Genomic DNA, 72089 nt, shown 5'->3' with positions numbered 1-72089 from the left:
CCGCTTATCCTGCCGGAGAAAGTCGAGGACGACCAACGCGCCGAGGAGAAACCTGCCGGTGGGTTTCCCGCCACCCGAAGACCCCAAAGACTCGAACGACTCGACGCCCTTGCTGGGCCTCCGTCTCTACAATGTTTGCGGTCCAGAACTATTGTCACCGAGGTGCCCCGCACGCCTCTGTCTTGCAGGACGCCGATGCTCCGACGCCGACGAGCACCGCTCGGACGAAGCTGCTGCCTCATCGACATCGTTCTACCTCGTTTGTCGACGGACGTTCGACGCCCCGTGCCTCCCACTTGAAAGGGAAGGCATTCAAGAAGGGCCGTCGATTCCCCGTCGCCGAACAACGAGTTCCTCGACGTTTGTCGACGCCTCTTCAAGGAGCTCGACTCCACCAGGTACATTGGGGGGGTAAAAACATTATAGGAGAGAATAAGACTTACAGAGCAATATATGGACTGGGCGCACGCTACATCTTTGTTTTACAGGTTGCCCAGGTGGGGGGATCTCCACACAGAACTGTGCCTAGTGGTAGGGGCCAGCATTCTGCCTATTGCTCAATCATCTTACTTTCTCTCCTCTCTCTATTGTTGGTTTCATTCTATTGGTCTGTGTGACATTGTACAGGATTGTTCCTACACTTTAATGAGATCTAATACAAAGGGTGGTACCACTGTAGAGTTGTATATATTTGCCATTGTTGATTTTCCCGGAGTACAAAGTGAGTTATTATGATAAATGTACATAACCTTGAATATTGATTATATAAAGACTGTGTTCTAACCAATACAGAGCGTGGATATTCCTTTGTGGGGGCTTGGGGACTACACTGTACTTAAGAACCAGCTTGCATCACCTCCTGAGAAGCTAGGCCTTGATTGCTCGACCATTGCTACCGTAATAGAGAATCTTGGCTGGGGTCTCCTGTGCCTCCCCTCCACCGTATAGGGAGCGGAAGTACAGACACCCCCCACCGGTCGTTGAGGCCCTTCTCTCACAATGGGTTACCTGAAAGAATAATATCAGATCTGGGATTGCAATACACCTCGAGATATTGGAGACAAGTGTGTCTCAAATTGGGCATTTCAAGAGCCCTTAGTTCAGGGTACCATCCACAAACAAATGGTCAAACTGAACGTTTGACTCAAACGCTGGAAGGATACTTACGGACTTATGTATCAGCTGGCCAGGATGACTGGAAAGAATTATTACCTTTGGCCGAATACGCATATAATAATTCCTTTCACCCCACGATCAGAATTAGTCCATTTTATTGTACTTATGGATTTCATCCTGCAACCTTTCCTGCGCCAAGTCATTCCTCTTCACAATTCCCGGATGTTGATCGGCTGATACGACAACTCAACCTGAGTCATATTTCTGCCAGAAAGGCACTTCAAGATTCACAAGTGTGGATAAAGACGTTTGCAGACAGGCATCGAACCTCAGCGTCCGATATCAAGGCAGGAGATTATGTATGGTTGTCATCAGGATTCCTCCCCCGACATTTGCTACCCTCTAAACTGTCACCTCGGTTTTTTGGACCCTTTTGAGTCCTGTCCAAGGTTGGTGAAGCTGCCTTTCGCTTACATCTTCCTACCTCTTGGACTCGGATTCATCCGGTATTTCACATATCACAATTAAAACCGGATAGAAGAAGTAGGTTTCATCCTAACACTACGGCCAATCCTCCTCCGGTTCTGATGCCTACAGGTCCTGAATTCGAAGTGGCCAAGATCTGTGATTCCCGATACCATTATGGGAAACTCCATCATATAATAAACTGGAAAGGATATTCTCCAGCAGAAAGGTCCTGGGAACCTGCCAAGGCCATCCATGCCCCACTATTGGTAAAAAGATTCCATAAGAGTCATCCAGACAAACCGGGGGGGATCTCTGGTTAAGAGGGGGCATATTGTAATGGTTCATCCATTACAAAGCGAGATGTGAACAGTTTGGTTCCTTTCACTCATTTCAATGTGGCGTTGCAAGCAAGACACATTAACAGTCTAGTGTCTACCACAGCAGAAGAAACGTTGCGTCTGGAGGAAGCCACGCCCACTACTGAAGGAGTCAACAGTTTAAATGGATGGAAGACGAACATCACGTCGCGTAGCTACTCTATTAGAGATTGACAAATGCCCTGTGAGTTCGCTTCAGGAAACTTACATTTACTTAGCTTTTCACTCTAACTTCTACCTTTCTATCTAACTTGTCTTACTTTTCTATTTGATCCGTAGAAGCCAATTCTTGTACTCGCAGGGATTCTGTATCCAGAATTCATTTGGCGCCAGCGGATCAGTTAATTGCTTACTCGTATTCCCAGTCTTCGAACCCGTCAGGTCCCTTTCCGTACTTCCCTGGTAGGCTGTGATTCCTTCCTTCTATCGCATCGATCCAGCCACTCCGTGGGTCCAGGTTCATTTACCATATTTCTTTTATATTTAGGAAACGAGGTCCCATTAGGAAGAATTGCGGTATACACTGATCATGGGAACTACCACCCCCATAATCCTTTGCGGCTATTCCTTCCGTGTCATTCCAGACCTTCAGGTTAGCCTTTTCTCCTTCTTATCTTTAGAGTTACACACCTCCAGTTGTCCCACAGTTCAATCTGAGCAATAGCTTTTGTTTATGTGACATTAGCATCTACACTAAGGCGGAATTCTGAGAGCTCAATTTCATTTACTTACAACCAATAATTCTTTCAACAATTCCATCTAGGGTAAGTGTTTTATAGTTCCAACTTAATTGATTTTCTTTCTAACTCTATCAGCTCTTCTTGTGATAATCATTTCTACCTCCACATACAAACAGCTCGGCAGAACTGAGGAATTGTCAACATCCTTTTCGAAGACCGGAAATGACGGTCTACACTTCATAACACTTGGAGGAGGAGAGTACAGGACCTGCGCTCTCTAGCAGCTCAGCACAGGGTTTTTTCCCCCACGAGATTTTCTCTGGGGCTTCCTCTATGGCGGAGCCGTTACCGTGCTGGATCGCGTAGGGGGCCTCAGGGGGATTCTTCCTCACTTCTTGGTCGAGATCGCAGCTCCTAGAAAGGTCATCTGGACGAAAAGGTAGGATCATCCAGAGAATTGTATGGTTAACCGTATTCGCAGAAATATTTGGAAGACCCGTGAGGCTTCCCATAATTGGGTTTGATTACAGTATTATAGAATTTAGAGAAAGTAGAGAAAGCAGCGCACTCACACGGCATCTCGTACTCTGGGTACTCGTTACCTTATGCATGCAAACAAACATCCTGAACAGCATGCCATTGAGATAGGAAAGATAGACACACTACAACAAAGAATAAATAGTGGCACAATGAAATCAATGGCCATTTTATGTGCTATGGTCAAACATTTCTACATTGTACACAAGCTTTTAGGCAGAAGGATATTGTCATGTGACCGAGGACACCGAGATGGAATGTTTTGTGATGATCGTAACAGAGACAATGGCAGAAAAAAAATGCTATAACTGTAACATGCAAAAAATGCAAAATACATAGTCCAGAAATGAATTCTTATTCTACTCTAAATGCTTTTTGGAAGTGTTTGTCTGCATTGTAAATTGGAGGTGTTGAGAACAGACTAAATCAGTGACTCACCCCCTGAAGTGTGCCTGAAATAAACCTTCAATGAGCCTAGCAATTATTGTATAGAATTCCAGAAAGACACATTATTTGTTATTTCTATTCTTCCTTATTTAGGTTCACTGTTTAACGTGTTACACTAAGATGCCTGAACAAGAACACCAGCCACTCCAGAAACAAAGAGCCAGATGGCACTGGCCACAGCCCTGGAGCACCAATTTATTTTAGGGGTAGCAAGAGAGACCACAGTAGTAGCAAGGGAGACCCCTGACAACACCCAAATGATGTCCCTTGCTAGAGGCTATTTCATGCATTCCATTATTAATAGCAGAAATACAACAACATGTGCTGGTGCCTAAATATGCTCTCTTTTTTGTTTTTTAATTTAAAACTAGGTTAAACTTTTTAGCTTACTCTTGCAATGCTCAGTGGGTGGTAAGGGCAGCATTGCTCAATGTAGCCAGGGAGCTACTGGAATGTCGTGTTCCGAATTATGGCCACTGCTGCTTTACGTGCATGGACCACAACACAGAATGAAGAAAATAAAAAGAAAACTGCATCTGTAGGATGGGGCTTGAATATAGAACAATAAACAGGACAGTCAAGGGAATTGCAACATTTTAAAGACTTTGCAGGATACCAGGTGGTCCTCTGTATGGCTATATTGATTTGGAAGAGAGTTTAGTAGTTTGAACTAAGAAGAAGCCCTTGATACAGCTATTTTGGAGAACTGAAGTATTAAAATTCAGAGCTGAGTTATGAGGGCCGTAAGGTGCATATGACATAGCATAAAAATGTGTCATCCAAGGTGACCAAATTTAAGGAATGAGTGATTCATGGGGGCGGTGGGGGCGGGTCCCTTAATCACCTTAACCCAAGCAGACCCACCACCTGAGCAACGAGTGCACGTTTTGTACGTGAAGCAAGTTTATTGTACAATCATTCGGGGAGCAGTTAGATGGTGCTGTAGAACCAAACTAACCCAGGTCTCAACAAACCACATAAATTGACATCTTATAAACCATTTTGCAACAGTTACAAAAAAACAGGTACTTTATTAAAATCCACCACCCACATGTGGTTGAACAAAAACATCTTCAAAGAAATCCCATCTCTCTCCAATTCCTACATTCTCATTGGCAGCTATTATCTTAACTACCATCTTCAGCTCATGTGTAGAACACTCCTCCTTTACAGATTTGTTTGTAATAGGTCATGACATCATCATTCAGTTTCATGCGATATGAAGAAGGCTGGGTAAACAAGTTCTTTTTGAATTAGCAATAACTATCTAATTCCCCCAGGTCACTGGTTCCATTGAAACATTCTAATCTAAATAACTGCCCCTTTCATCGCACACAGCAGATCTGAAAATACAATTGAAACTCCTGGGTTCCAATTAATTTAGCCTTGTGCTTAGACTCACCCCATGTTTTACTGCTGGACAAAAACAAATAGTGAAACCACTCTTGTCAAGCTCCCATGCATTCAGGAGATTACATCTGCCATCTATGATAATTATCAGACCATTAACCCCGTTGTCGGCTCCTTCAGATTAAAGTTACTTATTTACCCATCTTCTGGCCTCTGAAATCCTGCAGAATCAGTTTGTCAAAAGTCAAAGTTCACTTTGCAAACAGCCCTAACTGCTGTGTTATAATCCATTTGTAAAAAGGCCCACTACATTATATTAAAAAAAATGAATTCCCAGGTTACAGCCTTTAAATGAAATTAATAGGAATGCTTCATAATAAGACTGTGAACATTGTCTTAGAATGTCAGAATGATATGAAGGTGATATCATTATGTAAACAAATTGTATATTTAGTGGTGGATTTTTGATAATGTGAATATCAATATATCAATGCTTGTATGTTTCAATGTGTGCTGTCTTGCTTATTCTCTTGTTAGAAATTTAGACCTGTGTAATAGTGCATATGAAATAAGAGAGTATCTGTATAGCGCCTTTCAACTTTGAGCATGGATGATTACTGTAAAAGGCCCACTACATTTAGATTCACAAATTCCCTATGTATTTGTATCAGTGTATTTGTATTTATACATTTTTAGAGCTTTGCACCAAAGTGTGTGTATGCCTGTTTAACAACTGTCATTATTTCTTCACAGTGGGTTCTCTATGACCAGCCCTCCTCCTTGCATGCACATTAAAAACCTTCCCTCTTTCTCAGTTTCCCCCTACTTCAGAGCACCCAATGTGTGAATTGTGTTTATGTTTCATTTGGTGGTTTAAACATTTTATCTTTCTGCACGCGTGTTAGCTAATATGCATCAGTTCTAAACAAAAAGTAACACTATAGTAACATATTCCATCCATAATTAACTACACTGGATACATATGAAATTGCAACATCTTGCTCAGTTTGACACTCCCCAGTCATCAATGTGGTGCATGCAACATAAAGCCCCCATTCTCGTGGGGGCCTTTCCTGACCACCCCAAACTTCATTATTCATTATCAATGATTCCTTATGCAAATATATATATGGAACCTGTAGGAATATGTTGTCTCTTTAAATCTTTGTATCAAAGTAGGTGTGACACAACAGTCTCATATTCCCATTTACACAATCCCACTGCACAATTCTGGGCAAGAAATAGACAGTGTGGTATTCAGAAATCGAAATGTATTTAAAGGAATAATGTAACTTCAGCCAAATTGGTCTGCAGCTTTACGCCATGGAATCACTACAGTACTAGCTATCACAGCCAATAAGAAAAACCATTGTACCTGCCTATATGAATCTCGCTATTATCAATAGACACAAGCACTCATTCTAACAGTCCACAAATATGTATATTGGATTCTAAAATATAAAAATATACTATACACTTTACATTTCTATTCTACATGTGCTTCTGCCTCAATGCTGACTTCTTCAATGTAAACCTTCCAACATGATGCAAGTGTGTTTAAAACATTTGATTTTCTCCAGTATTGAGACAACTATGTTATTGGAGAGAGCTATTTGTATAAATAACATTAAATACATTTGCAATCAACCAACTCCCCTATATAAGTGTGAGGTTGGGAATGAATTGGCTATGTGCAGGTCATTCAATTTAGACAATGATCATCATAATCTGGCTCCCGCAGGTTTACATTAAAAAATGCTCTCAAGGATTTGTTTACAATATTTTGAGCACATATGTATACGGTCTTCTCAAAATACATGGGTTAAGCTTTCTTGAATCATGCATTTGTGACTTTCACTAAACATGAGTGTGTTACTTGCAGTCTATATCTGTGTGTGTGTGACTTTGAATAAAGCTAAATTCAGCTTTAAATTCACTTGTGTGTGTATGGTTTTCGATCTATCTATTCAGAGACAACTTCAATGTCTGTATGTAGTTTTCAACCTGCATGTGTTTTTGAGCTGGAGGTATATTATGCCCCAGTAATATGTACAAGCTTTCAAAAAACTGCTCTTCCACATTACACGCTGGCCTACGCATTCAAAAATAAGGGAACACATGGGTTTGCACTTCACACATTTCTTAATGAATAGTAGCAATTCCCTCATCATGTATTTTTGTTGCTCAAACACCTAATCTATGACCTTGGCATCCCCCTGCTGCATTAATTCTCAATATCACCTTAGGCACTAGTATTTTGCAATGACACTATAACCCAAGCTGACTCTAGACCGGCTTAAGCCACTAAATACATTTTAAATAGTACCTAATTTTACAAAGGCAATTCTACATTAATTTGGAACTCAAATGCATTCCATTTTTTTATTTTCTTTTTTTCTTTTTTATAGTTCATTACAAACATTTAAAATGTTTACAATTCATCATTACATTCCAATTACTTTCTAAGAAAAGAAATTAGATAATATTCTAAAGCAATACGACTACGTTCTAAGTTCTTCGTTCTAAACTCTGTTTTTGTTAAATTGTTCAACTACACATTCAATTCCTTTTCTAATTTCTAAAATGTAACAATATAAACCTAGCTGATGTTCTGACATTTTAACTTCTAATTTTTCTAAAACAAAATATCATAGAAAAAGTTATTTTCAAATCAGCTCCCCCCAAGAGTACAATCCACCAATCTTCGCCATTAAGAGTGGGTCTTTTTAACATTTCCGGTCCCAGATGAAGGGTCCTTTCATTTGCAATTTCATGCAATATAACACTAAATGTTTTAGTGTTTCTTTTTCCATTTTACAGAAGCTACAGTCTTCTTCTAGATCTTTTTCTTTCTTATGTTCATAATTGCTTTTGTTCATCCAAAACGTCAAAAACGTATGCCTTTTTTTGTTACACGGAAACTTTTGCAGGTATTATGGGAGAATGTTCATTGCCCGTGCCTCTGCAGCGACTTGGTCCATACATCTGTGGAGAGACCTTTGATCTTAGTTTTTGCACCAATCCTAGGACCATAGTTTCTTTTTTAGTGCATTTGGATTTTGGATCAATGCACCAGGTTCCACTTGTAATTGTTTCAGTAAGCTTGCACAGGTTTGTTTCCAACTGCTCAAGATTGAGCCATCTAGATGTTTTGGATTATTACGCAAACTCTGGTATTGTGGAAGGTCGTCCGCTCCCAGGACTTTCCGATAAATTGTCAACATATTCCATATAACTTTTTCATTAATCGAAATCAGACCAAGCTCAAATCTAATGCAAGCGTTTGGGGCCCCTCTGGGCAATGCTAGTACCTTACTCCAGAATGTATTTTCGCACCATGGCCATATATCGGCTGGGCATCCTAGCATTGCTTCGTGCCAAAGCTTAGTGGAGGAATGGCTTTAGCCTTATAGAATTTGATTACAGGTTTTATCGTGAACTTCCCATATTTCTTGTTAAGAGTGTATCGCTGGTCTGCCAAGAGTTTGCATTTCCATTGTATTTTCTCCATCATGTTATCGTCATTTATCCAAAAATTAATCAAAACTCCTAGATATTGCGATTCCATAGTGAGCCGGATGGGTTTTGTGTCTATTTTCCAGGTGGATTTCTTTGACTTGCTTGCTCCGACTAGATTTTGCAGCACTAATATCTCAGTTTTTGATGGATTGATAACCAGACCATTAGCATCGGTGTATTCCTTCAGTGCAGACAATTTTCTCTGTAAACCGATAGGTGTTACATCAATTATCACAATATCGTCAGCATAAAGGATGTATCCCAGTCTATTTCCATTTATTTTTGGATCAAATGATCTTATTGTTTCCAGAGATCTTCTAATGTCAGAGATAAAAGTGCTGAATAGAGTTGCTCCTAGTGGGCAACCCTGCTTCACCCCTCTAGTAGTTTTAATCGCTGACGAAAGAGTCCCCAGTTGATCTAGTCTGACCTTTATCAATGGTTTGGAGTACAATTCTCTAATTGCAGCAAGGAAGCTATCAGGGCACCCCCAGTTGCTAAGTTTACTCCATAGCAGCTCACGATCAATTGAGTCAAATGCGTGAGCCAGATCTCTGAAGGCCAAGTATATTTTTGATTTTGTTCTTATTGCCTCCAACTTTAATAAATTAATTAGCAATAGATTTAATCCACAACCGACGCCTTTTACAAACCCAGTTTGTCGTTTGTTGGCAACTTCCGCCACTTTTATCCAATTTGTCAATTTTGTCAGTAGTTGTGTTGCAAATATTTTCCCCACAATGTCTAAAAGGGCAAACGGCCTGTAATTTTCAGGGTCAGTTCTGACTCCTTTTTTAAATACAGGCACGATTATAGCCGATTTCCAAGACTTAGGGATTCTTTTTTCTGCAATGATTTTTCTGAACAAGATGAATCAAAATTCGGCCCATACTTCCAGGTGGAGTTTTAAGATCTGATTTGTGAATCCGTCGGGGCAAGTGGCTCTCAACAAGCTTAATCTTTTGATGTTATCTAAGATGTTGGTCTTATCAATGATGATGTCCCATCTTATTAGTTTTTTTATCTTGAAATTGACTATCCATACTTTTGGCAAACAGCCTTCCAAAATGGTCTAACCAATTGGCTTCTGTTACCATATTATTTTGGATAGCTTGTTGTGGGACTACCATATTGTTAATTACTTCCCAAAATGAGCGAGCATTTTTAGTTGTCAAGATTTGCAACATTTTTTCCACATCGTTCTGGATAATAATGCTTTTATGTGAGCGTTGCCACTTTCTGTAGGAATTGTGTGCTTTTATTTTCTGTTCAGTACAATCAGATATTGGATTTTTTGTCAAAGACCTGATAATTTTTCTCATTTTGCGTTTTTTTTCTACAACCGCTTTATTGTACACGTGTATGTTCTTAAAGTTTTTGTTCTTACACTCATTTGCGATTTCCATCTAAGCTTGAAGTAAGGCCAGATATTCTAATAGGTCCGCATCTTCATGTGGGTTCTCATCCGACAGCAGTTCTGCCATTGTCAAGATGTCTTTCTTTAAGCTTCAGACGATTTCTCCCCGGGGTAATGGAAATTTCATAGTTCCATTGCTGCTCTTTTCTCCTCGTTAGGCCTAACAGAGTGATTTTGACTAGATCATGATCGCTATGTTGCATATCAATTACGTTTAGATCAGTAATATTGCTCATCAGATTTCTCGAAGCATAAAAGTAATCGAGGGTACTTCCATATTTTTTATTTTGCCAAGTTGGTTTAGGCGGTATATCCCCTTTCAAATTTCCATTTAATATAGCCATTCCTCGGGCTTCCATCTCCTCAGCCCATGTGGCTATCAGCCAGTCTTTTTTTTGTAGAGGGTTTTGGACATGATGGGTCTATGAATTTTTGTGTTCGTAGGCATTCCATATTAAGATCGCCACAAAGTACAATATTAGGGCTCTTCTCACTAGACAATATTGTGTCAATTACGTCTCCCACTGCATCCAAATATAGCCATTCCTCTGAGGCATCATGCTGCCAATATAAGTTGATTACATGAAGCTTCATAACCTTTCCACCTGCATTCTCTTTCTCAGTGGTTATAATAACATGGTGCATATATGATGTGAGATTTATTGATCTTAATATTCTCAGGCCATAACCTCGTTTTACAAGTGTTAACAAACCAGCCATCGGTCTCCCTTTGGCCTGCTTGATGGCAGGATTCCAGGCTACTTCATAGCCTTCCACAGTTGGTTGGTTTGTGAGCCACATCTCTTGAAGGCAGATTATATGTAAATTTCCAATGCCGCTAAGACTATCATTGAACAGATGCATGAACCCTCTTGTGTTCCAAGTCCCCATCAATGTCTCATATAAGATAGTTTTTTCCTGGCATTAATTCTTCAGTTCAGAGTTCAGTGAGGCAGACACCCAGCTCCACTTTTTCAGATCTTTCTCCTTGCTTTCAATGATATCGGAGGGGCTCTGGTTGTATTCAAGCTGATTTTTACACGCAAGCGTGATCCTAATCTGTTTCTTTGGTTCAGCCCTGACTTCATCATCACTCAAATCAAGTTCATCTTCTGATTCCTTTGTCATTTTTTCGAAATGAACCTTTTGACTGCCAGGAATTATCCTTTTTGAGAACTTCTCCTCACTTCTTTTAGATTTTTGAGTTGATGGTATCCGACTTCTTGCCTTAGAGGAATCTCCCCATGGTTCGCTTATTCCAAAACCTAGAGCATAAAGTTCAGTGGTGTTTTCAACTATAATGTCCCTAATGGCTCTTGAATAGATGTGCATAAATTCCACAGTTTTAATGTCGTTCGTTGTTAATGAGCGCAATTGTGGTATATAATTCAAGAGTTGAAGGACATTATATCTATTCAGAATAGGCCCATCATCAGATGGTCGATTTCTTTCCAATAATAGGCAGAAATTTGAAATTATGTCCTGCTGTTTTTTTTGTACGGGCTGTTTTTGTTTTATAAAAGGAACCCTCTTATCTTCTCTCCAATGCTCTTTTCCATCTTCGTTACTCACTGTGTCACTTCTTTTGTTATTTGGGGGCCCTTTCTCACTTACTAAACCATTGTTTTTATGCGCTGTATTTGCATGTTTTAGATCTAACGCCGTAACCTACGGGGGTTACAGCACTTTTCGCTTGTCTAGTGCTACTCGCAGTCCATCTTTCGTCAAGGGTTAAGCGCTTTTTTTGTTCTGTTACTATCCCTTCGAACCCACAGCTTTGTGCAGTCTTTTTTTTTTCCTTCTCTGGTGTCACCGCTATAGTAAAGGTTCTTGTCTGGGTAATTTCTCCTGTTTGTTTTTTCCTCTGATTATTGTTGCTATGCCACTCTGACATTATCTTTTCTTCCGGATCATCTTCCTCTTCAAGTGTTGAATCACAGCTGTTTGAGTCATATGTAGACAGATTTGTGAGGTCTTCCATTATTTTTTCCTCATCGTCATCTGAGGCTGCCGGAATTATCTCAATTTTATTTTCCAGTTCTTGATTCTTCTCTAAGATTTCAGTTACCACCAGAGCAGTTTGAACCAGGGAGCTTTGTCTCGGGCTACTTGTAGCTGTTTGAATCATTACATTCAAAGATTTAATGTTCCACAAGAATTTACAGGAATTTTTAGAGTTATCTTTCTTTTTATTTGGCATGTTTTTCGTCTTCTTTAATTGTTTTTTTAGGTAGTATTTCCTTCTCTCCACCTTTATTCATTGTATCTCTTTTGTTTTTGTCAAAGATGGCGAACGTTTCATTTTTTCTCTGAGGTTTTCTCCTGGTAAGCGTCTCCAAAGGCAGGGCATGTCCGATGATACCATCAGCATTTGCTGAAGTTGAAGGCTGGCAGGGATCCACTTCTTCTTCAATGTTATCCGTCAGTTGGACCTCTTTTCTTACTTGTTTGGAAGCAAGAATTTTATCAGATTGTTTTGCCTTTTTACTTTCATCAGAGTCTGTAAGATCAACGAAGGACTGAGTTGACGGCATAGGGTCAACTTCAATATTCCTTGCAGTATCCACTGATTTTTCAAGTGTTTGATCGAAAGGCATAGCCTTGTTTTCAAATGTCTCTCTATTTGCCACTTTATTTTCTCCTATTTCTTCTGCTGATCTCACACCAGCCTCTTTTTCCTGGGGCAGCTTCTCTTCGTTCATTATTTGCTTTTTTTTTTAGTATTGCTAAGGCCTCTCGTGCCACTTCTGCAAGAAGACGTTTATCACCTGCACTGTTTTTTAATTGTTCCTTTACTTGCATAACAAAAGCATCATTATGCATATGGCCATTAACGAGATGAGTTTTCTCCTCTTGATGCAAATGTTCCATCTTTCATATTAACTAAGGCCATTAGGGAAATTTGTTCTCCTAGGCTCTCATTTAGGTGTTCATAGAGCTTTATCAAGGGAGCAACAGTTATTGTCAGAGCAGAGATGATGTTTGGTCGCAGGAGATTGATCACTTGCTCGACTAATTCAAAGCAGTCAGTTTGAGGGTCCCTCTGACCTGTTAAGGTATCTTGGCTCTTTATGTTATTCTGTCTCCGTACTTTTGACAATTCTCTTTCGGTGAGCGAGGAGTCCGAATCAGTACTGCGCTCATCGCTTGTTTCTGAAGCTTCTGATGTCATATTTGATCTCCGACAAGTCCCGCTTTTTCTCATTGCGTTTGCTTCTGCATATGTTGTTTTTTGTTTTTGATGTAGAGAGCTGTTTTGACTCTTTCGGTTCTGTGAGCAGGCTACAGCAATTGGGCTAGAACTGGACCCAATCCTTCTGTGTTTATTCGAACATTACGGGTCAGCAAGCTTTCTTTGTTCTCCCTTTGACTTTTCTATATATATGCTTTTTCCGGCATTTCTTATCTCTTTACACTTCAAGTGAGAACTGTCGGTTTTTTCACTCACTAGAAGATTCTTCTGTTGAGGCATTGGCACCGCAAACCTTGCATTGATATTTTTTAGGTCCGCAATCAATTTATCCGCAACAAACAGTGAATTACGCCTTTCTGTCGGCGAGATTTCTGACTGTAGCAGTGCCGATTTAGTTAAGTGACTGTCACCAAAGGTCTGCTCATCGGCTAACACAAAGACCTCTCCGTCTAATTCCAAGTTAGAATTTGTGTAATATGATGTTTGGTGGTCCGAACAAACTTCAGAGCTTAGTTTTTTTCTCTGAACAGGCTGCCTCTCCTAAACATGACAGTTTGGGCAGCCCTTTTATTGATGCATTTTTAAGTGAACATTCTCTTTTTCTTTATTGCTTAGTTTCTTATTGTGTTGTTGTAGCACTCGCCATGCAAGAACTCTCAGTGATGTGGGAGATGTTTTTAAAGTGGTTGACATCTCAACTTGTTTCAGTGCAGTCTTCCTCCGAACTGCAACTATTTGACCAGAGTTTAATAATTCCGAGGGTACATGCCCCTCCACAATGGCAAGACTGCCCTGCCCCTCTTCCCTTGTGGGCAGGAGTAACTTCAGGAATAACTTCAGTCATTTCAATCCCTCTTCCTAACGCTTCCAAATGCTCTGCACAATCACAGGCACAAACACGCGCAGCTGCACACACATATGTGGGATCTACCAACTGCTCACCCTCCGCCACAGCCCCCATATCCCCCATCATCCAAGCCGGGCAGGCATCAAACGTGGCCGGCGCCAAGCACCTCGCAAACCAATGCCAACTCCTGCGACCGGGGGGCCAATACACTGAAGCGTGAAGCGCCAGGGTCACCAGCACCTCCCTGTGCTCGCAGCGCGGGGACCGTGTAGGGAGCGGGAGGTATCGTTGGACAGGCGGGGCAGGAGGGGAGAAGAGCAAGCATATCACAAGTCTCACAAGACTTAGGTGTCAGAGTTTTACTGAAGTCGTATTGTAAACCAAATATGCATATATATATATTGTGGCGTCCTTACCGTCCTTATCACCTCTCGCCACCAAGGCTGATGTCTTTTCGGGATGGCAACATGCTGGAGCTGCCTTGACCATGCTCAGGTCAGCGGCGAGGCAGATTTGCCACTCATAATGCGGGCGCTGGTTCCATTACCACCGCTCACACCGCCCACGACGAACACAAGGAACACTCCCTCGTCACTCCGCGTCGCTCCGCGAGTGAGAGGGGGTTTTATCCAAAAGGTCCTTCTGCTCCTCGAATTGATGAAAACAGTAGAGAGACTGTAAATCTACTGGCAATCTGCAATCAAAAGTAGACAGGCTCACACAAGGAACACTCCCTCGTCACTCTGCGTTGCTCCGCGAGTGAGAGGGGGTTTTATCCAAAAGGTCCTCCACCTCGAATTGATGAAAACAGTAGAGAGACTGTAAATCCACTGGCAATCCGCAATCAAACATAGACAGCCCCACACAAGGAACACTCCCTCGTCACACTGCATTCAATTTTAAATGTAGTTTCTCAATACAAAGTACATTCAGCTTTAAAGGAGTAACTCACTTTGCATCCCTTATAACTGATTGACACAGGGCAAGTAAAATATCAGCACCTGTGTTCCCATTTTCGGATTGCATTCCTAGGAATTCTCTGCCCTTTAACTTCAAAAATATTCTCTGGTCGTTCTATGTGGACCGTTTGGGGTTGATTGGAGTTTAAGTTACTTTTTTGAATGTGGCTTCTGATTTTGGAGGGTCAGCTAAGAGCTCATTCAGACTGGAATCAGCAAACCATCTCATCAGGTGGCTATTTGGAAATCACTTTCCAAACATAGTCATCCTCCATGAATGTGCTGGTCTCCAATCTGCATTGCGTCCATCCTTCAAGCTCTGCTGTCCCATCTTCAGATGGTTACAAATTCCTAAGGTCCATCTCCATCCCCATATTCAATAATCATCTCCTATATCCTGTGTCCATACAAATATATATTTTTCTGACTCCACCTCTGACACAGGTGTAGTTTTCCCCATCCAGTGATTCCAAAAAGTTGAGAGGGAAAACCACTCCCATTGAAGAAAACCCCAATTTTGTTTTTTGGGCTCTAATTTCTGAAAATAAATATGCTAGCTTAATACAACTCATATCACTGTAATGTAAATGTCAGTGCACACAATTAGACTTTGAATGCTTATGCTATGATAACATTTGGTGCAGTTATGCACTTTTTCAATTTTTCGCCTCTTGAAATCCTGGCAGGTTTATCTATTGTTTTACCTAATTTGGTATATATAACTTCTATATGCAAACTGTAAAACATTTGTGTTGAACCTAGTTTCCATTGTGAAACAGCAATCAATCTAATGTTTAAATAGTTAATGTAAGAGTCCCTTCATCTTAATATGAATCAGGTTTTCTAGTGCAAAATTGATAATGTATACTTTCAGATGTCAGTGGCTGTGCAACACCAACACACACTCCTTTTGCGTTACATATTTGTCCAGAGCATATATTATTTTCTGTGCATGGAGTTCAATAACATTTTCCTTAACATGAGCTAATAGAGTTTTATGTATTGTCTGGAGCTTGATGAATGATGACAAACCCTTTGTAATTCACAGGTTGATCTTTGGAATCAACTCTAACAAGCCACCAAGGCCTTTGTATGTGTTCTTCATGTTTTGTTATTGTGACTTCCTGACATTGGTAGGCCTGATAAGCATAATATTCAAACAGGCCGATTCATGGAATTAATGTGTGCCAAAAATCTCCGCGCAAGCGTGCAAAAGCGTGCAAATCGCAGCGCAAGTGCGAAAATCGCAGTGCAAGTGCGAAAGCCGCGCACATCGATTCATGGAAGTCTGTGCGTATGTAAATACTGGGATGTGCGCTAAAATCCTGCATGGCGCACGCGGGAGCACAGGTCATCAAACGGCGTGCGCTAGGCGCACAGTGAAAGCGCACATAGCACGGTGCACACAACAAAAGTAGGCGGAACACGGGGCGTAACACGCGGAATGGGGAACAACGCATCAAAATGTGGGCGTTACGGCAGAAGTACAGGAGGCAAATGCGCGGAACGCCCACATGTGCGCCTACAACACGTATTCATGGAATCGAACAGGGGAAACGCGTGCACCAAAAAAGACACGCTAATCCGGAAAAACGTACGCCAGCAGGAAGCAGGCATACGGTGACCCGCGCAGCATAAAAGTGCGCGCAAACAACAAACAAGATCAGACGCTACGATGAATATACCGTTCCTCGCAGCAGTGGCCCTGGGACACCGCAGGAGGAGGAGGATAGTCAGGGCCAGAATTTTTACACCCAGGACCAGCCTTTTTGGGATGCCTGATGACCAGGTGTATGGGAGGTACAGGTTTCCACCTCACATAATACTCGACCTGGTGAGTGAGTGGGAGGATGACCTCACATCACCCACCCTGTGCTCCCAAGCACTGAGCCCCTTGGAAAAGGTGCTCAATCTACTGCACTTCTTGGCCACTGGTTCATTTCAGCAGACAAGTGCCATAGTGGGGGGGTGTCACAATCCACGCAGTCACGCTGCCTACACCAGGTGTTGGCCATCATGACTGCACGCCCATCAGTCCGCAGGCACATATACCTGCCCAGAACACCTGCAGAAAAGCAGGCTGCCATCCAGGATTTTTACGGGGTGGCACACTTCCCGAAAGTGCTAGGTGCCATTGATTGCACCCATGTGGCTCTACGTCCTCCCTGGGCAACTGAGCACATATATAGAAACCGCAAGCACTAGCATTCCATCAACGTGCAGGTAGTATGTGATGCCAAGGGAATCATCACCTCAGTAAATGCCAACTATCCAGGGTCCACCCATGACAGTTTCATTTACAGAATGTCAACCCTAAACCGGGACCTAGAAGCTGGGCGGCATGGCGACACATGGCTGCTTGGTGAGTATAAATGCATCTGCACATGCATGCATGTCAGATACTCAGTAATGTCACAACCCCACTAATGATACCCATCATCACCTCCCCAGGGAACAGTGCCTACCCTCTGTGCACCCAGATGATGACGCCAATTCGGAATCCCACCACACCCCCCTAGGTAAGATACAACACAGCCCATATTTCAACCCGGGGCATAGTGGAGCGCACATTCGGGGTGCTCAAGTCACGCTTTCGCTCCCTTGACCGCTCTGGTGGGCAGCCGCTATACGCGCCCCCAGTAGTGTGCAGGATCATAGTGGCAGCATGTGTCCTGCACAACGTTGCAACTTGCCGGGGCCTGCCGGTGGACATGGTGGTACCCCCACATCCCCAAACACATGCACAGCCGCTGCGCATGGGAGGGGAAAGGGCACGTGGTGAGGCAGCCCGTACGCAGCTGGTGGATAATTACTTCACCTAAAATCACACCCCTGTGGAGTGAACACAGCCCTGGCACATACCAGCTGACAATCAATGATGATGACATAAGGGACAGTCAACTGTCACAACCATACCAGCCTGAGATTGGTCACCTGGAAGTGTTAAATTGTGTGCATCCCTACCTACCGAAAGACAACCAATGCTGTGTCACAAAAAGACACACATTTATGCAGCATGAATGACTACCCCCTTGCAAACTAGAACATGAAAACAGCGCCATGTCACCCAACCCCTCCCCATCTGCGCTACCCAACAGACCATGGCATGTCATGCAATGTGAAAGCAAACAAAGGAATGCAAAACACATGACACAAGTGTCACAAAGTGCACTGTCCCAAATGGAAACAGGCCACAGACAATATTCTCCCAGTAATCAATAACAAACAGCACACACTTACCAGAAACACAATACAGCGACACAGGATGAAACATTGCCAAAATAGGACAGTACCAAATCAAAGTAGTGCAAGTTTCACAACCTGAATAAGCCAGCACATCCTCCCCTTCCAACTGCAGAGTGTTGACGTCAGGCAAATGTGTCAGTGTACTGCATACAACATGAACTGCATCCGCAAAGGAGACGGCCTTGTGAAGACATGAAGAAGGTACCTGTGAATAAGGAGGAAGACATGGCTGCACAAGCACATATCAATACACCATGCAGTGTTCAATACAACAACAATCCCCACTAGGGATGTACACACAGTTTTGACTACAGACTGCCCATACAGCTCATGGGAGCCCAATGTCACTGTGTAAGTCACAGTCACTTGGTCACACCCTTTGCAAGCCCATGGAAAGGGAAGCAGGAGGGGTGAGTGTGTCAGGAACCCAAGCATCTAACCCAAAGACAGGACAAGCCTGCATGTGCCCAGCTGGAATACACAGTGGATGCCCACGGGAGCCACACAAGGCAACACACTGTAAAATAAAAATCAAAAATGGCCATGTGGGGGCTGGGGGGGAGGCCACCCAGGAGGTTCGAGAACAGGGTGCACACCAACACCCACCTGCGTGGATGTTGCGAGAAAAAAAAATACCTCTATGGGCTCATGGCCTGCACGGCTATGCTATTGTGGGAGAACTGCTGCTGTCTCTCTCTTCACCCTCTGTTTCTGCATCAGGAGGTGGTGGTGCTATGGGAGGCAACCCACACAAAGCCCTGGTATGGTCCTCCATGGCAGCAAGCATGCGGGTGTTGAAGGTCTGATTCTGAAGGATGATAGTGCGGAGATCCCCATGCAGCGCCTCATGGGTTGCCTGCATTTCTGCACGCATGGCCTTGCATGATGCCCGGATCTCCTCCCGAGTTGCCTGCAGCTCAGCTGAGAGCGAACGTGTGAGCTGCTCCAGCTGCTGTTCTGACCAAAATTTCGGGAAGCCTCAAGTTCACTTAGAGTCTGCCTGAGAAACTGGAGTTCTAACGTCAGGGCTTCCCTGTGGCCCTATGACTCTACAAAAATGGCTTCCTGCAGAGTCTCCAGTGCGCCCGTCGGTCCCTGTTGGATGCCACCATGTCTTCGCTGTGTGATTGGCAAATGGAGTCTGTTGCCTGCTGTTGTTGCTCCATCTGCCTTTCATGGGGGAGAATGGAAGTGGCCACCCTCTCCATTGCCTGAGCCATCATTTCAACAGATGCTCCCTGTTGGGCTGCTATACCATACATGGAGTTTTCCCATACAGTATTGCCTGGTGGCATACGGCCACCGCGTCGGCGGGCACCACACCTTTTCGGGGCAAGGCGATCTGCACCTTGCTGTGCTGGCACTGCCTGAGGCTGCAGGACTGCATCCTCCCTCTGATCTGCTGGCCCAGGAATAGGATCAGATGTTGTGGAGTGTGACCCTGCATCCGTAACCGCCAAAGGCGGATTTACCAACACTGACATCCCCATAGAGGGTTCTACCCCTGGTGCAGGTGGGTTGGGCAGAACAGAATCCCTGCCAGAAACACTCACCTGCGACAGCACATAAGTTTCATCATCCGATTCAGCACCTGAATAGAGGTCTGGGGAGGTGCACCCAGAGACACCCCTGGACAGTATGGTCTGCAGTAAGATTGGGTTTTCACCCACCACCAGCACACCACGTCCTCCCCGGTCGTGCCTGAGATCCCTCCTGGGTCTGCACCATCTCCTCAACCTCAAGAGCATCAAGTGCGTCATCACCTGCAAAAACATGAAAGACAACAAATGGAAACAGGCATGATTACCATAGCACACACATATGCCTGACAAGCCAGAGATCCAGTACATGAATTACACATGTCCCACATGACAATAACCCTGGCAAGCAAGCACTGTCAATGAGTTGGAAGGGGTGGCAAAAAGCAGACACTGAGGACACCAAGATGGAAAAACAACACATTTGCTCATGCTGGGTAGCACTGGCATCACACATTAGCCTGTGAGTGGCATGTCCAATACACATACATGACACATGCCAGCACACAGATGGCATGTAGCCTAGCCATGGTACATTTGACAAGTACAGCCATATGTCAGTGAATGAGTACTGTCACCCATCTATGTGAGATGAACATTATGAGATGAAAAATGCTAAATAGTGTGACAAAATATGCATGTGCCTCACACTGCAAAACATCCAGTGTACAATAATACAGTGATCGCAGGCAGATGTACACATCAATGGTTGGTCACTTCAACATGACAGGAAACAACTATCATGTACCACATTCAAACAGGCCCCACAAATTAATGTGAGCAAGCCAATACTCAATCAGCCTGAATGGTCTAATCATTCACATAACAAGGCAACAAATGTGGGCCAATGTGGGGTGTAATCAATTACATAAGCATGTCACATATGTGGCATTAGGGCTGAAAAATGCGTTGCAAACATGGGAGAATTGAAACAATCAGCCTGAATGAACACTGAAAAATTCAGAACAATGTTGTTGTAAGATGACAGTTCAAGGGCAACTGCAGTAATGTGGCGCTAATTGGCTACTGTGGGCAGAAGGGATACTGTCATACCCAAATCCAAGGCCGGTGGATGTTTTGGAGGAAGCACATGGGTGACCCATACCACTCAAGAGTACACACCCTCACCTGGCACTCAATCAGAACCTGTCACCCAAACAACATACACATGGATTACACACGCATGCATGGGCACTCACCAGACAATGCGTCGTAATCTGGTAGGTCTCCCATGCCTTGGATCTGTTTCTCTGTGACGAAGGTTCCAGCAACAGACTCATGTTCAGTGAGCTTGTTGTCCTCTGGTGGAGACCCACCGCCAGTCACCAGAGTAGAGGCATGATTTGAGGCCAGCTTGTTCTTTGCTCTGCGTTTCAGGTCATTCCACCACTTGTAGAAATCATCAGCTGTGCGCCTCACAAATCCAAGGGCACTAATGTGGTCCGCGATGGTCTGCCAGTGTGCCCTACGTTGAAAAGGTGTGGTCTTGCACCCTGCAGTCACCACCATTTTGCGGCTGTGTGCCGACACATAGGCTACAAGTGCATCAAGTTCGGCGTCATTAAAGCTAGGCTTCCTTGACGTGCCGGAGTGTGTAGCCGTGTCTGGGGTCTCAGCCTGTAGTGCCAGAGCACCCTTCTTCTTCTTTTTCAAAGGTGGTGCGGATCCTGAGTGGCTTACGCCGCTCTGGTCAGTAGGGGCAGAAGCGCAGGTGGACTGGGTACTAGAAGTGTGCGAATGCACGATGACCATATGTCTTTGTACAGTTATTGGCTGCAGGGTGATGTTGGCAGGGCCAACGTCGGTTTGATGGACTTGGACCGACACTATCCCGGCTGGGAGACTCAGAGCTGGGTTGGATAGAGCTGCAGCTGCCCCTGCAGCCTCCCCACCCTGCCTACTTGGGGCAGCAGATGACATTGCTGCCCCAGATCCACGTGGCCTGGTGACAGCAACTTGCACCGCCACATGTGGCTTAGACTTGCTGACCTAGAAGTCAGCCTGGGAGTCATCCTGTGCCGGTTCAGGTGTCAGAATGGGCCGGTCCAACAAGGGCTGAGCTGGGATTGTGTCAGCTACGTTTCCCACAAGCATGGGGGGGGGATTGGGTGTCGCTGACTGGTCCTCCACACACGGGGGTCTAGGGGCACCCTGCAAATCCTGGCCACGTACCCTACCGCGCCCACCACGCTCACCTTTTGGAGGTCGGCCACCTTTGCCTCCCTTACTGCTTGGTCGCCTCCCAACCATGGCACTGATGTTGTTGTGCGTATGGGAGTTGCAGTAAACCATTGTCCTGGGCAATTGGGGTGAAAGGGGTAGGGTACTAGATGGTATTCGTACCCTAGTGCTCTAGCAAGGCTGTATGTGACCCCTGGGGCAAGATGACGGGTCACACACTGCACAGGAACCCCAAAAACAAAAGCACAGGTGCACGCAACCCCTGGTAGACCACGTGGAAAAATAAACCTGCACTACGCTGTGGCACCCAGAAACACAAAAATAAGCGTATGCATGTTACACGCAGCCTACAATGACCTCTGAAGGGGTACGCGACACATGGGGCAACCACAGTTGGAAAATACGTGCGCGACTCATCGTCTGCCTTGGAAAAGAACGTGAAAAAGATGCGCATGTGCGCGTAGGCAACACCCCCGCCAAAAGAAGAAAAGAACGCAGTCTGAGGAAACAGGAAGTATGAACTGGAAACGTTGTGAAGTAATCGCTTGTGAACCAACAAGAAGTACAAGATACACCTGCTCGCTCTCCATAAAAAGCAGGTACAAGGAAATAGCGTGATACTCGCACCTTTTAAGCCAGCCCACACGTGAAACGTCACTTACGCACTTACGCACTAAGGCCCTTTCCTCCAATAGCACGGTGACGTGCAGTTTTCTTACGTGCTGATTCACTATGCACCCGTGTTGTGGGCAACGCCTGCGCACCTAACGTCACTGATGCGCTTACGCGCTAAGGGCCTTTCCTCGAATTACACGCTGACGTGCAATTTTTTCACGTGCCAAATCACTCCGTATCAAGCTGGCCACGCGAATACACACGGAAGACCACGCTCCTGCCCAAAAGGCCATTTTCCTGTCCCCCAGAGGCCCGAGCACGCTCCCACCTGCCATCTACTGCTGCCTGCTGCCCACGTGCCCTGCTATTTGCTGCCTGCACATCAGCCAGGGGTGCAGTTGCTGTGACCACCCCTGCTGTAACTGAAGACTCCCGACTGGGATACCATCGCTCTACAGCCCAGCCCCAGGACCCAGTTGCCCACCCACACCTGCCTCTGGGGTTGCCATGTCGGGCACAACACCATCTGACACCACTGGCAACCCTCAGCCAGAGAGGCAGAGGGCCACCAGCTTCAGGCCAGGGAAGTTGGTGTCCTGGTGGAGCAAGTCCTGGGGCAGTATGATGCCCTCTTTGGAAGTTTGCGCGCCGACAATGAAGGACGGACCAGGATCTGGATGGACATTGTGACTGCCATCAACGAGGAGGGGGTGGCAGTCCGTGACATCAACCATGTCCGGAAGCGCTGGGAGGACTTCAGGTCCAGGACCCTCGACAAGGCCCAGCGCCTCTTGAAGGCAGCGGATGCCAAGGGGCGCCGGGGCCACCTGTCGGACCACCAAATGAGGGTCCTGGAACACACATGCCCAGCGCTCCACGTCCAGGTCCTTGAGAGGCAGACCTGGCTGGAGTCGAGCGGTAAGTGTACATGCATACTGAATGGACACTGTGCGTGTTGTGGTGTGCCAGTAGTGTGCAGGTTGCACATGTGTTTTTGTAGGGCCATGTATGGATCTGTATGTACAGGGGCGTGAGGCTGACACATGTGAGTCCTCTCATGTGTGAGACACATGGATGGTGTATGTGTTGGTAAGCATGCAGGCCAAATGCAGGTGTGGGAGCACACATGTTTGAATTACTGTGTATGTACGTTGGCATGGTTGTGGTGTCACACGTGGATGGTGGTTCCAGCTGCATGTATCTGCACTGTGTACATGTGCACGTGTGTGTATTTGACAAGTGTGCAACTGTGATGCAACATGGATGCATGTGACACTGACATGTAGAAGGCTGAATGGCAGATGTGACATGGATGGCGATCTCATCACTGTGACAGCTGGTGGAGATGTACACATGCATGTAAGTGTGGTGGCCTGTGTGCATGTGTTTTGCACTCCCCGTGTTTCATGTGACATCAGGCTCACCTTCGGCTACTCGTGCTGTTGTTTGTGGATGGATGGTGCTGCCTGGTGCAATAATGCTGTTGAATTGATCATGTGTGTGAGTTGAAATGACATGTGTGCTGGGGAATGTGATGCCATGTCTGAAGTTTGACACTGACACTCATGTACAACTGTCATGTGTGTATCAGTCCATTGTCCATTGTCCAGTGCCCTGATGCCTGTGTTCTATCTCTCCCTGTCTGCAGGGTCAACTGATGAAGAGGGCGGAGAGGGTGCTGTGGAGCAAAGCGGTAGGGATCGCACCACCAGCCGGAGACGCAAGGCCCGGCTCCCCTCCCAGGTTGCCATCTTGTCGTGGAATGGGGAGTCTGGTGCCGCGTCCCAGGCCGCAGCTGCCGAAGGTAGGTCCAAGAGGCAGAGGTTGGAGGCGGACTCCTCGGCAGCAGAAGGGGCAGCTGAGACCCCACAGGGTCTGACGGAGGAAGATGGCACGGAGGCATCCAGGTTGGTGGGGGGTTTGGTGGAGGAGGAGGCCTTGGAAGGGACACACACGGGGTCTGGAGGTGGGGATTCCACTGGTGCTAGTGGTGCAGTGCAGGGGCAGGGACAGGAGGCAGCACAGGCCGCGCAGAGGTGCCTGTGTGTAATCCTGTCCCCGATCCTGTGACTGCATCATCCCGCACCAGCAGGGATGCCTATGTCCAGACCCGTTTTCAAGGAGGGGATCCGCTTACAACAACTAACCTTCCTCTCCCTGCGGACGTGGCTATCCGGGACCGGGTTGAGCCTGTCCTGAGTGGGATGGCGTTGCGTCAACGGGGCATGCGAGGTGACCTGCAGTGTTTTCGTGAAGACACTGCACGTCATCTCGAATGCCTCATTGACCGCGTTGACCTACTGGGACTGGTCACCAGGGCTGGATTCCTCCGTTTGCTGGACCTTGTTCCGACCCCCTCCTCACCTGAACACCCTACGCGCCAGTCGTCCTCAATGCCATCTTCGCACCCATGTATCACCTGGGTACCCTGTGGAGCTGCCTCTGACCCAGCAGCCAGGCTGGTGGGGGACACATCCCTGCCACAGTCGGGAGTCGGACGTCCAGCAGGGGTGGCCACCACGACAACTTCACCGCAGCCAGAGGAGGACGTGCAAGCAGCAAGAGCAGGGGCACAGTCACAGCAGCAACAGCAGCAGCAACAAGGTGGGAGCCATGATGGCTCAGGGCCATCGACATCGGAGGGGCAGGCATCGGCCAGAGGGCAGGAGGACCCAGGATTACAAGTGTCTTCCGTGTGGCAGCGGTTGGGCCACGCCATAGATGCGGAGCGGCGGCAGGCGGAAGAGGCACGGCTCACAATGATCAGGGCGGAGAACTCCATGCAGAGGGCCCTAAGACGGGCCGAGTGCCTCGAGGCAATTCGCAGGGAGTCATTGTCCCTGCGAACCCTCAGGACCATGGAAGAGGACTGCCTCCAGGACATTGAGCGGGAGTTCGATGATGCCCTGGCCCGGGACATCGAAAAGTGAGTCGTCGGACTAGCCCGCCGCCATTGTAAATAGTTTTTAGTGTTCGGTTTCATTTTCGTTTTCCTTTGATTTGGGGTGATTGGACTATGCCCCACACATTTGTATTTAGTTTTTTTCTTAGGTAGTTTCTTATGTAGGTTTCATTTTTTTCGTTGGGCTCATGGACCCTTGACAATGGATTGTACATAGTTGAACAATGGATTTATTTGAACTTTTCATTTGGATTTGAACATGGATTTTTCTTTTTAAGTTTCCTTTGGAATTGCTTTGGTGGAGGGAGAGTTTGGACTATTTTTCTTTTGGATTTCTTTGGATTGGTGCTTTTCATTTCATGTTTGCTATTTTTTTATACTTTCATTTAATTGCTTTATTTTTGTCCGTAATACATTTTGATATTTTACTTCCATGTGGGTGATTCGCTCATTGGGTTCATGCATGTCAAAATGTGGGTTTACACAATCAATACCAACCAGTGTGTGTGTGTGACGGACATGTGTTGATGTACATAGTTGACTTTTGGTTTGTGTCTTGAGATAGGCATGTCAGTGTGGGGTGGATTGGGAAATCATTGCGTCTCAAGACTGGGGTGGCGTGCTGTGGTATTTTGGTGTAGAAGTGGGCCATGATTGTGAATCTTTATGTCATGTGGGGGGGGACATGAGTGGGGGCCTGCTGGCAGGTGCCCCTCACTGCTGGGGGATGGGGGTGCAGGGGGACATGAGTGGGGGCCTGCTGGCAGGTGCCCCTCACTGCTGGGGGGTGGGGGTGCAGGGGGCTATGAGTGGGACATGAGTGGGGGCCTGCTGGCAGGTGCCCCTCACTGCTGGGGGGTGGGGGTTCAGGGGGACATGAGTGGGACATGAATGGGGGCCTGCTGGCAGGTGCCCCTCACTGCTGGTGGGTGGGGGTGTAGGGGGACATGAATGGGGGCCTGCTGGCAGGTGCCCCTCACTGCTGGGGGGTGGGGGTGCAGGGGGACATGAGTGCGGCCTGCTCGCAGGTGCCCCTCACTGCTGGGGGTAGGGGTGCGGGGGGACATGAGTGGGACATGAATGGGAGCCTTCTGGCAGGTGCCCCTCACTGCTGGGGGGTGGAGGTTCAGGGGGACATGCGTGGGGGCCTGCTGGCAGGTGCTCCTCACTGCTGGGGGGTATGGGTGCAGGGGGACATGAGTGGGGCATGAATGGGGGCCTGCTGGCAGGTGCCCCTCACTGCTGGGGGGTCGGGTGCAGGGGGACATGAGTGGGGGCCTGATGGCAGGTGCTCCTCACTGCTGGGGGGTGGGGGTGCAGGGGGACATGAGTGGGGGACTGCTGGCAGGTGCCCCTCACTGCTGGGGGGTGCGGGTGCAGGGGGACATGAGTTGGTGATCACTAGTGCATGGTGACATGTGGCCTGGCTGGGGGGCATGCCCATGGGTGCAGGGTAGTCCCCTGTGGTGTGGGCTGCCTGCAGGGCCTGTGGAGGGGGTAGAGGGCACACCTGGGAGGACCCACACTGCCAATTCACGTGTGGGACTCCCGGGCACCCCACTGGATACACGTACCCCGCTCTGACAGCGAAATTGCGTGTGAAACTTCCCGCGCACCCCCAAAATACACGTACCCCGCTTGCACAGGGCCTACCACGTGTGAAACTCCCTGCGTACCCCCCAAATACACATAGCCTGCTCGCACAGGCCCAATCGCGTGTGAAACTCCTCACGCACCCCCGAAATACACATACCCCACTCGCACAGGGCCAATCGCATGTGACACTTCCCGCGCACCCCCGAAATCCACATTCCACGCTCGCACAGGGCCTACTGCACGTGAAACTCCCTGCTTACCCCCCAAATACACGTAGCCTGCTCGCACAGGTCCAATCGCGTGTGAAACTCCCCGCGCACCCCTGACATGCACATACCCCGCTCACACAGGGCCAATCGCATGTGAAACTTCCCGCGCACCCCCGAAATCCACGTACCACGCTTGCACAGGGCCTACCGCGTGTGAAACTCCCCACGTACCCTCCAAATACATATAGCCTGCTCGCACAGGCCCAATCGTGTGTGAAACTCCCCACGAACCCCAGTAATACACGTACCCCACTCGCACATGCCCTACCGCGTGTGATAATTCCAGCGCAACCCAGGAATACACATTCCCCGCTCTGCGTTTGCTGTGTAGCGGCCCTGTAAGCTGGTCCAGGGTTAGCGCAGCCCTTTGCGCTGGATTGGGGATTTTGATGGCTTTTACTTGCGCGAGGGGCGTTCTTGGGGGCCTAACTGGCGCTGCGGGATGTTCTCTGCGCCAGGGCTTTTTTTGCCTTGGGAATTCCATGAATACGCGGTGCGCCAGAATGCTGTTTAGCGCACACGGCTGGCGCACGCTGGCGCACGATCCCTCTCTGCGCTGCTCGCGTGCGCTGCCTCTGCGCTGAAATCTATGAATTACCCCCAAAGAGTTTCCAGTTCCTCTTGTTAGCAGTTTCAAAACTCCCCCCTTCAAACACCAGACTCAGGCAGGTACCTTTGAATCTCAAATGCAAGGACTCCAAGTGAAATATATGTATGGTAGAATGAATTGGAACTTTTATATCAGTTTTTCTATGGCTCTAGATCACATTATTTTAAGTAAATTGGAACATCTTCGAATACAGTCATTGAAATTATGTACAGTTTTATGCTACACAACTGTAATTTGGATTTCCTGTGATTAATACTGCAATAGACATTATGATGTACAGCTTTCTATACTCTCAACACATAATGAAGATGGTTCTTGAATACAAATCTCATTTTTGCTGCAATTATATTTTCTCTGCAAATGACATATTTGTAATACAAATTGCTTTTCTTTGTATCCTGGAAATCCAGGAACATTGCACTTGTGACAATATTCCAGACGTTTATGTGTATGTGTTATGTTCTTAAATAAGCATTCTGAGCCTGCTGAATTCTTTTGGAAAGGAAATGCATTCAAAAGTGTTGGGCCTATCTTTTATATGGGGAGAGGTTCTTCTTTGGTTCTTTGGAATTGTCACATTGTGGCTGAAAGAAAATATGTAATCCATACAATTGACATTACAGATAAAATCAGACATAAAAATGATTGCAATCCAAAAGTTACTTTCGCAGTATTTACCATATTGTTGAGGCAGAAATGTCCATTAAATTATATAATTGGTCACTTGTGCCTCTCTTGTTCTTTCTGTTAAGCATTTCTATAATTCACTTTATTATAGACCATCATCCTTTGCTGCATTTATCTCCACAAACCATAGCAAATTTCCCGGGTCCACACTAGCCCACTCCTGGTCAAATGGCATGATATAGTGTCATGCTACATGCAGTAGGGAATTACAATTTACAGATGAAAAATTCACACACAAACCGGCAGAATTCTTTCATGATCAGCAGTTCCCTCCTATTGTTTCACCACACTAGTTACACATCTGGGACTTTTCAAATTTACATAGACACTTCCTCTTTGAGCACATACTCCCAGAAACCACTGGCCTTCCACTCAGATACTGAAGAAAGATAAAGCAAATAAATAGATGTTTTCAGATGTAAAATATTTTCTACCAACGGACATGATTTTTCATAAAATGGGGATGCAGTTTGAGACAAAATTACTTCTGCTCTGCAAGAGTACAGGATTGAGTACTGTCTAGAATGCCTACTCATCTTTACACTACTACTACACCAGCAGTGATCCCAAACATTAAGGTGAAACAGGCACAGCACAACAGATATCACTCCTCTGCCTCATTTGGTAATGTGGGCCATGGCTACACATAGGAATGTCCCAACCCTGAACCGGGTACATCTTCTCTTAGCAAGGATGTTTCTTACCAGCACCTACTCGAATTCAAAAGAAAATCACAGTACCATGCAATGTCTGGCACTTTAAAGCCTTAATATTCAACAGACCTATGAACTGGCCTATCAGCCACTGGCAGTCTTGCAATTGAAGGTCTGCCAGGTGAGGGGCGGTTTTCACCCCCTCGATAGACCCATCTATGCAAGTCTGGGAGGGGATGTTTCTCTGCTTCAGACTTCCCATCTGTCACCAGGGACAGCACTAAGTCATTGCTGCTGTGAAGAGGTCTCAGTCAGTTGACATGAAAGGCCCTATGTGTCTTTCTTGGAGCCTTTGTATATACAGGTTTGTTAATCTGACTTATCTTTTCCAGATCCACATATGGTCCTGTCCACTTTTCCTGAAGTGCACTGGACTGGTTCCATAATCTATTCCATCTGTACTGAAGTATATTCTGTCACAGTGGCCTTCTGGAAAAGCAAATGTTTCATCACCTCCTGGCCGGGCTTGATGTTTTTGGCAGGCTGTTCCAGATATTAGGCCGTTTGGGATCTTAGCCCAAGTACATAATCCACTATGTTGTGGAAAGGGCTTTGAGTATTACCCTCCCTTACTTTACGCACAAAACTTAGAGGACCCCAAACAGGATGGCCAATCAGATGTTGAAAATGGCTGAACCCTACTCTGTTCTGTTGAAACTCTCTGTAGGCAAACAGCAGGCATGGCATTACAATATCCCACTTTCCTCTCCAGTGTTCTTCTAGAGCACCTGTCTTGCCCTGTAGGGTCTTGTTAAGTCTTTCAACAAGTCCTATGATTTGGTGATGAGCGTTAGACAACTTGTAGGTCACTCCACAGTTCTCTCATATCACCTTCATATATGCAGATATGAAGTTGGAGGCCCTGTCAGAAATGCTTTTTCAGGGAATCCACATGAGAGAATATTCCTATCAGTGGCTTATTCACAAGAGGGGCTTTGATACTCCTCATGGGGACTGCTTGAGTTTACCGATTGGTGTGGTCTACCACTACCAAGATGTACCAGTTTTCTGATCTGGCTTGGAGATGACCACCCTATTCTCTTGAACAGCCGCCCAACCACTCCTAGTGGAATTAGGGGGGCCATTTGTAAGATGTAACCCTTTTCTTTTACATGAAGCACACTAAACAGACGTTACACAATAGACATTCAAGGGGGACATGGTGGTACCAGGCACTATCATTTATAAATTCACGTTTCAAGGAAGTTTCATTAAAAATTAAGCATTTTCAGAATTTAAGCCTCACTTCTGGCAACTGCTCACCACTCCATTTCGTGATATAATATATATGAAAAGGTTTTGTATACCTTACGCTACAGTTGTCCTCCCAGAAATACTGAACAGTGGACCATCGTACATCTGTAAACGTATGGATGAATTTTGGTGATCTGGAAAAAAGTAAAAACACAATCGTATTAAAAATAAAAAAATAAAAAAGAAGTTGCAAACGAACCACTTGGCAGCGCTCTCGCAGCGGGTTATTAAGCGGGCTTACTTATAAAGAAGGGAATTTGCGGCTAAAATGAAATGTTAACGATGTTCACTTTTTCATAGTTATTTGTGTTCCACGTCCGTAAAAATGAGCTACAACTCTAGAGCAATAACCGCCCTGGCCTAAATTATACACGTTGCTGTGGAAGAGAGCAGTCGAAGGCAGAATTTTTATAGCAGGCTTGTTAGGTGAACGATTCCCATATATGGCATATATGAGAGATCCTGCTGGGGAAATGATGTCTTTTGGAGGGCCATTTAATTCGCATTCCTGTTCTGCTTTCTGTATGGTAGTTGTGCTTCTGACAGGTACCCATTGTCGTCCAGAATGTGCATTGTCTATTCATGTTCTCCTCCATTCCACGTTTTTCTTTTTAGACTGGACTCGAGTGGCGAGTGGGAACGTGCTCATATTGCCTCGTAATACCTATAGCTTATTTTCTGTCACTTTCAAGTGTATTTCATACTGATTTCATTTGTTTGTTTCTTGGCAAACTGGACAGTGAACTCACACACTGAAAATGGGAACAGTTGTGCTTCTTGGGAATGCCGGTATCGTGGAATTACGGTTCCCGGTAATCCGAAATGGTAAAATTAGTACCAGAAAAATGGAAGAAAGCCAACCTCCAACTGCCGCACAAGAGTGTGTGACCTGTGTGTATGCTTCTGTGCATAGGCGCCATTGGGGCACGGCAGAGGGGAGCAATTGCATGCCCATGTTATTTCTTGAAACCTTTGTTGATGATTTGAACCCCTCTGGTTACAATAAGATGACTACTGATCTTTCAGTGTAAGTGTGTCCTACCCGTTAGGTATTTGTGTCTCTTTTCAGACTATGTTAACATGCAGGCTAGTGTTAAAAAGAAAGACAAATCATTACGGTAATTTAGGTCAAAGTTCATCCGACATCATTTCCTGGCAGCATGGGTCGAAGGGTCTGTGATATTACATCTACTAAGTACACCAATGATTTTGGTAAATGAATGCCGCTTCGCTTCTTGATCTGCTCAATCATTCAGTAAACACACCAAAGGCGAATGTTTTCAGAGCCAACATGGCGCCCCCGTGCCTCTGTACTGGTGACACCCTAGGCAGCTGCCTGCAATTGCCTTAATGTACCTGTGCCCTGTTCACCCCGTGCCAGGGAGCCCCTCGCACAAGCAGAAAACGCAAACCTGACACAGATTAACATTTGAAGTTGTGGTTACTTCAAAAGTCACACATTGTCCTTTCAGGAAAACATGCTGTACCCACAAAGTATTTGATGATAGCATTGTAAGTGATGTTGCTGGAAAACTGCCACTAATGACCAAACTAGAATCATTTCAATGATGCCACCGTGATTTTTGCTAAATCTTTACAGTTGTGTGACTATGCCTGTGCTAAAACTGGATATATAGACATGTTGTTCTACAACATATTATCAACCTGCATCCCAGAGGCAGAAAACACGGCTCAAGCACTAGCAAAATATTAGAAATGTGGTAATCAGAGAGCATTTTTAGTTAAACACGGTTTCACCTGCAATAATCCCTTAAACATTGAGAACGCTGTCAACAGTCCAAATGGCACGGCAACTCCACTTTCTTTACCGTTTTTATATATTTTTTGCATTTATTTTAAAGCACACATTACCCTTCGGTATCTAGGCGCGAGTTCAGGTCATTTATAATGTACTTGTTTTTTCTTTTTTTTCAAGCGCTTTCAAGCGAGTGTCTGTGTTACCTGTGTTTGCTCAGCTCAGCGTGGTCTTGCTTCCAAGCCCCACGCGTTGCCATGGAGCTATCCACCCGTCCAGAGAGATGTCATATGTCATAGATATGTCATTTAAGGCAGGAAGTCCCGCTGGTAGGAGGCATTCCGTGTTTTAAAAGGTTTGCAGCTTTGGCTGCACTATTCATCATTTACCGGAAATCCCTCAGATCTACCTCATGTTTCCAGCCCTTTGTCGATCCATTGTAAAGACTGGAGGGGGGTATCTGTACTCCGGCTCTCTATATGGCAGAGGAGAGGCACAGCGGACCCCAGCAAAGATTCTCTATTTGGTAAAACGTGGGCGAGCAACAAGGCCTATATCTCAGGAGGTGATGCGGGCTGGGCCTTAAGTAGAGTGTAATCCCCAAGCACCCACAAAGGAATGTCCACACACTATGTTAGTGATAACAGTCTTTATATAAATAAGGTTCAAGATTATATACACAATCACAATAAAACAGTTTGTGCTCAGGTTAATCTACAAGGGCAAATATATGCACAGTTCTATGTGGTACCACGATTACTATTAGATTTCCTTAAAAGTGCATCAACTGTCCTTTGTCAAATGTCACACAAATCAATTAATAAAGGGAACCAACAATAAACATTGGAGGAAAGCAGTTGGTTAGAACAATTGGCAGAATACAGAGCCCCTATCACCAGGCACAGTTCTGTATGAGGATCCCCCCACCTGGGCAACCTGTAAATAAAGATATATCGTACAAGCCCAGTCCATATATTGTTCACAAGAGTTTTATTTCCTTCTAAATAGTTCTACATCCCCAAGGTACCTGGAATAGAAGAGTTCGAAGTCAGGTCGTCGACAGATCCTTCTTGAGTGGCTCCCTTTAAGGTAGGAGCCAGGGATCGTCGAGTTCCCACGAGGCAAAAGGGTGAACACTGTCGTTGCGGCAGCAGTTTCGGTTCTTGCGGTGCTCGTTGATGATCGGTCAAAAACATCCTGAAAGCTGAGGCATGTGGTGCACCCCGACGATGAGTGTTCATTGCCACAAGGAGTTAATGAAGAACTTTGGCCCAGCAAAGGCGGAGAGTCATCAGCGTCTCTGCGGTCTTCGGGTGGCGGGAAACCCACCGGTGGATTCTCCTCGGTCGTTGGCGGCCATGACTTGCTCCAGCAGAACGAATGCGGTTGACGAAGATGAGCAAGGGAGTCCATGTAACAATGTTCTTAGGCAAAGGAGCACTGCGGCTCTGGTCGGCGACAGCGGTCGTCGACGGTGCTGGACTTCAATGTCCGTGCGCTTCTCTTTGTGATTTTGCTGCGGTCCCCGTCTCCGATCGGCAGCCTTTCGAGGGTCTGACATCCAGGGAGATTTGGCAAAGATCAGCTGGTACACGATGGTCCATCATAGCTCGGGAAGAGGTCTCCTAGCCAGGTCCTCTCTTGGATCAGTTCCTTTTACAGTCACGCATCTTTCAGATTAGCGAAGGACAGCAGCATCAGTTCTTCATCTTCCAGTGGGCTTCAAGGTTAAGCCTCAGTTTCGACTTCAGCTTCTGAACAATTTCTAGCATTGAGACCCCCCCAGATATACTCTTGATCTGTCATTCACTCTGCTGGGTCACACTCAGGCAACCAATCAAAGTGCATTCAGGCCATTCTTCTCCATCCAGACACTCATAACACGGGATGTGGATTTGGACAAGTATCGCGCCATTCACCACTTCACACTGCATTCATACCAGTTTCGGGCAGGGCTGTCTCAGTCATTGTGTCAACCACCAGATACTAGACACCCATAACACGGAATGCGTATTTGTCACACACTCCATTCACCCAGGTACCACCCACTGGTGTACCCACAACATACAGTCATTGGGAAGGCTCCAGCCAGTCTGGCCTGGACTTCCCCCCAATACCATATATGGAACTTCCACCCAACAGTCAGTCAGGGGGAAGGGACAGAGTGAGGGCTTCCCCGGACTTTGGGAAAAGTAAGGTAACAGGCAATAGAAAGCAAGAGGCCACAGGGGCCATCTTGTTTCCTATCAGGAATCAACTGATTCCAATGGCAAGGCCTGGGTATACCCAAAATGGAGGATACTCAGAGCACCTGTCAAATTCAGCATGTAGCTGTCACCAGCCAATACCCTGCTCTGGTGCCACACACAGGTGCCCAAAAATATACACTAGAAGTACAGGGTTGTACTCCCACCCATGGGTGCCATATGGGTATCCCAAGGGTATGTTCACCAAACCAAAAAGAGGAAGAGCTGCACCGCCAGGAATCCCACATGTAGTCCTGCACGGAAAACAAGACAGAACATGCATGATAAAGCAATAAAGGACAAGGATATGGAGGCCCTGTCCCTCCAATGCATTTCCAGCATCACATCCATGAAGGTAAAAGTGACTATGTACATAATGTGAAAGTAAAAATACGGGCTAATACCTTTAAATATTTTTTCAGTATCACTGATTACTTGGATGTGAGCCATTCGGCAGCAGTTTTCATTCTATAATTGTCAACAAAGAATACTACTTCCCTCCTACCAGGATTGCCCCACCCAAACGATGCCCGATCCTGTCCTATTCTGGCTGACAAGTAGTGGGGTTGCTAATGGCAATTCGATTAATGCCACAGATTATGGGCATTATCCCGGGAGGATAGCTCAGCAGCAATGTGCTCACCTTGGAAACACGACACGAAGCAACACAGGTTCAATCCCGGGGTCCGCGCTTAGAAACCTCTGAGTATATTCCTGTAACAGAGCCTCGATGCCCTTGGGCTGTGTCAGCACTTTAAAAATGCATATAAATAAATAAATAAATACATGGGAGAACAAAGGTTTATTATCAGCTTCAGAAAGATAATAACCAATAATATATTGTAATACCGGTGGGATTATGCAATCTAAAGTTTATTTGTCACTGAATGAGTTTCAGACCAGGAACATACCCTAACTATAGAATAAAGCAATGCTGGGATTTCTTTCCTGTAACCTGATTACTCCAACTCCTACTTCCTATCCTTGTACTCATCCTACCTAATGATTGTGTCCTGCCTGCCCGCCAGTTTATCCAATCAAAATTCTCAATTTCCTAAAAGCCCTCTTCCTGCTCCCCTCCTATCCCTTAGAAGAGCATATCCAACTTCCTGGAGTACCAAGAACAAGATGTGACTCAGGGTAGGGAGTGGGATGAATAGAACTTAGATGCTGATTTTAGGAATAGTAGGACTAGGAGTAATGAGGATTACCAGTAAGTAATCCTAGCATTTCCTCCGTTTCCCCTCATCTTTGTCCCAATCCTTATTCTACATCATGAAGAATGCCAAGTAAAGGAGACCCATGCGCATAAACAAGACACAAAGCACAGAATTGCCTGCACGCACCTTAACCTTTTTGATTCTGTGATCCACTCAACAAGAGACAGCACTCAAAGCAGTATGTGCAAATTGGTGACCCGCCCTCCCAGGCAGTATCAGCATAGAGTGTCTCAAAAAAGTGAGAGGGAAGGCCTAAGTCACTGCCCAACAAGTGTCCAACACCAATGCACCCCAGGAACTCTGCCCTTGAGGCTGCCATTCCGAGAGTTGACTGACCCCACACCACGGGAGGATACTGAGAACAACTTAAACAATAACCTATGCTAATCATCAGGGAAGAGACTTTCCTTCCCTACCCGAAGCCCCAAAGGTCACAAGCAAACAAGGGAAGCCCCAAAAGGAAGCAGACCTATTTAAGTAGCTAATGATGTCCCTAACACCAAAGCACCAACCTCCAGCTCTGGTAGATCCCTCGGGATGGAAGGAACCAACATTTCTTTGGATAAATGGATGGTAGTAATGAACCTTTTGCAAGAAGTCCACGTTTATTAACTTAACAGAAGGATTTATTGGCCCTCCTCCTTGCCACGCTGCCCCTGCATCGAAGAATGAGAGAATTACACACTGGTGAAGTATTAACAGAGCAATGAATGTGCTCAATGAGTCGTACAAAAGTAAACATTACCATTTAAGGCACTGTCCCAGATAGTGTGCCTCACAACTTGTGTAAAGATAGAACAAAGACTACAACTTCATTAAAGTTACCTGCCTTTTGCAGGGCTCTGCAGGGCCAAACATGTTTGTAAAAAAGGCTAAACGCCACTGTGCAGCCTGCCCAATGTTCTACACTATTCTTCCTGGCAACCACTGCCTTGTGAGTGCCTTCCTTTCCCCTAAAGCTTTAAAGTAGAAAAACAGCCTGCAACTCTCAGTGAGTCCCTAGCATCAAAACTCAACAGGTTTTACATGGTCGAATAATTTGATCTGAACACCAATAATCAGTGCCAGATTATCCATTAAGCCTAGGCACCGGTTTATGGGCCCCACTCCTATTTGGAACCCTCCCCCTGCGACAGCGCATCTAAATAAAGCAGTGCTGAAAATAAAAAAATGTAGTAGGAGATAATTTGCGAGGGGGGCACGACATTTCTACTGCCTAGGGCCCTCCAGAGGGCTTAATTCCAGCACTGCCAATAGTTCACCCAGACCTAGTTATCTTCAAATTTCTTCTAAAGGACATCTATTCAAATATGACTGTTTCTGTTTGGGAGAAATGATCTTTTAGGTATTTCTCAGATTTAAATCACCAAAACAAATCTGGAACTACCTATGTTGAGTTGAAACATGTAATACTTGTCCAGCTTTAACTTCATCCTCAATGAAATATGGACTTCCTTTTATTTTTACATGCTAAAATTGGCACATGTGTAAGATGTGACAGTTTTCCTCGACATGAAACACACCAGACATGTTAGACAAATAGACATTCAAGAAGGGACATGTTGGTACCATGAATTTGAAGATATGATTTGTCAATTATAATTACGAGGAAGAATTATAAAAAGCAAGCATTTTCAGCAATAAAAAACAATTTCTAGCAACTGCTCACCACCCCATTCCTTGATATAAAAGATATAATAAGAAGGTTTTGTATATGTTACGTTACAATTGTCTTCACAAAAATGCTGAACAGTGGACCATGGTAAATCCACAAATTTCCAACAACGATGAGGCCACCATCCCCAAATTGGACTGACCCACACCCCCGGAGGACATCGAGGACCATTGAAATAATAAGCTAAGGAGATAGTTTCCTTTAGCAACCTGCTACTGTCAGCGAGGATATCTTCCTGCCTCTACCTGGAGCCCCTAAGGTCACAACCAAACAAGGGGAGTCTCAAAATGAAGTAGTCTTGTTTAGGTGGGTAAGAAGGATATCACTAACATCCAGATGCGCAAAGATATAGGCCTGCTCCTCTGGTAGATACCTTAGAATGGCAAGAATCAAAATTTCTTTTGATAAATGAAAGGGAGAAATCACCTTTGGCTGAAAGACGGAGTCACATCACAAGGTGATGAACTTAGGGGAGACCACTAAATAGGGAGAATAACAGAGGAGCACAGCCAGATCGCCAATGTGTCTGGATGACAAAATGGCCAGCAAAAAGCTGATTTAAGCATACAAATTATTAGATCATTAAAAGATCTGTGGTGACACAGGGTTCAAAGGGGGGGAAACTGCAGAGGGAGAGGGAGATCTGAGGCTGGGGTACGGTTCCTGGCCTTATAGTGGAAGACCAAGAAGCTACTCAGAAAAAGGGCTATAATGGGACCCATTGTACTCTCAAGGGTTCCAGGGTCCCCCAAAGTCCTTAATCACTGCTGACTGGGCTCTGAGGAAAGAATTCCCCAAGCCAAAGTCAAACCTCTGCAGCAGAAATTGGGAAAGAGCCCCACCCCAGATTATAGTGGGAGGATCCCATGTCCTTAACACCAAGAAATTAATGATGCCCAAATATGGTCATAAGAAGCTAGAGTTGAGGAGCATTGAGAACTCTGGGTGGAAGAGGAAGCCCTGACTTACAGACCTATCCAACTCAAGCCTGCTCTTTTAATAGCAAGGCCCCCCAACAACAGTTGTCGTTCAGCAGGGTGCCAACCTTGTCCGACACCTAGTTGCTCTAGTGGACTCCAAGGAAGATGAATGGGGGGGCACACCACCATCAGTATTACAGGGGTGAATCATCTCCTTCTGGGACACCAACAAGCCAACAGAATCATCCAGGCTTGGGAGCAATGGGATCGGGGGAAAGCCAAATCCTAAAACCTATGCTCACAGAAATATCAGGGCAGCCACACTCCAAACCACCCTCCAAGCACCCCGTCTCTGAATTCTGAGCAAAAAGTGGCATGAGGAAATACCTGGCTGAGGCAAACACATCCCCCCCAGAAAAACCCCATTGCTTACACAGAACTGGAAGGTCTTTCAGATAGCCTCCACTATGAAAAGGATTGAAAGAATACAATTAGAGAGTCTGCCTGACAGTTATCCACCTCCTAACATTCACCACCCGAGTGTGAGGAGATTGGATTCCACCCAAGTCCACAATGGAACAAGTGATCCTTTTCAGAGAGCTGGCTCTGGTTCCTCTGTGGTGGTTTATGTAGGCCAGGTCTGAGATGTCTTCTGGTGGGGAAGGCTACAAGGGCATTCCTCACCACTTCCAGCTCCATGCAGTTTAAAGCGAGAAAGTCCTCCCTACATCTCCATTGCCCCTAGGGTATCTTCTATTCCAAGACTGCTTCCCACCCCTTGGAACTGGCATCTACTGTGAGGATTATCTCTGAGGGGTATCCTCACAGGAAGTTCCTTTACCAGCGACCACTTCAACTGGGACACCAGGGGAGGAGACATTGTAACCATCAACTAAAAGTTCCTGGACAGTGGAGCCCAGTGCTTGTGTAGGTGGAAGAAAAGAGGCCACAAATGTAGCTGAGCCCAAGGTGTAAAGAAGATTGTTGACTCCATCAGGTGCTACTGAAACCTGGCTTTGGCTTCTGGAAAAACGCACAATTTCATAACCCCTTCCAAGAGTCCTCGGGAAGATGACCCCAGACAGAATCAGTGTGGAAAACAGCACACAAACAGAAATGTCTGGGCCGAAGTCAGGAAGGATTTATTTGAGTTGATAAGGAGGATGTGATCAATGAGAATCTTGCAAGTTCGATGGACATACTTCTCCATGTCTTCCCTGGAGGAACACTGGATTGGCCAGCCGTCCAAATACAGATGAGGGGGTATGCCCTACTCATGAATATTCCACACCAACCACAGGGAACACCTTGGTAAAAACTCAAGGGGCAGACCGCAGCCCGTAGAGAAGGACTCTGAATTGAAAATGCTCCTGACCCACTGACATTTTCAGAAATTGGCAACATGTGGATGCATAGGAATGTGCAAATAGTCTTTAAGGAGGTCCAACACAGCCAATCAATCCCCATTAAAGATGAAAGAAATAATCAATTGAAGGTGCCCATTTTGAAGTGGATTCACAAAACCAACGGGTTGCCCTACTACAAGCTGATAGCAAGCCGCAGCAGTGCAGATACATCCGAAGACTCTCTCTGAAGGTGCAGGGGACCCCTATGATTGCTCTTGAACACAGGATGGACTCACTGGATGCAGCCATGTACTGAGGCTGGAAGGCTGGCAAATGTTTGCACAGACCAAGTTTCGATTTTCATGGGAATGAGCCGGCATGGCTCGCATGTTTGTGGATGCAATCCAACTCAGATTCCAAGTTATCACTAAACAATTTTGAGCATAGGAACGAGAGGTGTAGCGCTACAGATTTCTGTGTGTTCCTTGTCCTCCAATCATCGGCTTAGATGTGGCATGTAGATGCAATTGTAGTTCTCAAGGCCAGAGAGGCTGCCTGACCGGTTATGGTCTTTGTCAGAGAGAAATGCATATTCATGACCTTGTTCAGGTCAAAACAATCGCCCCCACCCGCTGTTCTGTCAGCTAGTAACATTGACAGTGTAAGATGAGTAAGTTCCTGATCACATGGCCAAGTGGGCCCCTGCATAGGTGTCATGCTGCGCCCATGGAAGCTCTGGCAATGGCGGAGGTTCCAGAGTAGAGCAATTCAGTCGCTCCATCAAGCAGAGGTTGTGGTCTAGTCCTCACCCAACATGGGCACCGCAAGTATAAAAATGCACCGTGCCGTAGGAACGGTGTGTTGTATCCGTCTCTGGTTGGACCGCGCTGCTGTGTCTCACAGTTCCCCTTTGCTTCGTCAAGGCAGTTTGCATAGTCCTCCGGTTCTCAGCCGGTTGTCTCCATTTCCTAGCTCCTTGATCTCTCCTTTCGTCTTTTGTGCTGTTTCTTTTCCGTGCTCTGCAGATTTTCTCCCCGGCGTATGTGGCTTTTCTGGCTTTCATATCCGCTTCTTCGCCGGTGTGCTATCTGGTTTCCGGTGCTTCGGCTGCTTAGCTTTCCCTATTTCCCAGTTCGCTTTCAGTCAGTCCTTTTGACTGATATTTTGAATATCCTTTTGTTTCCTGCTCTTTCTCGCTCACTTGCGTACTTGTTCAGCGTTTCTTCGCCCTCACGCTTACTTATCCATGTTTCCTTTGCCTTGTCTTCCTCTCCGTCTCAAGGCTTCCCTTCTTTCTCATACCCACTCCGGATCTCTTTCCAGAAAGTAGTCGGTTCCCATCTTCGACTAGATCATCCCAAAGCGCTGTGTTTATCTACTTTAGCACTTCTGCCAAAGGAGTTCCTCAGTGTTCACACTACCTTCCCTCTCTGGTGTGGATTCCGCCCATCTGACCCTAGTGCCTGGCTTCAGATCAAACCACGGACTAGTGGGTATTTACCCAGCACCTGGATTACAAAAAGAGACTCTTCCGGACATCCAGTGACTTGCTATCAGAGCATACCGTCCGAAGACCCATTGGTGAAGCTCCTGTTCAATCCTACCAGGTTTTTTCTGTGCCCAAAGGCTTTTTCCTTGGTTTGGGGGCTTGCTCCTCTGGGTTCCCTTTGGCTTCGGTTTATTTCCGGCCAAGCTGGCCTCCGGTGGAGGTTGTTCCTAACTCCACAACAAAAAGGAAAAGAAGACCAAGGAAAAGAAAACTAAGGAAACAAGGAAGTCAAGAAAGAATAAGCAGTCAGAGACCCGAGACAGTTCCACTGACGAACAAGGTAAGGAGGAGACTCGGGAGGGTTCACCGGTTCATGACAATAGGATGTTTTTCAATGCAGAATCCACTTTCCAGTTAGTGGGATTCTTCACAGTCACTTTTTTGGAAGACATTGAAGAACTGCCTATCAATCATGTGAGTAAATTCTACCCCCAACTTCACAGGCAAGTTGGCATCCTTGGTATAGCTACTTTATAAACTCAGGAGTTTTCCAAATGCTTACAATATCTTAGGATCTTCTTCCAATAGCAGGGATCACAGGGAATCCTTTCTTGGGCCATCATTGAATTGTTGTGCCATGAGGTCCAATCCCTCTGTCCCACTGGGAGGGTCTTTAAGCTTCATGCAGTGTGCTACCCTCCTGCGGACCTTGGAAATGGCATCAGATAAAGCAACTTTCCTCCGTGGAACCTCATCTTCCAAAGAGGAAGAATCATAGGTCAATGAAGGGTATATTGCAAGACAGTGCTTGCTGCTGTTGGCCACCCTCGTTCCAGTGGACTTCCCTCCCCTCCCCTACGAACCACCTTGATTAGCTTCAGTAGCACCTCCTCTCCTAGTTTTGACTTGCAGAATAAAAGAATAAATAATTCCGTCTTAGGAGTCATGGCATACGACCATCTAGGAAATTAATGGCTTCAATAACCTGCACTAAATAGCAAAACAAACAATTGCATCTCATAGAGTTTGTATCATATCCTGTAGATGAATACACTGCGGATATCTGGAGTCAGGTAAAAATATATGGTAAGTGTTACATTATTAGCAATGCCAATTTCTGGAGAATTCATCTCTTTATTTGAATTATCTAGAGATGAAGTAAGTGGGCGCTTATTCACAATAGTACCATCAACACAGCTGCTAGAAAATGTATTTGCATCTAATAATGTGTAAGTGAAACCTAATTAGAAGTTACATCACATGCATGTTACACAAAATGTTATTCCCAGCAATTTAAAGTTTCTAATTTCCCATCAAAAGGCTAATGATATTAATTAATGAACTACTCTACTTCTGTCTTTGAAGGTTGTCATGGGCAAGGTGGATTCGATACTCTAAGTACTCGGGCTTCTTACAGACTGAGTCCGTCTGCCCATCGGCCTGCAGAGTTATGGCATAATTTCCAGATCGTTCCACAGTACTACACTGCATGAGGATCTTTGAAATATTTCCCTTAATATTTATATATATATATATATATATATATATATATATATTACATGGCCACGGTAGTGGCCATGTAGTTATGGTTAAGTTGCTGTTTCCATAGGAAGAGCACTTTTTGGGCGGCTTATAACTTCGCTCTCCCTGGACGGATCCTCACCAAACTTTGCAGAAAAAGTAGTTGGGGCACTCTGAATTTTTTTGTTTTTTGCAAAGTTTGGTGAGGATTCGTCCAGGGGGGGCAAAGTTATAGGGGGGGTCCCAAAACTTTTTTTTTCCCCATAGACTGAATGGGAAAAAACTTTGCGCACGGCTACAGCCCGAACCGCTGGACGGATTTACACCAAATTTGCGGCAGGAGCGGCGGCCTGGTCCCAAAAGTGTGCTTTTGTAAATTTGGTGTAAATCTGTCCAGTAGTTTTTTTAAAAATGACTAAAATGTAAGGCAAAAAAATTAGTGATATCTGCGTTCGCTTTGCGGACGGACTTCCCTGTTCGCTCCACGGACAGCACCCCGATTGGCCCGTGGGCTTGCGTCATGTCCACGGACATGCGACGTGTTCGCTGATTGGACGGCGAGGGACGTGGAGCGCGTCAGATTTTCTGTGGCGCCCGCCATCTTGTATTCGCAGTCGAATGCATACAGCGCAGTGAAACGTAGATAAAAAATTGTATTTAGTGCCGTGTGTTTGTGTGTAAGAGTGTTTGGGGAGGGTGGGGGAGTATGAGATAGGTTCAATGCTTTGTTTTTTTATGTGCTAGACGTTTTTGTTGCGTTCGATTTGTCCGCGGAGAACACGGCTGTTCTGACATTTTGTAAATAAACTAAATGGTGGGGTGTTTAGAGGACGGAGTATGTGTCATTTTTGTTCGCAAGGAGGGTAAAAATGAGCTATGAACACTCGCGGTGTACTTAATTGTTTGTAAATACACAAACTGGGGGTGTCCTCAGGACGCTGTCCGTATTGTAATCTGTCTAGATGAATGTGTTCTAAGAACACTCGCAGTGTCCCGAAATGGTTGCAATTACACAAAATGGGGGTGTTCTGAGAACGTTGTTTGTATTGTTCGTTGTCAGGGTGAAAGTGTTTTAAGAGCACTCCTTTTGTCCGCTAATAGTACAATTTCCTAGGGGCATCAACCGACTTTTTGTCCACTAAAGAAACGATAAATCCGGCTGGTGTGCGTCGACATTATGTGATAATCCTATGACTGGCGCTATTGACCTGGCTGACTTGCTTTTGCGACACTAAATCATATCTCCCGCCACTAAGCCTGATATTATCAAAGCATTCATATTCCCCGCCTCTCTTCGTGACGTTACAGGGTGCGTAATGAAATGCGCCCAGTCGTCTCCAGTACTACGCGACTTTACACAGAACCTGGAAGACAACACTATTATGTCACAACACAGCGCGCCACAATTCAGAATATGAAACTGTGATTTAAAAGCAAAGAGCAAGATTGTAAATGTTGTAAAGTACATTTATTTGACATCAAATGTTTAGAGAATATTCAGCAATTTGCATTTGTCTTTGTTGTCGATCCGCAAAAGTTCATGTTGAGACACGCGATGTTCCTTTGCGGTACAGAGAGTGTTAGATCAGGTTACAACTCAGTGCGTCACAATTCGGAATATGAAACTGCGGTTTAAAAGTAAACAGCAGGATTGTACACTTGGTAAAGTACATTTATTTCACATGAAATGTTTAGTGAATATTCAGCGATTTGCTATTGTCTCTGCTGTCGATCAGCAAAAGTTTATTTGGAGCCGCGCGTTGTTCCTTTGCAGTAGATAGGCTGTTGGTTTATGATAAAAGCAGTAAATGGTCTCTCTGATAATCGGAAGTTTGCTCCAACAACAAGCCATTAGACCACCGTATTGGTTGGTATGTTGTTTGTAGCCGCTAGTACTGCGTAAGGGCATATTGGTCCTTGGCGATTGTCCCATAAAATGGTGAGGGTCATGAAGTTGCATATTTGGACTTGCACCTGGCAGTTGAAGACCCCATCCGCTGGAGTCTGTAAATTGTGACATAGACAAAACGGGGCCACGTACCTGTTTTAAAAAACATAAATTAGTCTCACCAGCCGATCTTCATTAAAAATCATCATTTTATTTATTAGGGCGTGAAACTATTTGCTATTGAAGATAGTGCAACAGAGTATGTTAATAATAAAAAAATAATATTTTCCCATTCATATAGCGCTAAGAACTGTGAGGTATCTAAGCGGTGCTTATTATTAACGACGGTGTGTGGTGCTCATTTATTGACCACGGAAGGATGAAAGGCTGAGTTTGGGCTTGCCTGGATTCGAACTTGCGTTAGCAAGCTGTGCACGGATGTCAAAGCGAGCGCTGTACTCGCTGTGCCACTTGACAGGCTACAGTAAAGTGGCACAGCGAGTAGAGCGTTTGACCGCCTATAGACCGGTTAAATTATTTCTATTAACCCACTCTGTGTCGTCTGCCTTTTTCAGAGCCCTCTAAACGACAGGGGATCAATTCGGCGGTGATAGTACGCGGTAGAAAACATTATGCCACTTTCAACGAACAAGTTCAACTTCAGCGGTCTTTAATGCTACGCTATTGTAATTATATTTGGTATAAAGTAATGTAAAGGGTTACTTACAGTACAATTGCAATTTCCATTGTCTACGAGTGGTGCAGTCCGAAAATACGACTCTGCGTGTGCCAACGATCTTTCGCATACTGATATAATATGTAAAAGTGGTTTTGTTTCAGAAATTTCATCTTTATCTTCTCTTACGTTTTAGCAACACTCCTTCAAGAGAAGTCTTTCATCACAATCTCTGTCTGTCAAGGTCAAAACACAATACAACCTTATAGTCTGCTTCATGAGCCTCTCCAGGGCCCGAGAAAAAAATTAAGCAGCTGACCTTCACTGTGAACGAGCATAAATTCTTACTTTGCAACATTCTGTGTAAAGCCATCTGTAGAAGTTGGTTTTTGCACGCCATGTTTGTATATTGTTTGCGTGATATTAAAAAAAGTTTGTTTAAAGGACGTTATGGTTCTAAGTACAGCCGAAAGACCCCTGAAAATAGCAAGTTATGGTAAGCTATGAAAAATAACTTGCGCCAACACCATGCACTGCTAAGACTAACACACAGGACATCAAAGATGACATCGCAAATGTCATTGATGAAATCACTGATGACATCACATGTGTATGTACTTTTCATGGAATTTGTGTAGTAGGGATTTTCATAATAATGTTCCGAAAAAAGTGTCAAGGATATTGCAATAAATATCATACCGTTATTAGTGCTTTGAACGATGCATTTATATCAATAAATAGCATTGTATTATGGGATTCTATGTAGTATACTGAGCTGCTAATGGAGAAAGATAGCATTGTGTGCAGAGTACAAGAAAGTATAATATTTGCAATGTTAATATGTAGAATAATGAAATGATAACTGTCCTGAAATGTTGGAAAATTCACAAAATGGGGGTGTTCTGAGGACGTTATTCGTATTGTGTGATTGCTTAGCTGTATGCAATGAGGGAATGGTACAGAGAGTAAAGTGGACGCCGTCCGCGGACACCGCGGCTGTTCGTGGACAGGGCGTGGTAAATCCGGGTTTTTCCAGGAAATCCAACATGGAAAGAAGACTGTATGGATCAGCCAATCAGATGTCGAGGTTGTGGATTTGTGTTGAAAGAGACTGTGTGTGGTGAAGATGGCAGAAGTGGAGAAAGTCAGGGTGTTGGTGCTCGGAGATATGTTTGTGTATGGTTTACAGCAGTACGCTGAATGCAGGCATGTTGCAAAGAACTTTGATGTCAAAGGAGTGGAGGTGGTGTGGAGCACTGTGCCTGATTGCAATGTACAGGGAATTGTACAAGTTTGTGTGGATATGGCCACGATGAACAGTCCGCATGTGGTAGTTTTGCACTATGGTGCTTTCCGTTTGGGCAACGTCAGTGCCCCTACTTTGTTGGCTGATTTGGAATGCTTAGTTCAAGCCGTAGTGAAGATCCTTCCAAATGCGAAAGTAATTTTTTCTGGATTACTACCTAGGGCAATATGGGACAATAGTTCAGTTTTTTGTCCTCAGCAAAACATTGCGTGTGTCATCAACCGAGGCATGTGTGCCTTCATGCTTAGAGCTGGTATGTTCTTCTGTAACAATGAGAATATTGATGCCAGTTATGCTGTTAATTTTAAAGAAGATGGCATTTCTTTATCTTTTACCGGAAACTCCTTTTTATTTTGGAATGTAAGGGTTGCTTTGGAGAAGGTTATGTGAAGATTTTAGGAGTAAAGTAATAAAAAAAAATATGAAATAACAGGTGTCTGTCAAGCATCTGTAAAAAAAAAAAAAAACGGCTCTTTTCAGAGCCAACTTCAAAGGGGAAATGGGGCACACTATTTAAATTTACATTCACCACGCTCAGATTTTCGATGTGTCCGCGGACATGGCGGTAGTCCGCGGACATGAAAATCACTACGAGGGGGTTAGTATGTTCTATGTTACATGTCAGGGATATTATGGTTAAATTGTGTTACTAAAAACCTATGAGATTCAGTGAAAAAACTTTGTTAAAGGGACGTTATGGTTCCAAGTAAAACCGAAAAACCCTTGAAATTCGCCAGTTATGGTAACATAAGCAACCATAACTCGCGCCACCGTGCACTGATAACACTAACACCCAGGACATCAAAGATGACATCACAAATGTCATTGATGACATAACTGATGACATCACATGGCTGGCTCTCCCTTTTTATCCTTTACTGACATATTGAAGCCACATAGTTTTCTACAGTAACAGTCAGGAAGTAAAAATTGAAAAGGTACTATATTTGTAGACTTGGGTTCCTGTCACATCATACATGAAACATGTACGTAGCGGAAGATACAGGCTTGAAAGAGAGGAATCCTTTCTGTGAATGAAGATAATCATTATGGTATCAGCACTTTGTCATAGTTTTAGTTTTTATTACTCTACCTTCCCTCTATATGCTCATATTTGTATACATTATAGTCACTCTCCATAGAGTGAATGGGAAAAAAATTTTGCTCGCGTCTACAGCCCAAACCGCTGGACGGATTTCCACCAAATTTTGACCAGGAGCAGCGGCTTGGTCCCGAAAGCGTGCTTTTGCAAATTTGGTGAAAATTCGTCCAGTAGTTTTTTTTTTAAATGACCAAAAAGTAGGTAAAAAAAAATTAGTGATATCTGTGTTCGGTTTGCGGATACACTTCCCTGTTCGCTCCGCGGAAAGTGTCCTGATTGGCCAATCGTCTTGCGTGATGTTCGCGGACATGCAAAGTGTTCGCTGATTGGACGGCGTGGAGCGTGAAGCGCGTCAGATTTTTCGGTAGCGCCCGCCATATTGGATTTGAGGACGTCCCGGACAGCGCGGTGAAACTTTGTTCAAAATGTGTATTTTGTAGAGTGTGTTGGTGTGTAGGAGTGTTTGGGGAGGGTGGGAGTGTGTGAGATAGGATGAAAGTTGTGTTTTTTATGTGTTAGACGTTCTTTTTATGTTCGATTTGTTTGCGGACATCACAGGTGTTCTGAAATTTTCTAAATAAACTGACTAGGGGGTGTTCTAAGGAGTCAAAATGTGTCTGTTTTGTTCGCAAGCAAAGTGAAACTGTTCTAAGAACACTCGCGGTGTCCGGGGAGTGTTCGTAGGTGGTGTACTGAGGACGCTGTCCGTATTGTTCTCTGTCAAGTTGAATGTGTTCTAAGAACACGCGCGGTGTCCTGAAATGTTTGCAAATAAACAAAATGGGGATGTTATGAAGACGCTTCTAAGAACACTCGCGGTGTCCGGGGAGTGTTCGTAGGGGGTGTCCTGAGGAGGCTGTCCATATTGTTCTCTGTCAAGTTGAGCCTGTCCTAAGAACACTTGCGGTGTCCTGAAATGTTTGCAAATAAACACAATGGGGGTGTTCTGAAGACGCTTCTAAGAACACTCGCGGTGTCCGGGGAGTGTTCGTAGGGGGTGTCCTGAGGACGCTGTCCGTATTGTTCTTTGTCAAGTTGAATGTGTCCTAAGAACACTCGCGGTGTCCTGAAATGTTTGCAAATAAACAAGATGGGGGTGTTCTGAAGACGTTTTTGAGAACACTCCCGGTGTCCTGGAATGTTCGTAGGGGGTGTCCTTAGGACGGTGTCCGTATTGTTCGTTGTTAAGTTGAAAGTGTTCTAAGAACTATCGCGTTGTTCTGAAATGTTCGTAGGGGGTGTCTGGAAAACGGTGTCTGTATTGTTCGCTGGCAAGCTCAAAGTGTTCTAAGAACACTTACATTGTTCGCGGACATTAAAAGTTTCCCATAGATCATAGTTGAAATGTTTGACTCTATGGATGTGATATGCTGCGGTGGTTGTTGCCAGGGCATACAGTCTTGGGTGCATGGCCAACAACCACCGCAGCATATCACATTCATATTTGTTTAGAACTTTGGGTGAAAAACAAATGTATAAGGAACAAAGGTATTAGATACTATGGATGTGATGTGCTGCTATGGTTGTCCTTATTATTGTATACTTACTGTTTGGTCTAGTAATGGGAGTCCATGTTTTTTTTCTTCATTTCTGTGATAAAAGAAAATAGCATGTTAGTATTAGTATTTTGTAATGACTTATTACATTGTATAAGCAATATACTTTTATTTTTTTTCGACCCTCATATTTAGTAGAGTACAAATCAGAGTACTGTGCAATTTGCTCAGTTTCTGTATTTGTTTCTAAAATCATTGGGTCTGTGGGAGAAAAAAAAATCCATGTTGGATTTAAAAAAAAAACCCTTTCTGTTATGCTACAGTTTATTTGTTTGTTTGTTTGTTTTCAGTGTTCACTTGTTGTTTCTGGCTAATGCTTTATACTTTGCTTTGTTGTATTTCTTTTGGAACAGTAACAGATTCTTCATTTGTTTTGATATTATAAAATTTTGGAGCAGTTAGATACCAATTGGCGTATTCTAACTGTCTATTTTTTTCATATATTGTAGTGGTTTTCATTTACCTATTTGGATATTGTTAAATTTTGGGACAGTTAGATACCAATTGGCGTATTCTAACTGTGTATTTTTTGGCCTAATTTAGTGGTATTCATTTATCTGATTAGTTGTTGTAGAATCTTTGAGTGTTAGATAGCTTTTGGAGTATTCTAACAGTTTATATTACTTTAACACACATTTATAATTTTGGGACAGTTAGATACCAATTGGCGTATTGTAACTGTGTATTTTTTGGTCTAATTTAGTGGTATTCATTTATCTGATTAGTTGTTGTAGAATCTTTGAGCAGTTAGATAGGTTTTGGAGTATTCTAACAGTTTATATTTTTGTAACACAAATTTACTTAAAGGTTTAAATACAGTTTATTTATCAAATTTTGATTTTAAGAACATCAAATAAGCGTTTGTAAGATTTGCTGGTAATCTCTGCTTTAGAGTAATGGTACTATCATTACATTCAAACCATCCACATTTCTTTTTTATGTATGCAGTGTAGTGCCCTGAATTGGTTGTGGCTCCTGAGTGGTAGATTATACCTATTGTTGTGAAGGTTTTCTTACCCAGTGATATTTGACCATGTGTGAATCCAGTCAGCTTGCAGTTGTTTTTGGTACCATCTGCATTGCAACGTAGAAGCATTAGTATTACGTATTTACTATGTGTTTGTATTACTAACGTGGAGCGATTATCTGAATTGCAGGTAGAGCATAATCTACCATGGTTTGCATTTTGTACAAGTTGCTGAAATGGAATGGTTTCACAATTTGGTATTGATATATATATGAAGCGTTCATTGGGGATTTCTTCTTGTGTCACATTGTTGCAGAGAGTGCATGTATGTTTCCACATGTATGAAATCTGAAAGATTTCATTTATAGGTATGTTTTTGTTTTCCAGTACTTGTAGTAAGTACATTAGAAATTCTTGTGGATCTTCCTGTGAGTTTATAGTGAATTTCATCATTCCAGCACAGTAGTCCAATTGTCGTCTTATTCCAAAAACACTATGGACCTCATTACGACTCAGGCGGTAAGGGTTTTACGGCGGCGTAAACAGCGCCGACCCTTACCGCCTGATTCCGAGGTCCCTTAGCGCCATGGAGGTTTTAACACCTGCTTTTAGCAGGTGTTAAAATCCATGGCGCTAAGGGACCTTGATGTTAATTATGCCACCGTAATTTACGGTGGCGTAATTAACGCCTTCCCCACTCCCATTATGCCCGATGGGGCCAAATGTGAATGGGGAAGGGAAAATGGGAAAATGGGGATTTACCGCCCCGCCAAGGTTGGAATGGGGCGGTAAATCCGCCAACCACCATGGCGTAAACATAGTTTACACCATGGTGGTAAAGTCACGGCCCAGGCGGTAACTTACCGCCTGGGTCGTAATGAGGCCCTATATGTGTTGTCAGGATTGTTTGCTGCATTTCTGTGAAGTACTAACATTTGCAAACACAATGGGTTTGTACTGTGTGAGTAAATGTTGTCAACAATTGGTGGTAATTGAAATATAATATTCATTGCTATATTTGCATAGCAACTTACACCAACTATATTTGAGAATTTAAATGGTCCAGGTAGTTCTGTATCTAACTGCTTTTTTTGGAGTTTGTCTTCCTTCTTTAAAGAAGTACCTGGTTTACTTTCTCTAATTGATTCTTTTTTGTTTGTGGTACTTGATGGAGTATTAGTTTCTTTTACTCTCTTTGGAGGATTTCCAGTGACGTCCTGTTGCATTTCAGTTTGATTTAGTTTTCTTTTACAACGTTTTAGTTTTTGTGGAACAGAATATGTGTTTAGATGGGGAGTGTATAGTGAGCGAAGTCTATTATATTCTAAAATGCAAGGAATATCAGCGTTTACTTTACTTGCATCAAAGTTGATTAGAAATAGACCGTCAAGTGTACGTAAGCGTGATAGTGCTACGTAGCTCATGCCTTCTTTAAAGACTGTGTTACCAATATCTATCATTGCTTTGTCTAGGGTAAGACCTTGTGATTCATGAATTGTGACTGCGTATGCAAGAGTTAGAGAAAATTGTTCTCTGCGTACATACATATCTTTGAAGAGAAGGAATCTAGCTGTTGAGCGTCCTATCCGTTTTACTTCTGAAAGTTTGTCAAAGAGTATATTGACAAACTGAATTTTGTTGTCATGTGGGTATGTTTGAAAGCCAACAACTGTACCCAGTGCTCCATTAACTAGTCCTTGGTCCACGTCAAGGTTACTTTTAAGCATTACTCTGCAATTTAAGGATAATTTTAACATCTTTTCTAAGCCTGCTGTGTTTGAGATTGATTTTTCTAAATTATTTAGTCTTGTTGTGGCTTGGTCACACATGGGTAGTGTCATACCATGTACATCTAGTTTGTCTGTGGCGCTAATTTCCATTATTGGTTGCATTTCTTTACTTAGCATGATTTCATTGAATTTGAAACAGCTTGCAAGAGTTGGCATTAAGGCCATTCAATTGACATTTTTGTGGGCTAATTGTTCCATAACATCTGTAGCACATGCATTATCGCCATAAAGTGCATTAATGTGCCGGGTTTTCAATGTTGCTTCTGCTTCTTTAGAAAGTATACCAACTCTCAAACTTTTTAAAATGTTGGCATAAGTGAGATCTGCAGATTGGCGCATGTTTTCTGTTAATTCTCTGTATTGGAAATGTTGCCAAAGGTTGACATTTCCAATGCTGCCAACAGTTTTATGGCAGAGTTTGTGCCCTAATGTTTTAAAAATAGGTTCACCTTTTACTGGTGTTAATTGAAGCAGATCTCCAAAAACAATAATGTGTTTTCCTGCAAAGAGCTCTTCATAGTCTGTTTTGAGTACTTCTTGTAATCTGAGGTGAATCAAAGCTAACATCAGGTTGGAGACCATGCTCACTTCATCTATTAGTAGCATTTTCATTTGTTTCAATACTCTGCGTAATTCCATTGCAGCTTCTGCAGAAAGTTTGTAATAGTCTAATTTGTTCTGGTGTTCTACTGGTAATAGTAGTAATCGGTGTAATGTAACACCATCTATGTTGTAGGCAGCTAAACCTGTGGGGGCAGTGACAACAGCTGACAGTTTGTTGTTTGTCAATTGTTGAAGGAACTTACTAATGATTTTGATTAGGAATGTTTTGCCAGAACCAGCTTCACCACCGACGTACAGTAGTATAGGTTTATAATTATGGCAGGAACATTCTTTATTTTCATGTTTTACACCATGTGCAATTTGTTTTGTTACTTCTTGAAAAATGCTACTTTGCTCATTGTTTAGTTTTGATTGTAGTATAGTTAAGTCTTCCTTATCTTCATACTGACACATGGTGTTTTCTACTTCTATCATAGCTAATTCTGCCTCATTTGTTATTAGTGGTTCTCCCAGTGGTTCTTGGCTTCCTGTTACAGAAGGTCGACTACTGTCAGGAGTATCCTTATCTAGTTGAGCTTGGAGTTCTTCTTCATGTTGCTGTTCATTGTGCAACATTGTTTTGCACTGTGTAAAGTTTACATCAGTTATAGTGCTTTCATTTGCTTTGAAAGCATCCTCATATGAGTCATAGTTATCTAGTAATTGTTCTTCTTTTCTCCATGGTTTGAAGAGTTGTAGCAGGGACATGTAATATACTTCTTTATGTTGAGGAGTCTTCAATGACAATTTGATATGATTAATTAAATTTGGTTTAGTGAGTTTAACTAAGCTGCCTTCACAGTCTGTCACTCTATATTTACCTTTTTTTTCATCGGGTTTCATATTATTTTTGTATGTGTAGTTTTGGGCTATTTGGTATAGACACATGTTTTCCAAAGTATTACTACTGTTTGGGTAGTATGTGTCCAATAAATTGTTTTTTAAAATGTCTTGGCTGTTGGGATCATGTTTGGCTATTGTTTCTATATCTTCATATGATTTTAGAACTCTTTTTCTAGATTTAGCTGGACCAAGACTTAGCCATACTATATTTTCAGATTTACCATACAATGAAGTACCAGTTAAACGATCAGCTGCTTCATAAGATCCACATTCTCTATGGGTGAGCATTTTTATGCCCAAGCTGTATAATTTCTGAGATACTGTTTTATCTGATGACAGGTCATTCCAGAGGTCTTGGAGCTCTGTCTTTTGTGCTTTAGTTAAGTATGCTGTGACATATCGTGCAACTGCAGTAGAATTGTCTGCAATGTACTGCACATCTATGTTTGCATTCCATAAGTGGGCAATGATTGCATTATAATCATTGATATATTTTTCTTCTTCTTTTCTTTTTATGTAATATGTATTTTTAGGTGACTTTCCTTTAACAGTATGTCTAACTGAAGACATGAGGTTATTTACTTGACCTGTATTTGTAACTGGTCTAGGGAAACCAAATCGGCATTTGGTGTAGTATTTGCCTTTGTTTTTGTATTTGCGACGACAATATTTTCCACATTTGTGTCTTTGAAATTGTAAAATTTGTGCACAAAGATCACTATTTGTGGCTTCTGATGGAATTTCACAAGTGACATATTTTTCAATAAACTGTAAAACAGTGGCATCACTGTCTTGACCAAATTTAGGAGCATCTTTAATCCATAAAAGCATGTGGATATGTGGTGCTCCTCTGGCTTGGTATTCTTTTCTCCAAAAGAAGTGTTGCACTTCTCCAAGGGGAGGAACAGTTTTATTACAAATAAAATGTAGCATAGCAATGAAGCGATGGTGAAAATATCTTGAAACATTGACAGGATCCAAAGAACAAAGTTCTCCAGGTGTTAGAATATCTATTTTTGTTTTGTTTTTATTTGATATGCGTAGGAAATCATGTAAATCTTCCCATGCATATTCTGCACAACTTAATGTAACAAACCAAGTGGGTGGGCCAAGGTTTCCGATCATACAACGTACATCTCCATGACGTCGAAACCAGTACTCTTTAGTACCACGCATATTTGCTAATAGATTTGTAATATTTGATTGTAAAACCTCATCCTTTTGTTGCACTTTCTCTAATAATTGTGTAGCTGTCATATTTTGAAAGTGTGATCCTGATTTTAATATGTGTGCAACTCCGTAACATAAAGTTGCTAGTTCACTTTCAAAGAGTAGGTGGAATATGTATTCCACATTTTGTCTAAATCTGGGATCTTCAGAATACATCCATAATGAGCGGTATTCTGAAGCTGATATTTGAATAGGTCTATCATCATACCTTCCTCCTTTGCCAGTAGGAAAGAGTAGAGGAAAAGCACGTGCTTCTATACTTTTTTCCCATATACTGATTGGCGATCCTTTTGTTTGACGCATTTGGTAAGTTTCCAGTATATCTTGTACGGTGTCATTACAGTGCAAAGGATGAATTGTATACTGGTCTAAAGTATTTGATATTGTAGCAGGATCTAGTAGCTCAAATTGACCAGCTTCTTGTGTTTCTTGAATTATTTCAGTTGTATCTTTCAAGTTTTCTTCAATATTAATTTCTTTGTAATATTCATTATTCTCTTTAAGATATTGGAAGGCTTGTCTAACTTTATATAAATCTACCAGCTGTTGCCATATTTTTTTGTCTTTTGTAGGTACTCCATTTACTAATATAATTAAAGATTGGTGCATTGGACGTTGCACTCCTAGAGTATGCACATTTTCTTTTAGATTTAATGGTAAATAAACTACTTTTCCACGAATGCCTTTTACCAATTCAGAGGGAGGTAATTTTGCTGTTTTTGGTTGAAGGCGTATTATTGCTTGAAATGGGTGTACTGTTTGAATTATGATGCTCTCATATAAATTAAGTTGTTGTAGAGGTTTTGGTACTGGGTATAATTCCAAATTATTTGTGATAGAACGTGAAGGAGTTTGGTTGTTGTCAAGTTTTGTGGTGCAATAACTGCAAAGTATTAAGGGCTCAGTTATTTCATATTTGTTTTCTGCTAGAAGGTAGAGAGCTAATTCAAACCATTTAGAATCTTCATTGTCTTCTATTTTGTATGATAGGTCCACAGTTTTTGTGTTACTTTTATAAAAAAAATTCTACGGCAACATACACATACATGGTTTGGTACTTCAGCTGATGTACTTTTAAATTTTAGTATTTCTTTTTTGTATGTGTTTAGCAAAAGGTTGCCATGTGTAGAATTGTTGCTTAATTGGTTTAAAGCTATTTCATTCTGTAAATGGCTTTCACTTCCAAAATATTTTTTCTGGATATAGTGAATTTCTTCAAGTAGGTCTTTTGCTGTACCATGTAGAAGGATGTTATTTAACTTTGCTAGTGCTAAAGCAGGACCTTTAGCATAGTACAGTTTATAGACTAGATTTCTTATTGTTGAATGATGTGTTGATATCCTTTTGATATCATGGAAAGTGGTTTTACAAGTAGGTCTTGTAATGCAGGCCAATGAATGTCCTTGTAGTCCTGTGTACTTGCGCACTGGACAGGTATCTATATTTTGCAGTAATTTAATTTTGATTTTGTCTTTGCTTTTTACATATTTATTGAAGAATTGGTGTAAAGATTTGAAACATTGTTTGGGAATGTTACACATTGACGTGCATGGCCATTTGTACACTAGACGTTCTGATTCAGTTGAATGGAGGGGTAATTCTAAGTTTTCAGGGCATATTTTTGTAAGGAGTACTTCTTGTTCCATTATGGTATTATTCACTTTTTCATAACCTCGAACACTGCTATTTATGGCAATTGTATTTGTTTGCTTTTGTTTGTACGCTTCTTCATTAAAATATGGTTCTGTGCTCGTAGTGTGATTCCATTCACCTCCGCAGATACTTAAGAAGTTCTTTCTGTTGACATTTCGCTTATTGAGAAGTCTTTTTTGTAATTTAGTTATTAGTTTTGTTAGTGGTTTCATTTTGTTTAACAGTAAAATAAATACATTTCTTTTGAGAAGAATTGCACTGTCCATCAATGCTTCTAAGATTAATTTCCTACGATAGGTTTTAAGCTTTGAACCTGATTTCTCTCCTGTTTTTATAAGATTTTGAAGGACTTTGTGACGGTATATTTTGGCTAAAATACTTTTCTTGGTATGCTTACTTTGCACTATATTAAAATTTGAAGAAGTAGTTTTATCTGTACTGATAGCTGATTTTCTGTTAATTGTTTTTTGGTTTGTTTTACATTTTGATAGAGGAAGCGAAGTTGTTGTACTTGAAACTTCTTGTGTTTCACTAAATGATTGTATTAGCTGTTTTGTTTCAACTTTTTTTTACAAATTTTGCTAGAGATGGATGCTTATGTTGGACTCCTTTATTTTCATTTGCTCTAATTTTGCGTTGCTTTCTACGGAGTTGTCTTTTGGTAGGCATTCTTTAGGGTCTGTTGAAAAAAATAAAGAAGATATGGGTTGGGGTGTTCTGGAATGTATGTGTGCTGTGTGCATGAGTGTTTGAGTAAGATGATAAAGATGTATGTAATGGTGTGTGATTGTGCATTGGGAACTAAAACTAGTAGGGATAGGTATTCTTGAATTTATGTGTCACTAAACTGGGGTTCAGATGACAAAAAAAAAGTAAGCTAGTGGTGTGGAAAAGTACAAATAGTAAATCTAATGTATACAATTAAAACAGTTGTTTGTTCTATAATATGAAAATTGTAGTGGTTCAGTTGGCTAATTTGTGTGTCCAAAAATAGAAATTTGTGGGCCATTCTTGTTGTAAATCGCTGTTTACGACATGGACATCTTTGGACAAAATGGTACAAAATCTCTATTTTAAGAAACCAAAATAGCTGGTATTAATGTTATAGTATATTTGATTAATAATATAAATATTATGGTGATATTTTACTTACTTTTTTTTTAAATTAACAGGTAACTTCTTAGTTTTTCTTTCTTCTTCGAATTTGGCTGCTTCTTTTCAGGAAACTGGTCTTCACTGCAACTGTAAAAGCTTCAAATTAGTAACTTTGTTTGTATATAGCACTGTTTTTAATTTAGATATTGATTGTTTTAATTGAAATCCTCAGTGCCTTCTGTAAAACTATTAAACTAATTTATTTACATAAGATATATTGCATCAGTTCCGTGTATATGATATGTTCTTAATGAACAAATTGTATTGAATGACTAACTGTAGCAAAAATAAAATATCTTTACTATGTCTTGTGAAATTTATAATATATTAGTGAATACCACTATTTCTGTAAGTAAACTGTTCTAGGTAATAGCGCCTCAATGTCATGTCTAATTTAAAGTAATTAAGTCAATAAATAAATAAAAACAAAAAATATGAAATTGTATAAGTATTTTTATAAAGGTTTAAACATAGATTGTGTTTGCATGCAATTTTGTTTGAATATATGTAGTCTATATATTTCATTTAAAAAATGTTAGTTTAACATGATTTGAGTGTGTGTGTTTAAAGAAAGTAAAAAGTATAAAGGTGTATAAGTGGTAGTTGATTTTAGGAAATTGAAAAAAGTACAGTAAATTCATTTAACAGATTTTACAAGGTAAAAGTCTGTTTGAAAATGTGTTCATCTACCATAGCTCTCAAGTCACACGCTTTTGGCGGGTGTCACACGCCTTGTAAAGGGCAGACTCACCCGCCAAGCCTCCTGGACGCCCATTCATTCCAATGGGCGTCTCACCCGCTAAAAACAAAATCGGGTGATTTCACCCGCCTGTAAAACAAAAATGGTTGAGAGCTATGTCATGTACTATACAGAAAATATGCATACCTGAAGTTTGTGTTCATGCATATGGATATGCGTGGAGCTGCAAGTAGAAATCTTGAAGACTTGTACAGTATTTCTGGTAGATGCTGCTTGCCAATGATATGACACTTGTACTCAGAGAGATTCAGAGTACATTTGCAGTGCTGATCTATGATGATGCAGTTAGATGTAGAGGTCTTGAATGTGATTGGTGCATGGTCATGTGATTATTGAGGTACATCCAATGAGGGAATGGCAGAGAGTGTGTAGTGGAAATGGTAGAAGGGCTGTTCATGTTACGATATGTCCGCGGACATGGCGGTAGTTTCAGGACATCGGGAGTTACATCCGGGGATTTTTGGGTTCAGAAGTCATGAAAATGAGGATAAGCACTGAAAGGGATTGGTCAGGAAAGTTTGGTGGGTGTGTTGTGCCAGGAGAGATTTTTTGAGATACTCTTATTGCTGAGAGAACAAAAGATAGCTATGGCTGTGTGTTTCAGAAAACAGATTGTTTGGATTTTAGGAGATTCGTGGATACATTGGTTGAAGGTGCATGCAGAAAGCTGTGGAGTAGCTGTAGATCTTGGATTCCCACATGTGGAAGTACACTGGCATGGAGTACGTGGAATGAAGTGGTTGGATTTGCTACCTCTCTGTGCTACTTTGGAGACAGAGCAACATCTAGACATAATTGTAATTCATTGTGGAGGGAACAGTTTAGGGCATGTGACTGGATTTTTTTTGCAATTTGCTATGAAAGAAGGACTGTGGAAGGTTATGGACATGTTTCCTAATTCGCAAGTGATATTTTCACGGATTGCGCAGAGACAAATGTGGCTTTGTTCTTCTTCATTTGGTCCACAAATGGAAAAAGCAAGGCACAATGTTAATAAGGCTGTTTGTGGCTTTCTAAGAGATTTTGGCATGTCTTCTTTTCACAATGAAAATATTATGTTTTGTAGTACATACATTTTTCGCAGAGATGGAGTCCATCTTACTTATGCTGGCAATCAGATTTTTCTGAGAAATATACAAAATGCATTGCGACCTTTTTTGGAATTACAACAACGATTTTGAAGTAGATGTTAAGCATTTACAATTTTTGACTTACAAACACCACCCAAAGGCTCTTTTCAGAGCCACCACTTCTTTCCAGAGAAAATTACAATGTTTGTGATGGAGTAGTAACCCAATTTTTTTAATGTTCGCGAACTGTTCGCGGACTTCTAAAAAATACAAAGAGCCCTGCTTCATTTATTTTCACTTCTATTTTTTAACTGGGAAAGGCGGCTCTGAAAAGAGCCTTATTTTTTTTTGATTTTTGTAATTTTGTATTTTTTTTGGTTTTTCAGACACGACACAGTAGGAGAGGAGGGTAAAGGAGGGTAAAGGGGGGACACCAACCACAGGGATAAGAAAGGGCGAGCTGAGAGAGGAAGATGTAGAGTGGGTTTTATTTGGGTAGTGAGCAGGTCTTCTCATGCTCTGAGACGATAGTCTCAAAAGCACTCCGAAGTCGCTCCCCCCTGCAGAGTACTGTGTCACAGTACATACATACAACTGTGACCCTCGAAAGGTAAGGGTCATCAGCATTCTGTATGGCCTGTGAGGCAGCTTCAGAAAGACGCTGTCCCACAGAGGTGGTCCTTGTGGTGACAGGATCAGAAACAGAGGATGAAGTAGAGGAAATCAACCTGCTACGTTCTTCGCAAGGTACAACCCTGCGAATAGCCCCAGAGTGAAATGACCTCAGGTGTCGCTTCATAGTAGTGGTCCCAAAGCTGTAGTTACCGTGCTTCCCACGACTGAGTATCATTTTGCACTCATTGCAGGTAACATGGTTCGCACAAGCCTTAGGACCATTCCCATGAATGGTAAATAACCGCCACACCCAAGACTCACACCTAGTGTGGGTAGTAGGGATTTCCTCTACCTCATTCTCATCATCCTCTTCTTCCTCCTCCGCATCCTCACTCCTGTTCCCCTCTTCAGGCCCTTGGGGAGGTGGTGGTTGTGGAGGGGGTGGTGGTGGTGCTGAAGCAGGTGCAGTACCAAGTGGCAGTTCAGCAGCCAAGGATGCCATGTCGATGATGGTGTAGTCTGCAGGTGGCAGCAAAAATCACTGTGTTCTGAAGAATAGCCAGAAGCACAATGGGAATAAGCTCTTGGGCGTGGTCTTTTATAGGGGTGCTTGTGCGCGGTCCGCGGACATGCGCACTGTGCGCGGACAGATCGAACACAAAAAAAGGATCGGAAAGTTTCAAAACGTATATAGAAAGTCAAGATTGCTATGTGGGACTTGTGGCATGGTGAGATTTTATTGAAAAATATTATGGATTAACTGAAAATGTACTTTTAAATTGTTCGGGGACACGAACAGTGTCCGCATTTCAGGACATACGATGAGCGTGGGCGCGGTCACATGATCTGTTTGCGAACTAGTCTGCGAAGGAAGCGCCTGTCCGCAGGACACCAAGTGCACGGAGATTGGTTAGCGCATGCGCATTGATGTCCTACGGACACTGTTCAGGTTCTGAAGTAATTAAAAGTGCGTCACACGTGAAACGAATATTTCAGGACACCGTGTGTGTTCTTAGAACAGTTTAAACTTGGTAGCGAACAGTAAGGACAGATATAGTGTTCTTCAGGACACGTGTAATTTAGTTTATGTAGGAACATTTAGGACACCAATTGTGTTCTTAGAACACTTTCAATTGGGTAGCGAACACTACGAACAGTTGTACTGTTGTTCATGACACATCATTTTCGTGTATTTAGGAACATTTCAGGACAGCAATTGTGTTCTTAGGACAGTTTTAAGTTGATAGCGAACATTAAGGACAGATATAGTGTTCTTTAGAACACTTTAATTTTTGTTTCTTTACGAACATTTCAGGACATCACGTGTGTTCTTAGAACAGTTTCAACTTGCTAGCGAACAGTACGAACAGGTGTGGTGTTCTTTAGGACACCTCCATTTTCGTTTATGTACGAACATTTCAGAACACTCGCACTGTCCGCGGACACTTTTATTGTTTTTTAAAAAAAAACGGAAACTGTTCACAATACAATATAAAAATGAAACTTTATTTAACATATATTAATAATTTATGACAGAGAAGGTGAGGCAGAAACAGAAACAAAAACAGGAGAATTTGGGGTTTCAACATGATTTGTATTAGGTGAGGAAGGGATGGAAATCTCATCAAAACGTTTTGGATTATGGAGAGGGTTTGGGGATAATTGACTGGGATATGGTGAGGAGGGACAAGTACATGTGGGGCAATGGTATGACGTTTTTGTTTTAAAATGATCTTCAACAAAAGTTTTTAAATTATTAAAATTGGTCAACAGTAAATCAATTTTTTCTTTTATGTTGTCAAGCGTGTTTTCCATAACAGCTTCTTCAGAGGTAGTTTCTATTTTGTTATGCACTGTATAAAAAATATATATATATGTTAAATGTATACAAAATAATAATATTTAAATGGTTTATATTATAAAGTGTTTACCATTAGTTTCACTATCTTGTGACATTTCTTCATGTGGGAAATTGTCTTCTAGCCATTCCAGAGTACTAGACATTTCTGTGGGAAAAAAAAGAAAAGATAATATATTTTTTAATCTAATACAGAAAGTTTATAAATATATGAGTAACATGAAGTACACTTACTATTTCTGGTAAGATAAGTCCTATGTATTCAGTGGGTCTGGTCTTGTTCTCAGTTCTGTTGTGTCTGTGAGGTAATTATGTTGGAAGCCAATTTATGTTCTTGTGGTATATTCCATTTCAGAACATATTGTATTTAAATGAATGGTTAGTGTGTTACATATATGGGTTACATTTCTTATGTATTACTATATATAATGTGTTTGTGTGCTGCTTTTTGAATTTGTTAAATGTTCTTATATTATGATATAACTATCAAACATACCCCCCCCTCAAAGTTTTTAGGTAGTGGTACTGTTCTCCGAACATGTCCGCGAACATTAAATAATTTCGCGGACATCAAGTTCATAAGAAGAGATGAAGTCAGTTCCATATGACATGTATATAAAGTGAAAGTCATTATTGTTAAGTTTTGCTACTAAAAACCTATGAAATTCCGTGAAAAAACTTTTTTAAAGAGACGTTATGGCTAAGTTGCGCTACTAAAAACCTATGAAATTCAGTGAAAAAAACTTTGTTAAAGGGACATTATGGTTAAGTTGCGCTACTAAAAACCTATGAAATTCAGTGAAAAAAACTTTGTTAAAGGGACGTTATGGTTCCAAGTAAAACCGAAAAACCCTTGAAATTCGCCAGTTATGGTAAGCTAAGCAACCATAACTCGCGCCACCACCGTGCACTGCTAAGACTAACACCCATGACATCAAAGATGACATCACAAATGTCATTGATGACATCACTGATGACATCACATATCTGGCTCACTCTTTTTTCTTTTGCTGACATATCTAGGCCACATGCTTTTCTTCAGTAACAGTCAGAAACTAAAAATTTTATTTTATTTGTAGACGTATCCTACAAGTAGGTTCTTACAGTAATTCCCTTAGAGTCCAGTCACATCATATGAAACATATACATACGGGAAGACACAAGCTTGAAAGACAGCAATCCTTTTTGTGCATAAAGATAATCAATAGACTTATGAGCACTTTCTGATAGTTCTGTTTTTTTTTTTTTATGGCTGTACTTTCCCTGTAGGTCCAGTCACATCAAGTGATACATATACATAGGGTTACATAGGGTAAATAGCAGCTTTGAAACAGAGCAATCATTTATTTGCATGAAAATAATCAATTAAGTTATGAATTGTTTCTGCTACTACGTGTGCTTTTTTTGCTAACTTCACTTTCCCTGTATATACCCATATTGGTATGTGTTCTTGTGTCTTTGTGTTTTGTCTATAGTAATGCAATTATGTAATACATGTGTTTTATTAGCTACGTATTACATATTTCACAGTGCACAAAAATCTATTAAGAAAACAATTATCATTTCATTATTCAACATATTAACATTACGAATATTATACCTTCATCTTGTACACTGCACACAATGTTATCTTTCTATATGAGTAGCTTAGTATACTAGATAGAACCCCATAATAGAATGCTATTTATATCAAAGCATCGTTCAATGCACTAATTAGGGTATGATATTTATTGCAATGATCCTTGACACTTGTTTCGCAACATTATAATAAGAATCCATTGTACACATATTTCATGAAAAGTACATACACATGTGATGTCATCAGTGATGTCATCAATGACATTTGTGATGTCATCTTTGATGTCCTGGGTGTTAGTCTTAGCAGTGCACGGTGGTGGCGCGAGTTATGGTTGCTTAGCTTACCATAACTGGCGAATTTCAAGGGTTTTTCGGTTTTACTTGGAACCATAACGTCCCTTTAACAAAGTTTTTTTCACTGATATATATATATATTCAAAACAAAAGGAAAAGATAATTCCACTTTTCCAACAAGGACGGCACTCAAAGCGGTCAGGATGTCAAAATAATCTTCAAAATAAATCCACCATTCGCCAACAAGGTTACTTATGCCATATCCAGTTTTATTAAGGGCATAACAGAGCTGACGCGTTTTGCAACGATCCCGTTGCTTGATCACATATAAAATGAGTGATTTGCACAGCGTTTAAATACAATCAGAGAAGAAAGTTTCAGACTCTATGGTTTTTACCCACTACAATTAGTCCCTTTTTGCTTTCGACCTTTTCCCAAATCCATATAGATTCTCTCCTGTGTAACTACAGGCAGCCATTTTGAAGTGTATTTCAAATCATTCTCGTTATGTTGGATATAAATACCAGATAACAATTTTTTCGGTAAGCCGGCAGCATTTGTTATTGGTGTTAACAGAAATATTGTGACGCTAGTGGTCAAAGCAAGAAATACTGCGTATTCGGTATAAATATACCTTATTAACTCGCTTACTGGCAAACCAACTGCATTTCCCCATCTTAATGAACAATAAAATGAATATACTGCTATTTCAAATTCAATTAGAGATCTCCTTTTTCTTTAAGCATATTGTCCGTAGATATAAGAAAACAAACAGGAAACATGATGAATAAAAGTGCATAGTGCTGTAAACATTGGTTCTGAGTAAAACCAAAAATGTATAAAGTGCATAGTGCCATCATTATTCCTCATATACGGGCAATAGCTTAGTTATAAATAAACTCATTAATTGTACAAGCAGTAGATATTATCAATTAAGTGCATAGTGCTGTAAACATCCATTGCCACTGTGAATCAGTGTGCAATATAGGTTATAATAAAACCAGAATTTGGGGAAATACATGCCGGATTTTGAACGGAAGGGGAAGTATAGAGAGAGAAGGGATAAAAAAAAGGCTGTGCAGTTTTCACTAAAAAGGTCAATACACATACAAAAAGGTTTATACAATTTACAAAATTTTAGAAAATGTTAAAATGAGCTCAGGTATCAAAAATATTATTAAGCAAGGTATTGCCATTAGTGGTGAGCTACAAAAAACTTGTCAGAGTTCAAATGGGAAAGGTGCCCTATGTCCCAAGGAAAGTATACAGTTCTTCATCTAAGTTGTGTCTTCCTGGTTTTTTGGTTTGGAAGTCTAAAATGCAGCGTGTTTCCATCTGTCGCAGTGCTAGCTCCCGATTACCACCACGTGGATTGAGTTTAATGTGGTACACACCAGAAAATCTGAAACTGTCCAACTTACTCTGATGTTGATCTCTAAAATGTACTGACATAGGGTATGAGGCATCTACGTTCTTTATGGCACGCATGTGCTGCAAGATCCTTAATTTCAGCTTACCAATGGTGCTGCCTACATACCAAAGATAGCATGAGCATACTAAAACATATACCACAAATTCGGTGTTGCATGTGATTTTAGTTTTAATTTCAACATCATGTCCCAGTATCGGATGTATATAACTGGTTTTGTTCAGGGCAAATTGGCAGGCTTTACATTTGGTGCATTTCAGAAAACCAGTATTTCTCTTGCTCAACCATGTGAGTTCGGCTTGCATTGCATTTTTCTGTGCCATAAAGCTTGTTACTAATGTGTCTTTGATGGAGATTGACTTTCGGTAGGTTATATTGGCACGTTGCCCCATGAAAGGAGATAGAGCTTCATCGGTTTTCAGGACATGCCAATGTTTTTGTAGTATTTGCCTTATTATTTTAGCGTGTGAGCCATAGGTGAGTATCAGTCTTACATCATCAGTTTCAGATGGTTGTTCAGGAATTCGATTAGTGGAGAGCAATACTGCTCGATCTAAATTTCGAGCTTTGATGTAAACTCTTTCAATAACAGCCTTAGGATATCTTTGTTTTCTAAAATTCCGGGCTGTAATTTTACACTCTCTATCAAAGCAATCCAGTTTACTACAATTGCGTCGAATTCTAATGAACTCACCATATGGTATACTCCATTTGAGCGGAGTCGGATGATTGCTTGTCGCAAATAACTTGTAGGTTTACAGTGAAGTTCAGTAATGATTTCTTTTTTGTCCGTTTTTACCACGACATCCAAGAAAATTAATGATTCTTGGCTGTGGGTCTCAGTAAATTTGAGATTTAAGTTGTTGACATTCAATATAGACACAAAATCTAGCCAGTCTTGTTCTTCACCATTCCATAGGACAAACAGATCGTCAATATACCGTAACCAGAGGACAACTTGGTCTGTGTATTTACTATTGACATCACTCCAGACAATTAATTTTTCCCACCATCCCATGGTAAGGTTTGCATAAGATGGCGCAAAGCTTGTGCCCATTGCCGTACCTCGTAATTGGTTGTAGTAAACGTTGTCAAAGAGAAATACGTTGTTGGTCAAGCATAGATCTACCATTTCCATGACCATTTCACCATGGCCCAAATAGTTTAGCGATCTACTATCCAAAAAATATTTACATGCTTTTTTACCATCTTTATGTTGGATTGACGTATACAATGATACTACGTCTAGTGTGGCAAACATAAAAATTTCTTTCCCAGGTGGTAACTTCAATTCTACTGAGGAAGTCTTTCGTGTCACGTAGGTAAGAAGGTAACGTTAAAACTAAAGGTAGTAATGTTTGATCAAAGTACTTAGACATATTTTCTAATGAAGCACCGTATAGGGTGACAATGGGTGTTCCAGGGGGGCAAATAGGGTTTTAATGTATCTTTGGCAAGAAGTAAATTGTTGGGATGATGGGGGTTTTATTGAAAAGATATTTTCAGTCGTCATCATCAAGGATATTCAATTCCTGCCATTTGTGCAGAAAACACTCAACTTTCGTTTTAATGGATTCCAATGGATTATCTTCAAGCTTTTCATAGCAAAGTTCGTCGCCAAGTTGGCGTTGTGCTTCCTTCACATAGTCTTCTCGGTCGAGAATTACAATGTTACTTCCTTTGTCTGAGGATTTTATGATTACATGGTCAATTTCTTGCAGTTCTTTGAGAATTTTTCTTTCTTTCAATGAGAAATTTGGCTTCATATTGTTTTTATGTGACCTAGCTTTCTTCAGGTCGTGAATTACCAAGTCCTGAAATGCTTCAATTTTGCCACCTGGCTGAAACATGGGATTAACTTTTGATTTGGCTTTTAGAGTGCTCTCAATAGGCCAATCAGTCTCGATGTTTAGCATTTCTGGGGTGATCTCAATGCCTATATCGGTTGACGAATCCGTGAATTCCAATTCCGCCAGAGCAGTTAATGCATCAAAGTCCTCAATTGCTACTGCTGTACGACCAGATGAATTTGATTTGGGTTTCATTTTAGGTGGATTCAAAATGAAAAATTTCTTCAAACAAATTTTTCTCATATATTTGAAGAAATCTATTCTGGTTTCCATGTAGTCATAACCTGCTGTAGGACAAAAATTAAATCCATATTGAAGAACTTTTATTTGATCCTGATTGAGTGCGTACTTTGACAAATTGATGATGCTTCTGTCAGAGTTGCTGGGTTCTATTATGTCTTCTTCCTCCCAGAGCGTGTTCTTATACCTTGCTCTGACTCTGAGCTGCTTGTGCCCTTGTCCCCTCCTTGTTTTCTTCTTCCTCCTGACCCTTGAAATTTGCCCCGTCCTTTGCCCATATTTTGTAGTGGGCTTTTTTCTCTTCCATCTAGACCGAGCATCCTCATCTCTTCTAAAAAATAAATTTTCTTGGGTGGATTTTCGTTGGTGCTGGTTGATGCTTCTGAATCTGAGGTTGTTGCTGCTTCACTCGAGACTGGGGCTGTTTCTTTGCTCTCAATACTTTGATTAGCTATATTTTTTCTCAAACTGTCGAATCGGCGTGCAAAGGTGTAAACTCTTCCTCTTGAGTAATCTTCTTTGTCGCGAAGGAACTTCCTCTGTTTCTGCACTTTTATATCTTCCTCATAAGTTTTGAGGGTTATTTCCATACTTTTTCTGAGTTTGTTACCTTCATCACTAGGTTGAATAGCGGACAATTGCTCATTAATTTCTTCAATTCTCGTTAACACCTTGTCTCTGTCAATTCGGGCATATTTAATCAATATATTTAGGAACTGTCCCGAGCACATATTAGTGGAGTCACCCCATTCCTTGAGCATCTCTGGGTCTTGTTCCTCAAAGGAGGGTGATATTAAGATTCTAAGCCCACGTGGAATCCTCCCAACATCCACGTAGTTCTGAAGAGAATGCTCCTCCCACCATTTGCTCACTTCCTTTTTCTGTAGTTTTTCCAACTCTTTAAGTAGGCTAATTTCATTTTTGCAAATTATATTGTTTTCTGTTGTATTTTTGCTTGCTGTTTTAAATTGCTGAGCTTCGCTAAATAGATTCTGTGCCTCTTCGCGGCGTGTATTTTCTTTCTCGAGTTGCGATGCCATGTTCCTTCTAGAAACTCTTTCATACAATATACTGGATGGAAGTGGCGCTGGATGGCAAATTTCAGACACACTCAGTCTGAATATGTTCAATGCGAAGACTTTGACATTATATCCTGGCAGCAGTGATATGTGCGAGTGAAGTCAAACGCACTTTCCGCCTAACAGACCATTAAAGATAGGGATATCGCAGTGTGTAGGCAGCTCGAGAGTACACTCACCAAAAGCGTTGGCGTCTCCGTTCACCCTCCGATGAAGCCGGGTCTACTTTCGATTGGTCAAGTCTCTCCCGGCAGCCACGGCACACGCTTTCTCCCTTGGTTCAGTTCCTGGTCTGGAGCAAAGACGGGCAGCCCGTGCGCGACACGGTACTCCTTCTTTGCTTCGGTGGAGCCAGCTGGTGCTCGTCCAGCGCCTGTCGCTAGGCGCGAAAATATTCAAAACAAAAGGAAAAGATAATTCCACTTTTCCAACAAGGACGGCACTCAAAGCGGTCAGGATGTCAAAATAATCTTCAAAATAAATCCACCATTCGCCAACAAGGTTACTTATGCCATATCCAGTTTTATTAAGGGCATAACAGAGCTGACGCGTTTTGCAACGATCCCGTTGCTTGATCACATATAAAATGAGTGATTTGCACAGCGTTTAAATACAATCAGAGAAGAAAGTTTCAGACTCTATGGTTTTTACCCAATACAATTAGTCCCTTTTCTCTTTCGACTTTTTCCCAAATCCATATAGATTCTCTCCTGTGTAACTACAGGCGGCCATTTTGAAGTGTATTTCAAATCATTCTCGTTATGTTGGATATAAATACCAGATAACAATTTTTTCGGTAAGCCGGCAGTATTTGTTAATGTTGTTAACAGAAATATTGTGACGCTAGTGGTCAAAGCAAGAAATACTGCGTATTCGGTATAAATATACCTTATTAACTCGCTTACTGGCAAACCAACTGCATTTCCCCATCTTAATGAACAATAAAATGAATATACTGCTAATTCAAAATCAATTAGTGATCTCCTTTTTCTTTAAGCATATTGTCCGTAGATATAAGAAAACAAAGAGAAAACATGATGAATAAAAGTGCATAGTGCTGTAAACATTGGTTCTGAGTAAAACCAAAACATGTATAAAGTGCATAGTGCCATCATTATTCCTCATATACGGGCAATAGCTTAGTTATAAATAAACTCATTAATTGTAAAAGCAGTAGATATTCTCAATATATATCAGGAGGCTGGCCCAATAAATAGTCATGTTTGTCACAGAACATGCATATACTATGTCTGAACAAAGCATGGGGAAAACACACTTTCAGAGAGGCGAGTGTACACCCTGTCAAGGGTAATGTCAATCTGTGGTTCGAAACATCAGTAGCTGCAATAGTGCCCTGAACCATAAAGTATCACAATACAACTTCTACCTCGACAGTTAAATGCCTCGTGGTGTACGCTGAATGTGGGGGTGTTGCATGGCATCCGTTTGATGAAAGAACAACAAGGTACAAGATATTCTTTCATGATGCTTTGTAGAGACCAGCAGTATGTGCAGAGGTGAACTGAGACAGACACAAATCCAGTAAATAGAGATTTTGTGGGAATATGGCCTACAACTACATTGTCAAGCCCAGGGACTTCAATACACAAACATACACCGAGTAGTAGAAGCAATATCACACACCAGATTGCATCACAGGAAATGACGTCACATGTCACAACTGATGATATGTCTGGTAGTGCTGTTGCAGATGTAAAACAAGTTTAAGATTAATAAAATAACACATAGAAGAATATTTGTTCTTACCAAACATATTTCAGCTCAGGCACAGCCTTGTTTTGCTCTGCGTTAGATCATAATGTGTAAGGGGTATAACTAGCAAAACCAAAATATCGTGTGATCAGTGGCTTCTTATTACAATACTGTCTCATAGCCCGACACACAAACCAGATGCAGTAATCAATCATATGTTTAATACAGTTCCACATTCCAAGGTGTTGTCATCATATGCAAAGGGCAGCCTCCAATTCCTTAGAAATACCAGTGGGCCTCATTCCGAGTAGGGTGCTAAGGGATACCGGGCACCGGTAAGGACACCGGTGCCGGTAATCCCTTACCGCCCTACTACAAGGTCCCTTAGCAGGTCCCTTCCTTAACGCCTGGTCTGACCAGAGGACTGGTGGCATCCCTGGAGGGAAAGACACAAATGCACCCTTGGCAGAGCACCACTGCTGCACCTCCTCACCCCTGACCCTTGTGCACCTGGATTGCATACACATCCACCGTGGCCCCTGCCCAATATGCCCAATGTGTCCTACTATCCTTTGGCCAAGGGGCCACATGGACATTCCTGCCAAGAACCAGTGAAATGCATTGCACTACCAGATGGCTGGCCTCCGCTGGAAGTCCAGATGGCTGTCAATTGAAAAATTTTATTTCAATGTGGGTCCAGAAGTAGGCAGGACTCTCATGGCCATTACTCCACCTCTGTCCTCCAGCGTACACAGGGTATAAGAACGCTCATTCACCCTCCTCTGGGTTACTGTACACAGTGTGCAAGGGACCTGTCTGTGCCACACTTGTTTCTCGCTGCCCCACCTGTTCTTTGTGGGGAAAACAGCATGCCAGTGGACACTATCAGCCTAACACCATCCATGTGGTGTTCACTGAACAGGAGGACTTGGGCCCCCTGAACGATGCTGATGCTGTGGAGTCGGTCTCCTGTACACTGCGTTCCCTGAACATGCCGCTGGATGTTTATGCAGTGATGGGCTCTTCCATCACCATACGCTGTTAGTGAGGGAATCCTTGTCAGTTACTTCATCCCCGCTTAGCGAGATGATTACATTCCACATCTACCCACATATGTTCTGAGGCCATACTGGGTGAGCAGAACTCAGATGGCTGGGCTTTATCCCGGCCCTGTCGGGACGCTGCCGCAGCATGCTACTTCTTGCATTGTGTGCAGTCCTGAACTGCAACCAACACCACCTGGGGAGTGCTTGCCTGATTGATGTGGTTGCCAGGTCTGCACCCCACAACCGTCCTATGCTGGCGGCTGTGGAACACTACAGACAGCCACATGTGTCACAGCCACCTGCCCTTGGGTAGGGGAATGTGCATTGGGGAATTCAGCCCACGACAACCACCAGGTACATGCTGTGGGTACGCCTCACCTGACCCCATGAGGAGTGAAACTGTGAGGCCAGGAGTCCACAGAAACAAGTAACTGCACCATGGGTCCAGTGATGGTTCTGATCTGGGTCTGATCTTAGTAGGACAAAGGCAATGGGGACCCTGTGAAAGGCATAGTTGCACCAGAGGCAATGCCCTGGGACAATTGATGTCAAGTGACGCTGAGAGAAGGGGGAAGAGAGGAAGACAGAGACAGAAGGAGGGGAAAAGAAGGAAGCTGGGGCAGAGAGGCCTGGGAGGTACACTGATGGGAAAATAGTACAAGTTAGCGGTGAAGGAGGACAATACGGGGAGATGGTGAAGAGCAGATTGGGGACTCATCAGCTTCTCATCCAACAAACCACATGGTCAACACAACACGGCAGACAACCCAGAAAGAGACTTAGGTCCTCAATCCCCATACATATAAGGATGTGGCACCTCCACTCCAGACTCCACCCCAACCACCTTCCCCCCCCCCATTGGATGCAATTGTTCATGGACAGGTCATCACTCCCCAGCTGTCGCTTCCCCCTCTATCAGAGCCCACACCCAGGATGAGCAGTTCCCAGGAGGGAGGCAGGAATCACGCAGTGTAGTGCAAACACTTGCAGAGACAACAGATGAACAGAAGCTGTGGGGAGCAGAAGCTGTGGGGAGAGGATGATGATTCACATGCATGTGCCTATAATATACAGTCACATGCAGTGCAGTCCCT

The sequence above is a fragment of the Ambystoma mexicanum genome, chromosome 6q (assembly GCF_040938575.1).
Source record: "Ambystoma mexicanum isolate Mex_15411 chromosome 6q, UKY_AmexF1_1, whole genome shotgun sequence".
NCBI classification, from domain to species: domain Eukaryota; kingdom Metazoa; phylum Chordata; class Amphibia; order Caudata; family Ambystomatidae; genus Ambystoma; species Ambystoma mexicanum.
This window is presented reverse-complemented; position numbering follows the sequence as displayed.